General features: G+C 41.9%; 1 protein-coding gene across 1 annotated transcript; it reads right to left on the reverse strand.

Annotated features, from left to right (window-relative positions):
• Window positions 1-18605: 18605 nt before the first annotated feature.
• On the reverse strand, window positions 18606-31080 carry LOC117562512. The gene is made up of 4 exons (XM_034240354.1): window positions 31063-31080; window positions 29661-29819; window positions 28413-29161; window positions 18606-18631 (listed from the first exon to the last, which is right to left on the reverse strand). The coding sequence occupies exons 2-4, from the start codon at window positions 29807-29809 to the stop codon at window positions 18606-18608; spliced, it is 924 nt and encodes a 307-aa protein (XP_034096245.1). The 5' UTR covers window positions 29810-29819; window positions 31063-31080.
• Window positions 31081-72089: the final 41009 nt, after the last annotated feature.

Below are 72089 nucleotides of genomic sequence, written 5' to 3' on the forward strand. Positions count from 1 at the left end.
CAATAACATGCTTTAACCACTAGGTGTCCCTTTATATCAGCTGCTGTGCACCTTTATGGTGTAAATACAGCCTATCTACCAATTGGATCAAATATAAAAGTCAGCCAAATTAGTGTTGATACTGCAAGGAGACGTATTGTGTGAAAATAAATGTAAGATGTTGTTTAATGGCTGATATATTTATGATCCACGTCACGTTTTCAGTTCCTCATGTTTGTCTAGAAGTCTTCTCATCAGGGCTCTATAAATACAGAACTACGGCAAATATGTAATATTTAATGCAGCCGAACCGTGTATTACAATGCCGTTATGTGATGACTTTCAAAGAGAAAAGCAAGCACTCTCGGAATAAAGTTGTTGTTTTTTTTAAAATGTTTTCGGTCTGTTTCCGTTATTTGTTAATGACGATGTGCTGTGAGATGTGAGACTGGAATTGCACAGGGGAAAATAACGTAGGCTATCTTTAGATGCGGATTTTGTTAAACTAATATGTTTGCGCTGTGCAGTGTTGGGACTAACGCGTTACAAGTAACGCCGTTATTTTTGGCAGTAACTAGTACTCTAACGCATTACTTTTTAAATTCAGTAACTCAGTTACCGTTACTACATGGTGCGTTACTCCGTTAGTTTTTTTTATATAGTCAACAGCCAGGCGAACAGAGATGAGAACTGTACTTAAGTACAGTAGGCTACTTGAGTAAATGTACTTAGATACTTCCTGTGTCACATGCGGAGACGGGCTGTGGGCGTGTTTGTGTTGTTTACTAACAAGACTATCATGGCGGCGGCGGAGCTCAAGTCTAGTTTATCCACCTGGAGATATTCTCACTATTTCACTTTTGTCGAGCACAAAGAAAAGAAAGTTTCTGTTAAATGTAAGTTGTGTCCTGGCGGGTCAAAGATCTTATCTACTGCCCAAACCAGTAATTCAATTCTCTTAAAACAAATGCAAAAACAACATGCTGGGATGAAGCTAGTAGCTAAGACCACAGAGACTCAGCCGACGCCACTCCACCTCCACCTAAGCAACAGCGGCTGGATTTTAACCAAAGGACTGCTAGCCAGGGAAAAGTCGATAAAGCCATTGCACGGTATGTTGTAGAACACATGCAGGGTATTGCTACAGTGGAGTCACCCGCTTTCAGGGAGCTAGTTAGCATGATAGCATGTCCGGGCGGCACACGGCATATGGGACGGAAAACTTTTTCCAACTACCTGGAGAAAGAATATACAAAAATGGAAAGCCAGCTAATATCGATGCAATCCAGATTGCATATAATGCATGTCAAGTTGATCAACAGATTGTATTATTCTCCAATGCAATAACAGTACTGAAATGAAGGCTATAAGGGCAATAATGGGAGCCCTTTTTTCAAGTAACTAAAACGTTACTTTTCACAGTAACGCATTACTTTTGGGTTTAAGTGACTAGTAAAGTAACTGAGTTACTTTTTAAATGAAGTAACTAGTAATGGTAACTAGTTACTGGTTTTCAGTAACTAGCACAACACTGGCGCTGTGGACCAACACTATACATTGACGGGGAAGGGGGTAGCAATAAAGATAACACCATTAAACAGTTACACAACATAACAGAAATAATATCGATAGCAGCGTCCCTAGCAACCACCTTGGTAACAATGAAAACGTCGCGATTTCCTGAAGTAATCTTCGTAATAACTAGCAAACTAAAGATCATGTACATCCACTGCACACATAATCTGAAATAACAACTCGTATTTCTCGCATCAAATGACATCAAAACGCATTTTAATGGCCAAACTAACTTTAAAATAGGCATTTTCCACCAAGAATAAAACGAAGTTCGGCCATGTTTTCTTTTTCTGCAGGGAGAAATTTGAAGATCACATGACATAGACCAGCCATTGGAATGAATGGTGAAAAAAAACGGGGTTTGTCAAACAGAGCACATGGTGTAGTCCAAACGATAGCTGGGGATTCTGGGTAGTGTAGTGTCTTCTGCCATCCTTTACTCCGAAAAAATATTTGTTTCTCCGAATCGAAGGGGAAAAATACAAAAGCATTGCACACAATTTAAACCAATCAATGTTGTGTAATTAACAAGGATAATCTGGTGTTTTTTTGTCGATGAGTAGTGCAGATATCACTGTAAAATCAATCGACAGTAAGAGGAATACTTACTTCCGGGTGTACAATTCTCCGTTATCCAATGGGAATGGACGCTCACATTGCCTTTAAGGGCAGCCGACACAAACGAATGCCATGCTTCCATGAGCGTCAAATCCCGCCGCAGATGGGAATACATTGCAATCAGTTGAAAGCTATTTGCGTCCCTTTATGACGCTGAAGGAGCCTAGGAGCGTCACAACTGGAGTGTGTTGCAGGAAGAGCACATCGATGTCCATGACCATGATTACTGCTCAACCCCTGAACCAGCTTCACTGGACATGTCCTCTCAAGCTACAGAAGACAACTCCAAAACAGTGGAGGATCTGCAGAAGCAACTGCAGGAGTTAAGAGTCCAGCGAGAGTTTTGCTTACAGCGGTTTGCTGGCTCCAACGACAACATCCGATTCTATACCAGGTAATGTTTTGGCTAAATTCTATCCAAGTTTTTGAGATGGGTTAGCTTATAAAGAATCCTGTTTACCTGCCGTTTGACTGCTGACTATATGCATGCAGTGTTGGAATAAGTAGGCTACTCAACTTAACTGAAGTATAAGTACAAATACTATGGTTTGAAAATACTCCTGAACTGAACATGTAGAATCATAAATCATGTGTTTTCATATATAAAAAGTAACTAGAATCTATGAAGGTTAACTAAATGTGGTGGAGTAAAACATACTAATACTAACAACATACTGATAATACTTTACTACAAGTGGAAATCTTCAAAACCTTACCAAAGTAAAAGTACATGTCAATATCCACAGCGTTTCCCCCAGTTGCACACTTAAGAATGAAGAGTAAAAGTAGTCATTCTGTGTAAAATGTTCCCTGTATGTTTTAGATTATTATTACTGCTGCTTTAATGTAGTTGTTACATTTTACTGCTGTATATTACTATACCTGCACCAAGTGCCTTCTTAATCAGTCTATTTGAATTGTAATGTATTATAGCAAACAAGAGGAAAGCATTAGCCCATGTGTTACAGTTAACGAGTCAATTAATGACTGACATGTGTCTTTTGTGTACAGATTCCCGAGCTATAACCACCTGATGGCCTTCTGGTTTTTGATTGAACCTTCCATTTATAAAATGGTTCATGTTACAAGAGCGATATCAGCTGCCAAGAGGAATGAAGAAGTGGTTACACACGCACGTCCATCAACGGTAGGCTACGTTTCTTTTAACACACAATCTAAACACAAACTGAAGGGAAAATGTTTCTCCGACATTTCATTGCTTTCGTGTAGGCTAAAAGGCTATAGTACTCAATCCTTTTTGAATACATCAGAGAACTAAAACAACTTAATGTTTTTCCCATGGTGTGCTACACTCATGACATTAATATAGTACCCTTTTTTTGTTTATCTTCCAGAGACAGCTGCTTCAGCCAATTGACGAGTTCTTCCTTTTTCTCTGCTTCCTGTCGGTGGGTTTGAAAGAGAAGGACCTTGCAAACCGCTTCAACGTACACCAGTCCACTGTGAGCCGCATCATTGCAACATGGACGAGTTTTCTTACAACTTTATTGGGGTCACAGTGTATCTGGCTTACACCTGCAGAAGTTCAAGCCCACCTCCCAGAGGCATTCAAAGATTTCCCAGACACACAGGTGATCCTGGATTGCAGAGCTGAGGTGTCAAACACCATCCTCACTCCTCCTCCAAAGTGAAATGTATTCTACATACAAATCTCACTGCACCATGAAAGCCCTGGTTGGCATAGCCCCACATGGCGCAGTGACATTTGTTTCCAGTCTGTATGGTGGTTCTGTCAGCGACAAGGAGATTTTCAAACAGTCTGGAATAGCTGCGTTGTTGACTGAAAACATGGCAGTGATGGTAGATAAGGGCTTCCTGATCAGCGATTGCTGCAAATGCAAGGTGTACTGCCCACCTTTTCTGTCAAAGCAGAAGCAAATGCCAGCCTATCAGGTGAGGGAGACACAGGCCATTGCCAGACTGAGGGTTCATGTGGAGCGTGTCATCAGGAGGATAAAAGAGAACAAACTTTTTGATGGTGTCATCCTCCTGTCCCATGCCTACAACATCAACCAACTGTTTGCAGTAGCATGTATGCTGTCAAACTATCAGAACAAAGCACTGGTCAAGAAATGGGTGAAATAAGACAAGATGATGATGACACCTGTGCAGGTAGCTGTGATTAAGCTGGGTGAGCACACCGTAATCCCGTGTTGCCTGACACACGCTAGTGTTTTGTTTGAATACATGGTAAATAGCAAATTACAATGCGTTGATGATTTCTTACAAATGCAATGATTTACTATTCTTTACACAAAAATCACTTCACTTTATTGTCTTTTTAAATACAATTGTATATTTATTTACATATATGAAATGTGACAAACAATATATATCAAAAACAAAATATTGAAATCACATGTTGTTGTCATTCAGAACACATGATTGAGGGATTGACTCCTAAAAACAATGACGGCTGAGCCAGGGTCTAGCAGCTAACTGCTTACAGAGTTAACAATGGCTACAGTGCCCACTACTTTTTTAATGACAGGTACTTCGGCATGTATGTGTTAAAAAAAAAAACGTTACTTTTTCTCTGATTGCTCTTTGCACTTCTGGATCTGTGTATATTCTTTGCACCAGGTAGTCCTCCTGTGCCCACACTACAAAGTCACACCACTGCATCCCAGATACAAGAAGTTGACCCTGTACTTGCCAGTAATAGGCATGGCTTTTCTTGAGCTTAGGGGAGCCACATTCCATCTGCACATATTTGCAGTCGACATAATTTGGGACATTTAAATTCAACAAGGCCAAATTGGGGATATTCTGTTGGGTCAAAAACAACTCCATCAGGGGAGGCACCAAGCCAGGGCGTAGAGGGGTGAATGACAAGGCCACAAGGGGAGTAGTTCACGTTTGCCAGTCTACTGTATTCAGCTGCTACTGTGGGCTCCATCTCTGCACCTCTCCTCATTTCTGCAGTCTGCCTTGTACCTTTGAGTATTCGCTCTGCAAGAGAGTTAGCAGAGCTCTCACCTCTGACGTGACAAATCTCTCTAAACCTAGAGGCAGTAACCCTGGGTTTGCGGAGCAGATGCCACTCTGAGCTAGAGCTTTGCTCACGGGTAGCCTCCTCAATTTTGTGAGACATTTCCAAATCAACAGATAAGCTGTTTATATGTAGTTGCTCCTCTTCTGAGCACACCAGCGGTAAATCACATGGCAAGATCACATACCCCTCTATGGGCAAGTGGGGTGTTGGTGGTGTGTCAGTGTGAAGTGTGGTGTACCGAGACGTCAAAGCAGGCATCTGATAGGACAGAACACTGTCCTCCTGAACAATCCCGAAGGCACTTTCCACAAGGGGCTTGTCAGGTCTCATGTTCATTGTGGTCACAAGTGGCCTGTCTTCAATGCTGAATGCTGAGTATGCCTCCGTAACTCTGAACAGGCAGGGATCTGGTAATGGCCCCACCATGCCTCTGTAGAATCCACTCCTACAAAGAATGGCAAAGACAATATAGCACATTAATGTGACAATAAAGGTTATGAATTTTAAAAACACAGGAAACACAATTTTCCAGCTAAAATGACCTTACTCCAGTCTGCACCATCCTATTTGGTACAGGCTTGGTGAAGACCATGGAGTTGATGGGCCCTGGCTTCACACCCTTAAGGAAAAGACAATTACTGTTCGATGAGTCATTTTAAAACAAAAACTCTGTGAAAGATTACAAGTATTTGAATCTCATTGAAATTACCATTGTTCGCAGCTTGTGCCATTGCTGTTCCGATTCAGTACAGCTATGCACAGGTGGCACAACTGGCATGTTCAGTTCAGTGTAGTGTGCTGTTTGGAACAGCAATGCTACTGTGTGATTGCACAAAACAGTTCCTGCAACACAGGAGCACTGGTTGTGCGTGAGCACCACTGGTGATGAATCACGAAGCGTTATCTAAAAAAGAGAGAAGAAATACTAGTGATTAGTAACCTCACTTGTGGTAAATGAGCCAGGAGGTTATTATGAGTAGAATTATTGGTTATTTTTACTGACCCATTATCCTAGAAGAAGCATGTATTCCTGAATGCTTAGTGTTACCCTCTTACCCTACAATACCACAATGAACTTTCTTTGGAAACTAAGATGCCTTGAAGATTGTATTAAAGCAGTTTTGACTATATATTTTAACCCCCAAACTTACACATCCATAATCAATGTAATAATATCTGACCAATCAGCTGTGATAAAGCAGGGAGAAGTAGGACACTGTTGAGATTCCCTTAAGGTAAACTAATGTTTAACTGAACTGAAACTCAATAAACAGGGGGGAACACAGTGTCAATGCTGCCTGCCTACACTCAAACTGTGTGCTGTCTCGCTCTTCCTCATTGACCTGTAGCACAAGGCTGTCACGCTGACCTGCCCTGTCAGCCTGTCTTTATTGGACACTGAATGAAGAAAAACAGAGCAACAGCGTTAGATCTATACTCACGTCAAAACATCTATGGCAACATTGCTTTACAAAAGCTGATACCATTATGCAGTGTGGCTAACAACAAGACAACCTCTAGTTGGCTAGGCTATAAGGCTATTAAACGATAGTATTTGTTAGCAAAATGGCTAATGTTTTAAAGAATTAACACCAGAAATAGTACATAGCGTTACCCAGAGCCCTATAGTGGTATAACTACTATTATAATAATAGTAGTTATACTATAGGGCTCTGGCGTTACCTAGCTTTTGACAGCTAACGTTAGCGTAACCCGGAGCATAAGCTAGCTGGTTAGTACCTGTTACCTTCTTACCTTCATAGTTGTGTATATATGACGCAGCATATAATTTGAAGCCTTTATCGAGTTTGCTGGCTGGGGCTTTAGTCGTCCGGCAAATCCGATGAACATCTGACATTTTTAATTTCGGAAGCTCTTGTAGGCAGCGGGTGTAGAAGGTCGTCATTTTCAAACAGGAAATGAATCGGCCGCTATGAGTAGAATGCGGAAGTGACTGTGCATGTAGCCTATTTCGGCTGGCCTCCTCTCGCAACAGAGAGTGCAATCTACTGTTTCACCATAACATCTAGAGCAGTGCTTCTCAAAGTGTGGTCCGCGGACCACTGGTGGTCCGTGAGCGCCCCCTAGCCCCCTAGTCCGTGAGTATATTGGTAACATTTCACATTTGAAATAAATAAGTTTTCCGCACTCTCGCGGGAATATCTCTGCAATGGAGCGAGCTTAAGTTTCACTTTCAATTGCATAATATAGCCCAGTGCAACACCTTTGTCACACATGATGCGACCTGTTTGTACAATTTCCAGGTGATTTGTAATCTGTTCTAGAAAAACGATGTGTTTTTGGATATTTGTGGAGTTAGGTGGTCCGCGAGTGTTTTTTTATTGGTTAAGTGGTCCTTGGTATGAAAAAGTTTGAGAAACACTGATCTAGAGGGACGCTGTTTCACTATTTGTAAAATACTCAATGAGAATGGGGGAGAGACGGGCCGGTGTTGCCGTTTAACTGGTTACACCAAGGAACTCGTTACGTTAACGGTAGGAATGGGGCGTGTACTTTGAGGAGCCATTGTCGAATAACCAGGAAATACACATTTCGATCGCTTCTTTTGTTGTTTACATTTATCTTTTGGTATATTTGGCTCCATAGAAACACTTTGATGCACATTCAGTACCAGTCTGTGAGGTTGTGGTTGCGATGCCGATATCCGGACGCCTACAGCGAGGACTACAACATGACAATGAGGTGACTGGGGATGTCTGTTCAAAACATTGCAAACGTGAATAAATCATTTCATATATGTATTTGTCTCCGACTTTCATTTGTACATCGTTGTTAATGTGATGTTTAGTAGCTTTGATAGCTGTCCATACCTACAGACAGCCTAAAAGTAAGACACACGTTGTTTACTCACAGCCCGAATGCAGCATCGAGATCCGTGGCCAGCTGTGATCCTCTCCGATTAACTTGTGACAGGACTCAATTCTGTAGCTATTCTCCAGCGAGCAAGGTTTTTATTAAATACCTCCATCCCTCTCATCACAACAAGACTCTACACCAGGGGTCTTCAACTAAAATTCATCGAGGTCCAGTTAGAGAAAATCTCCCCATGCAAAGGTCCGGAACATCAAAATGTCTAACTTGCTTCATGAATTAGTGTGATATATATTGAAGTGTCCTGTAGCTTTATCAACGTCTGCATGTAATCAACAACTGACTGCCAATCAAATAAAGAAAGTACAATTCAAAAACAACAATATTTATTGTCAATTAACATTGAACTACAGATATACAGTAAATACTGTGGATATGTGTAATGTTCCTCTCGGGCTGCATTTAAAATAAAATAGAGAAAATAAATAGAATAGCTTTTGAAAATATGTGCATCTTAAAAGTGCTTAATTTTAGATAAATAAAATAAAGTGTAGCAGCAGCTTGAGTGTCTCTTTTTCTTTGTTAACCGTTTCACATCATGACTTAACAGTTTCAGCTGATTATAGAACAATATCAGTCTTTACACATCATAACAATTTAACAGTTTTAAAGTTTCTCTTTCTTTCCCTCTTATATTGCAGCCCCTCACTCACTTTTTTTAAATTCAGTGTGAGAATTGAGCTCGAGCTTGTCATGCCAGGAGTTTGTAAATCTGGGCTAACATGGAGTCAGGGCTATTCTCATACACATGCAGGTGCTCATTGGTTACAGTGATGCAAACACAGACCAAAAGAGAGAACTATTCGAAGCAGAAAAAAAACAGCGTAATATACCATCTGACAAAGGCCTGTGCTATAATGCTTCAATGAACTGGCTATTCTTTATAATATACTCAGATCAATAGGAGACAGAGATGTTAAGTTAAAAATCAAGGGTTTTTATTATTATTTACAGCAGGGGTGGGGAACCTTTTTCCTTTCGATTTTTACAACATCCTCCGAGGGTCGTACAAATTATTGAACTCAACCTCTGCTTAAAAAAACTAAAATCACAGCCCATTCATTTCGCCTTTCTTTCATGCTGTGCAAAGAAAAAGCAACCTCTGAATCCAGATACCTCACCATGACTCACGTATGCATGCATGTCCACGGTGTGGCATGACCACCAAAACAGAAAAGTATGGACACAAGATGTGTGCAAATGTATTTAGTATCCTATCCATGTGAACATGATTTAAGTGGTGGGGGGACCTAACCTCCTCTAGGGGGGTCCGGGGGCATGCTCCCCCGGGAAGATTTTTTTTTTAAATATTGAAGTTAAAAGCATCAATCTGGTACACTTTGAGAGCAACATTAAGAGATCTATGGATACATCTGTCAACACCCATATGAAACAGAACTGTAAGCATATTTTTCTTTTTGGATATTTTACAAATCACTCCCCTTTTAAACTCTTGTTATTTTTAACAACTTGTTTTGTTACTGTCATAGTATTTTATACCTGTTTTTCATTTAGTCTCATTAATAACTATAATGATCATATCAAGTTGTGCCTTAACCTCACTGAGCTGAGGTTATTTGAGCCTCTCAGGAGAGAGCTCTCTTCCACCTGGTTGTAGAAAAGCTCTTTAAATTCGTTAGCATAGCTAGCTAACCAGATGCTAATAACAACAGATCGCGACTGTGCTTACAACTAAAGACACAGCCACGCAAACACTGCGGCATGTGTACGGCTCCTTATGGGTACTGCAATATTTGAAGAGCTGGAGTGGGGTTCCGGTGCTCTCTGAGCACTCCTTTCAGACGAGACATAAGAGGCTTCTCAATACTCAAATTTCCCCTCCTCGACTGCTCGACTCCTCGGTCCTCCGGTAGTGACCCGGAAATGAATTTCAGCGCGCCATTTTGAAGGACGTCTCATTTCTCTAAATGCACAACGAGGACCGAGCATCGAGCGTCGAGGAGGCTCTCTGGAGGAGCTATAACCGAGGATACACTGATGGTTCCTCCACGGCTCCTCCACGGATGCATTTCCGGGAACGGTGGAGGCGTGACGCACGGCCGGACTTATCTCAGCCAATGACAGCTCTGCATGTATCCCCTGGATATTATTTTAGAAACTGCTTTCATCGCGTCGCGATGTTTCCAGAGAGAACAGCTGTAAGGTCCATGCAGAAAGCAGAACAGTGTGTATAATATATATCACTCAGTATAACAGGCCTACTCTCTTTATTTGCTTTAGTTTAGTAGATATCTACAAACAAAGAGTCGATATTTTTCTAAGACCATTACTTCACATAATAAAATACACAACGGCTTATGCTTTAGGGTCTGTAGGTGTGTGTGGTACAGTGTGTGTGGTACAGTGTGTAGGTGTGTGTTGTACAGTGTGTAGGTGTGTGTGGTACAGTGTCCTAGGCCTACTTGTAAATACAATTTTTGGCCCGTAATTTCAATTCTCCATTTCAGCGACCAGAGAGAGGGGGGGATATATCCAGTCTCTGCTTGTGTTGCGTTATTATGAGTGCTCTCATACTTTAAATTGTATTTATATAAATATATTTGTGTGTGTGGTCTGTAGCCTGTTATTGTCTCATTATACCGCACTCTCAATGAATTCAAAGTAAATATGTGGGGGAACAATGTTCAGCTGATCTAACAGAGATACAGGCTATGACAAAACACTCGACAGCTGATGCAGCTGTTGCCACGTAATAATGAACGGACGTCTCTTTAAAATGACCGCTCAGAGGAGAGGAGTTATCATTTCTTTAAACGTCTGCTGCTTCCCCTCCTCGGTCCTCCGCTCGCATCTCCTGTGGGCGGGTCTAAGTCTCGAGGAGGGGAACCGAGGAGGGGAGTCGAGGAGGGGAAATTTAAGTATTGAGAAGCCTCTATATACCACGTGAAGACACGTTACGCTCGTGTTGTGTTCAAGGAACCTGTCCTTGGCCAGGAAAAACAGGTTGCTTGTTTAATTATTTTTGCGGTCTAGAGTTCTTCTTCTTTTTTGAAGTGAGAAGTTGTCCGTCAATCGGACTGACGGACGGACTCCCCACTCCCCCCCCCCAACAAACAACATAAATGAAAATAACCTTGCTGGATAGCTTAGAATGAAACAAACAAACTATCTTCCATGGCTGATACTGATGTCACAGTAACGGCTAAACGACAAGTCCAGCGGGACACAAGTTGAATCCATATAATGAAATTGTTATTTTATATATATATATTTATATGTATGTCTATCCTACATTGTCTAGGCCAGTGGTTTCCAAACGTTTTGTGCCCAAGGCACACCAAAGGACAAGTAAAAATCTCAAGGCACACCTATTGTGCAAAATAGCCCATATAACACGTGTTATCACTCATATCATGTAAAATATCTGTAAATGTGCATAATTATTTACTAATGCCAAAAATGAGGCAAAGGAAACTCAGCAGAAATTCAGCACAGAGAACTGTCAATGCAAGGAAGCTGCATTGTCCATGGTCCTGAACTACAAATTATAAATGTAACATTTCAGCAATCAGCATTGAAACATGTGCTATTGTAAATATTTTTGCCGACTTACAAATTAGTGAGATACATGTGTCTGTCGGGGCGCGCATAATTTTGTAATCCTTGGTGGCACTGAGGAGAGGGCCACTTGCAAGTCCTGTTCAACAGAGAGCCGTGACCTCCTGTTGTTCTTCATGTAAACCAGAGTAGAGAACGCCAACTCCAGAGATGGGGTCGTTACTAATTTTTTTTAATATATTACATATTACTTTAAAAAAATATATTACACTACTTTGTTACTATCTACATAAAGTAACTCGTTACTTTACTCGCCGAGCACGTACGAACTGCACATGCGTGAGTGGCAATAACTTTCCTTACCAGCAGGCGGCGGTAGTGTGTATTTGTCATTCAAAACAGGCAACAACCGGAAGACAGAGAAGAAGAACAGACTACGTGATATAAACAAACAACAAATAGCGTGTGCGTTAGCTTCACCTTAGCATGTGTTCTTTGCAGGTGTTTGTTGAGGTTTGACGTGGTGTTTCCAGCAGAGGATAACAGCTTCTGGCCTGGACACAGTTTGCACCTCACCGTCACATTCCTGTCTATTCTTCAGACGAACTCAAAATAATGGGCATACCTCCACCCCTCGAAAGTTATCGCTGACTCAGCCATGTTTATGCAGCACTGCACGTGGAGATGTGGACGCGCAAGTCGCACAGATTACGTACATATAACCCAACAAAGTACTGATATAGTAAATGAAATAATTATGTTTGTGTAGTCGTATATTGCAATAATAACGTATGGTTGTCACAAAATCCCACGGCACACCCGGACTTGCCTCACGGCACACCAGTGTGCCGCGGCACATCGTTTGGGAACCACTGGTCAAGGCTATATAAACCGGCGGAAGTGTCACAACTTTCTTGGTTTGTGATTATAGAGAGAGATAGATAGCGATACTGTAGAGATAGAGATAGACAGACATAGAGAAAGATCGGCTGTGCGTAAGTGAGTATTGAATGTGATGTGTGTGTGTGTGTGTGTGTTTGTAGAGGTGTGTGTGGTTAAAACACATCAGCCTGCCTGCGGTCGCTCTTTAGTCTTTCTAATGATTCTGAAGGTAAACACAGTGAAGGCTGCACGCTCCTCTTCTCAGCGGCTGAGTTAACCCTCCCGCTGCCTCCTGGTGCTGCAGAGATTTCATGAAGTGAAGGAGGTTTTCCTTCTATAAAACAGCTGTGGGCAGCAGATACTGTGAGTGTCACGGACATGAATTCATAGATCAAGGCAGACTGGTGCACACACTCTCCTGTTTTGCCAATCCGGTGCTTGAACAAATATAGCTCTACACCCCTGGCCGAAATGTCCTTAAAATGAAGTCCGAGTTCGACATTTTAATTCATGTCCTGCTAACACTGACAGGACAGAAGGCGACACGCCCGTTCTAAGCCGTGTCCCTCATAGGCCGCAAGGTGAACCTTGAAAAGTCCTTTAGAAAAGAAATCCCGCTCCACAGAAGTGGAACTACATAATCTTTAGTTCATAAAAAAGAACGAGTTATGCTTATCCACCAAAAAAAAGTTTGTCGCTAAAATTCCTGTCAATTCTTCTAGGCACGTAATTATTGGCTGAACTAGTCCCTTCAAAGCGTAATAATATCTTGGTCAAAAGTAGTGCCACGGTTCGTCACGTGATCGTGCTACACCAATTGGGTAGCTGCATATTGTCAACAGAAGTGAAAGATGGCCGCCTACATGGTTACGCTAAACCAGACCAAATGGATTCTAAACAGTGCTGTATGCTTGTTTTATGTCATGTTTTGTCATATGTCTTAATACATCACTAAGTCCGAGGTATTTGCGTTATATACGCGGTATTTGTGAGAGGTTTTACTATCTGGGAACAGAGTTGACCATCGTATCAACATTGGCTAGCAGCGTTTATCAGCCAACTCCAGCTACAACAACATTCCTGGACTACCATGTTCGCATCGCTAGGTTCATTGGCTGAGCTCGTGGATTATTCCATTAGACTGAGGACTTTTTGTCTGTCTGTCTGTTGTTATTGTTACCCTGTACACGTTAAATGCACTCTTAAAATAAACATGACTTGATTTCATACATAGCTGCGTCCAAGAAGAAGGTTAACTTGTTACGTTAAGTAATTTAGATCAATAAAATGCAGTACTTATACCAATGTCCATTGATTCATTTATTTACTCATTCATCCCTCCACAAATGAAAACAACACTGATGAACCATAAAAACGAGATGTATTACAAATATAAAAGGTATGACGTACAAAACAGAATAAGGACACTCCTATTCCTCACTGTCAGTGTCAGGGCAGTCATCGTTCTCTTCCTCTGTTTCTTTTTTATTTGCACAATTTGAGCAACGACATAAGTCTGTGCAACATAGTCCTGCAGAGAAGCATGAACATCTGCCTTTCTCACAGGCAGACTCTTTGCAGCTGCAGTGTATCACATGCAACACACTGTCAGGGGCAGGATTTCTTGTCATCCAGGTGACGTGTAAGTTCCCATCCTCTATTTCCCAACCATATCCAGCAGGTGATGGAGCATTTATTTCTCTTTTGAGACAGGACCTCATTATTGCTGCCTGGTAATTTGCCCTTTTGCAGTGCTGATGGAGGGCATCAGGAGTAGGGGGAATGCTTAATTCTGGCAAGGCCGATGATGCCATACAGAAAGCCTTGTACCTAGCATCATTTACATTTTCGGCTGCTGGCTGATCATATAGGTGACATACATACCGGCAAAGAAGTGCAAATGTTGATTGCTCCAAGTTAAAGTTAGTACCTAAACTTCTAAAAGCCTTAAGGTAGTCATCATTCTCACATGCAACAGCAAATGACTTTATTTTACCTTTGCCATAGAAAGCGCTTGTGGAGTCACACCCAGAGAACGTGTGAATTCCAATCAAGGCTGAACACACACTGGTTCTGAGAGCTGATGACACCATGTCAATGATCCGTGTCCTGTTGCCATGACTGCCACATCAGTGTCAGAGCTCTTGATGACGACAGCTTTGTGCTCCTGTGCAGCATCTTGGGCATGTAAAAACACCCGTGTGTCACATTCCTCATGATCACACTGCAGGTCTTCAACAACATCAACAGACTGTACACCCTCATTGACAGTTACACAGTGGCATTGATTTTGATGGGCAATGTACAAGCTGAGGTTTTTACCCACTGTTGTGAGGTCTGCATGTGTCCATGCCACATAAAGGAATTCGACCAGTGCTTCCTTATTTTTTCCGTCAGAGAGAAACTTCTTCCACTGGGTTGGAGTTCTCTGATCTGGGCTGAAGATTGTTATTAGTTGTGACCCTGTATCAGCTCTACGGGACCGTTCTAGGCTTTTGATGCTGATGGGTGGATACCGGTCAGTGACAAAATCAATGCGTGTACACTAGGGGTGTAACGGTTCACAGAAGTTACGGTTCGGTTCGTACCTCGGTTTGGGGGTCACGGTTCGGTACGGGTTCGGTACAACAAGGAAAAGCAAAAAAAAGTCCCAAATGCATAATTTTTTTTGCTGCAATGATAAATATATAACAAAATAAAATATGTACCTTTAGGAGCAATGTCTAACATGTGTAATTAACTTGTGAGTGTGTGAGGCCATTATGCCTAAATAAAGATACTCAAGCTTTACTCTATTTTCAAGTTTTTCTTCAAAAAGATGAGTTTGTCTACGTTGTCAGTAGTGAGGGCAGATCTGTTGGCGGTAACTATGTCACCTGCCATCGAGAAAACCCTCTCGCTGGGGACTGAGACTGACTCGGATGTGATTGAGCATGTTTGACGTGTTACCACTAGCATACCGCATCGCTGTCGAACAACGCTGACACACCGTCCTCGTCCGATCCACAACTCGCACCCCATCATTGTTGTAGTCCACAGGGAACCCAAAATGTTACCACACACCTGATTTAAAAGAAGCAGGTGGGTCTTCTAGCTCCTGTGTGTTGTGTGAACTCGCCATAGCTACTAACTTTTCTTCTTCATGTATTGTGTTCGTTTTGTTGTGTTTTGTTCTTGTTCTTCATTTGTTATTTACGGGCGGCTTTTAGGCGCAATACCGCCCCCTGGATTATATATAGTGTAATACTGCCCTGAGTGACAGACTTTTTTCCCACTCATAAAAAAAGGCGTATTCGTCGTGTGACTGCATGTGCGGAACCGTGACGTCCGAACTGTGACGGTACGGGACGAATACGGATACCGTTACACCCCTAGTGTACACTTGTGATGCAAAGCAAGTTGGAGTATGCTCTGCAGTATGGTCTCTGCAAGCTCTCCAAATGTTGCTGGTCTGGATCGCATGGCCTGCATGACTGCCATGCCATCAAAAAGAATGGCACCACCTATTGGAACTTTGTCAACCAAGCACTCTCCACCTTATCTCTCCAGTAGATCCATGAGAGCTGATTTGTTTGTTTTGGCAAGTGAACCATCAGCACTTGCTAATGGATATGACACAGTTCCCAAGGAATATGACAGAATTTCCCTCATTTCAATTTTCCTGCTCTGGCCAAGGATGAGGAGCCTTGAAAATAACTTCTTGTCAGCACGCAAAATCACTTCCTTGCCTGCTGCAGATTTTTTGGGGGGCTTTTTCTGATCACTGAGAGTCTTGAGTTTTTGTGATATTATGGGGGCAAATATGTCAACTGTTTTGGATAACAGTCTCGGCTCCATAAACTCCTTTCGGGCATTTTCACCCTTTTCTGAGGCAACAAGCAAATCCTTTGTGATTTCTCCTGTTGCTACTCTTCCAGAGCTAAGACACAATGCCGTGTTGGTGTACATCAAAAGGGTTGAGCATGGAATCAATAGTGTCCAAGATTCTACTCACAGCCTTTGCATCAGCAGAGATGCGTGTCTTGTCCAGGTCTTTTCTTGTCCGTAGCTCAGGAGATATCCCTGCCATTGATTCACACTGTCTTGCTATCGCGGCTCTTTCATGCTGTGACAGTATCCAGCGATACACTGCAGACCGATTTTGTGTGATCCCTGTCCAGCCACCTTTGGTCTTGGCATCTCTGTTAAGTGTTTGCTCAATAGCCTGGTCGCAAGCAATGGAGGCAAATCCATGAACACTTTGTCGCTGGACAGTCCACTGGCCTTTCACATTCATGTCACTGTGGCAAGAGGGATGTGTGACAGGCAGATTCATCATTTCCAGCCAGTATGCAGGTAAATATCGAGCGTAATTTACTCGATCGTAGGCAAAAAACCATGGCATCATTAACCGGCGGTTGACAGGTGAAGCTGCCAGTTTGATTCTCGCGTTGCTCTCACAAACAGGAGGAGTAGCTGCATCATGTCAATGTATGAGCTCCAGAAAGCAAATGTTGCATTCTCTGTACTCCTCCTCTGCACAAAGTCTGCATATTTCGAGCACATATTATCAAACCTCTGATCTGCACTCAAAACATCCATCAATCTGTCTGGAAAGGCACATTCCATCTCAGTGATGACATCCATGCACGCAGCTCTCTCTTGGGGTGGCAAGGAGTCCATGAAGGTGATAAACCGGATGCGCTGCAGACTCTCATATAGAAGTTTATGTGCCCTCATGCTGCGATTGTAGCAGAGGTGGGACCAAGTCATTGTTTTGCAAGTCCGAGTCAAGTCTCAAGTCTTTGCGCTCAAGTCCGAGTCAAGTCTCAAGTCTTTGCGCTCAAGTCTCAAGTCAGGTTGGGCAAGTTCAAGTCAAGTCCAAGTCCTAAACTTTGACAAAACGAGTCTTAAACAAGTCATTGTGTGCTTTTCACCAAATGTAATGACATTGATCAATAGAATAATACTTAATAATCAAACTGCTCTTTATTAGTCACATTAATAATTTAATAATCCATTTTCTCTCTTCTATTTGAAGAGGGATCAGTAAGGTAAGGCTATCGTGACGGTTTGATTCAGAAGGAGTTTAATGTATAAGATCCCTGATGTTGAGGTAACCAGAATATTTATTTCCACTGTGCACAACATGTTGTAAGGGACCTACATTCTATCTTTATGCAAGGGATAATGTGCAGCCAGGCGGTCTCTATGGGGAAGAGAACACCTGCATCTAGATCCCTCTGCAGGTGGTACTTTAAGTATATGTTGATGCTAATACTTTTACTTGTAACATTTTGAATGCAGGACTTTTTATTGTATACAGTAGGGTTCCTGCAGGTTTCGCCAACTCAAATTTTGGACTTTTTAAGACCACTTTGAATAGAATTTAAGACCTATTTCACGGCAATAAAGTATGAAGGAAAATTGATATGAAAGAAGAAATACGTCCCATAATCACTTACAAAGTAAATGTATTCATGTTCAACATAAGAACAATGACTGAACATAACAGCACAGAACTGTGTGTATGTGTGTGTGTGTGTGTGTGCGTGTGTGTGGGCTGTGCAATTAATCATATTTTAATCGCAATTACGATTTTGGCCTGCCACAATTACGAAAAACAACATAATTGAAAAAAACGATTATTTTGCTTTGCTAGGTTGTGACAGTGCACTACAACATATTTGATCTAATTAATTTTTGTATTGGTTTTTCAGTTGAATTATACGTTCAGGGTAATCAACAGTTACAAATATACTGTGTGTCACGCCCTGGCTCAAGGACGGACAAAGGAAGGAGACCACACATGATTCATCCAATTGAAGTGCATTTATTTAAAGAAACTAAATTAACTATGAAGTCAGTTAATCAGTAATGTGTGTAGTGTGTGGGTGTGTGAACATGCATCAGTATATAAAGAAAGAACAAACAACCCAAGGTCCAGTAGAGCCAATCAACCCAAGGGGAGAGAAAGACTGACTGCTCAGGCACCCATACTTGTAGCTGAGCAGTCAACCCAAATCAGGTGTCAGCAATCTCTCCTGATTTGGGGAGTGGCTAACCAGGGACCTGAGTCTAAGGCCTAGGGGCCGTCACACTGTTCATATGATTATTTGTTTTAAAGGCCGTCACACCTCCCCCCTTAAGAATGAGGTAGCACCTCAGATCCTGAAACAAAACAAGAACATTAGACACAACATTTTCTTCCAATTCATAAATCCGAGTAACACGTTTCAGAGCACACACAAACTGCATTATAAGCCTATCAAAAGTGATACTAGGCAAAGAAGGAACTATGACAAAAAGTACATGAGGTGACTACCGAAATGTGCACAAAACCCGCAATCATTACAGCCTAACCCCAGGAAAAGCAACTACTGCTGCTTAGTGGACGAAACAGGGAATGCCTGTACGGCCAAAACTTCAAGAAGAATGGGACGAAGCTCCCCTTGCCTGCCCCATCTTACCCAAAGAGGTTACTGTAGCTCTCTTTCACATACTTCCATGTGTTACTGTTACGTTCCCTGTTGGGCTAGGGGAACCAAAGGGAAGCAACACGACCAGAGTGGTATTGGTATTAATTATAAGCAGAGATGGGGTCGTTACTAAAAAAAAGTAATATATTACATATTACTTAAAAAAAAAGTAATATATTACACTACTTCGTTACTCTCTACATAAAGTAACTCGTTACTTTACTCGCAGGGCCGGCCCGCCCCTCCCTACAGGCAGATCACGCAGACTGCGGCGCACCTACAGTGTGCGCGCCACAGTTTTGCCTCTGCGAGACTCCACTTGCACCCCCAATTACTATTGCATTAAGGAAGACATAACACAAGTCTTTCTTTTTATATGCTCTAAAATAGGCTACCAGCCTACCACAACAAACTAACAGTCTGTGAAACGTCAAGACACTAATTAATTAAACCAGTTCAAGACGCATTATTCTTATCATTCTTTATGAGCGCAGTAACGGTAAGGTATCTAATTACTTATGTATTTAGTATTCCATAACTTAGTAACAGAGATGGTCAAACTAAAGTGGTAGAGACATGGCAGAATTCCTACAATGAAGCGGGACATTGAACTGTTCACCCGTGAGAGGGCGATCAACAAAAGAGAGCGAGCGGCCCCGTGAGGGAGTTTACAGATGAAAAGACTCATCCATGTTTATGCAGCACTGCTGCACGTGGAGATGTGGTCTCGCAAATCGCGCAGATTACATAGGCCTACATGTATATAAACCTGCGGCGGAAACCCCTCTAGTCTGTCAGTGAGTGTGATTATTTTATAAAAGTAACGATGTAACGCGTGTCGGGGCAATGTTAGTAACTGTAGTGTGATTACTAAATTATAAAAGTAACGCGTTACACTACTCCGTTACCGACAAAAGTAATATTATTATATTATTATTACACCCAACTCTGATTATAAGTGGTTTTATTATAAAGCAAGGTGTAACAAAATGGAAGGCAGGCAGCCTGAAACAAACAAAAGGGGCCAAAAGGGCACAGGTTGACAGATAACCAAACTAAGGGAGGACTCAAAAGGAGTCTAAAGGCATACAGGGAAAATAAATACTAATATACTAAACAAAGAACGAAACAAAACCTCACTTTAAAAGTGGTACAGACTAACACAGGAAATATATACAAAACACACAGCTAAACTAAAAGGCAACAGTCACAAAATCCTAAGCTACTCTAAACACTAACTAAACTACTCTACACTCTAACTTAGCTACTCTAGACACTACTAATCACACAAGTTTAACCACAGTTAACAGAATTCTGCAAGTAGCGAGAGGCGTCTGTCCACACGTCAGAGCCTCCAGAGTGGTGATATTCCGCAGCCTTTGTACTCCTCCCCAGCAGGTGTGCGCCGGCTGTGCGCTGCGATTGGACGACGTCGATCCAATCACCATCTTCAGAGGCGGACCACGAGATGGGCAGCCAATGATGTTGGGGCTACCACACAGCTCATTTGCATAACCACACACACACACAGCTGCAAACAATCCCAGACAGATTAAGGAGCAGACAAACAGCAACCGTAACAGTTACAAATGTTGCACTCTGACCTTCTAGCCCAATTGACATTGCCACATGTTTTACACTTCCAATCATTTACACCGAAGAGACCCCTGCTCTTCCCAGCCAGAGTTTTCCAACAATCTGTTCCTCCAGCTTTCATCATCTGTGCCCTCATGGTTTTCTTCCTGCCACATCTGTAACAACTGCTTCTTCTAGCAAAGTTCATCATTCCACACTTATCCGGACAAAACCAGTCCTCGCCTCTAACTTGAAAACTCTTTCCTGCAATGTTTATTTTGTTACCCCTGAATGGCTTTGCATGATCTGGCCAAACACGACCACCTGCCAGGTCATTTCCCAAAATGATGTCCACTCCAGTCACGGGCAACTCTGAACGAACACCAACCTCCACTTCTCTCTGGACCAAATCACAGGACAGAAACAGTTTATGCTCAGGCACAGAAATGGTTTGCAGACCAATCCCTCTAACTGGAACACAGCGCCCCATGTCTGAATCTGGAGAAAAAGGCAAGATGGCCTCCCTCACAAAACTATTCAAAGCGCCCGAGTCCCTCAAAATCCTGACTTGAACTTTCTTGTCACTCCCAACTAGAGTTACAAAACCGTCAGAGATAAACGGAGCATAACCCGACTCAACCTCTGCGATATCAATTGCTTTACCCTGCATTTGCAATGGAGCCAAGACTTCTGTTTCATCAACTTTGGGATTATGAATAGTTGTAGCCAAACCAACTGACTTCACATGAAAATTGTTGCTTTTCCCCTCTAGCAAAGGACATTCTTTTTTCCAATGACCCTGTTGATGGCAATAATGACACACATTTGCATTGTTTGTGCCATTAGGATGCTGTGCAAACTTTGGGGACAAAGATCCTGCTTTCTGAGATTCATTCCTTTCATAACGCTCACCAAAGATGCGCCTGTGCGTCAACACATACTCATCAGCCAGTACTGCTGCCTCCCTAGGACATGTGACTTTATGTTCATTAATATAGGTTGCAATGTTCTCAGGGACCGACTGTTTCAACTGCTCCAGAATGATTAAATCACATAACTGATCCAATGTTTTTACCCCAGAAGAAGAGTACCAGCGCTTGAAATGCAAGATCAAATCCCGTGCAAATTCCACATGTGTTTTGTTACCACTCTTTCGCCAGTCTCTAAAACATTGGCGGTACGCTTCAGGCACCAACTCATAAGCCTTCAAAACAGACGATTTCACTGTATCATAATCTTTACAGGCGTCAGAAGATAAAGCGGAGTAGGCTTCTTGTGCTTTACCTGTAAACACACACTGCAACATTAAAGTTCTGTCCTCATCAGGCCAGCCCCTTGAATCAGCAACACGCTCAAACAGACAAAAAAAAGTGTCTATATCATTTTCATTAAACTTTGGCAACAACAGTAAATTACTTGCAACATCAAAGCGTGAACTTACAAGTTCCTCATTCAATGCCGATGCAGACATTTTACCTGCCCTAATCAAAGCCAATTTTTGCAGTTCCAAATCCAGTTTCATTTGTTCTAACCTCAAAATCAACAATTTTTCCTGTTGTTCAAATGTCAAGCCAGACACATCATTTGTGACAATGCTCTTACCTCCCCTGTCCATCAGTACCGCACAGTCTAGCAAATTAGCCTTTATAACACTTTTCAGGGTTTCCTTTGTTTGCTTGGAATCAAAATCAACAGAGTATTAATGAGCAATCTTCACCAACTGCTCCTTTGTACATTACATTACATTACATTACATTGCATTTAGCTGACGCTTTTATCCAAAGCGACTTACAATAAGTACATTCGACCAGGAAGACACAACCTTGAAGAAAACAGAATCATATAAGTACATCAGGTTTCATAGAGCCAAAACATTTCAAGTGCTACTCAACTGGCTTTAGATAAGCCAGTCCTTTATTAGTATATAAGTGCTTTGTTAATAGTTCTATCGCTTGAAGTGGAGTCGAAAGAGATGAGTTTTCAGTTTGCGCCGGAAGATGTGCAAGCTATCTGCTGTCCTGATGTCAATGGGGAGCTCATTCCACCATCTTGGAGCCAGGATAGCAAACCCACGTGTTTTTGCCGATGGGAACTTGGGTCCCCCTCGCAGCGAGTTCGCAGCGAGTCGTTTGGCTGATGCAGAGCATAGTGCACGCGCTGGGGTGTACGGTTTAACCATGTCCTGGATGTACGAAGGGCCAGATCCATTCGCAGCATGGTAAGCAAGTACCAGTGTCTTGAAGTGGATTCTAGCAGTTACCGGAAGCCAGTGAAGGGAGCGGAGGAGCGGAGTGGTGTGGGAACATTTAGGAAGGTTGAAGACCAGACGAGCCGCTGCATTCTGGATGAGCTGCAGAGGTCGGATGGCACATGCAGGTAGACCAGCCAGGAGGGAGTTGCAGTAGTCTAGGCGTGAGATGACGAGAGCCTGGACCAGAACCTGCGTCGCTTTCTGTGTCAGCTGGGGATGTATCTTCCTGATGTTGTAAAGCGTGTATCTGCAGCAACGGGTTGTGGCAGCTATGTTTGCAGTGAAGGACAGGTTGTTATCTGGGATCACACCCAGATTCCTTGCAGTCTGAGTCGGGGAAACAACTGAGGTGCCGATGTTGATTGTTAGGTCAAGAGTGGGACAATCTTTTCCCGGAAGGAAAAGCAGCTCAGTCTTGTCAAGGTTGAGCTTGAGGTGATGAGCAGACATCCACTGAGAGATGTCAGCTAGACAAGCAGAGATGCGTGCGACGACCTGGGTCTCTGAGCGGGGAAAGGACAGAATTAATTGGGTGTCGTCAGCGTAGCAGTGGTATGAAAAACCATGCGGGCTAATGACTGATCCGAGTGAGTTTGTGTACAGGGAGAAGAGGAGGGGACCAAGAACAGAGCCCTGAGGGACCCCTGTAGTTAATTGACAAGGTTGGGACTCAGACCCTCTCCAAGTCACCCTGTAGGTACGGTCTTTCAGATATGAGGTGAGGAGGGAAAGTGCAGAGCCTGAAACTCCAAGTTTTTGGAGAGTGCGAAGGAGGATCTGATGATTCACCATGTCGAATGCAGCAGACAGGTCCAACAGGATGATGACAGAGGAGAGGGATGCAGTTTTGGCAGTGTGCAGTTCCTCCGTGACAGCAATGAGAGCAGTTTCTGTGGAGTGACCTGCCTTGAAACCAGACTGGTGCGGATCCAGAAGGTTATTCTGATGGAGATAACAGGAGAGTTGTTTAAAGACAGCGCGTTCAAGTGATTTAGACAGGAACGGGAGGAGAGAGACAGGCCTGTAGTTTATAACATCAGACGGGTTGAGAGTAGGTTTCTTTAGGGGAGGGTTTACTCTTGCCTCCTTGAGACTGTTTGGAAAGTGACCAGAAGTTAGAGAAGTGTTGATGAAATGGGTGAGAAACGGTAGAATATCAGGAGCGATAGTCTGAAGGAGGTTTGAAGGGATAGGGTCCAGAGGACAGGTGGTAGGGGCGGGCAGAGGTAATGAGGGTAAGAACCTCACTTGGAGAGAGAGGGGAAAAGGAGGTTAGTGTGTTGGTGGAAGGAGGGTCTGGTGACCCAGCGGTGAGTAAAGGTGAGTCAGAAAAAGAAGAGCGAATATCATCAACCTTTTTTTCAAAGTGGGTAACAAAGTCGCTTGACAGAAGTGAGGAGGGGGGAGGGGCTTTTGGAGGGTCCAAGAGGGTGGAGAAGATGGAGAATAGTTTTTTAGGATTGGAATAGGAAGATTGGATCTTATCTTGAAAGAAAGTGCTTTTTGCCTGAGAGATCGAAGCAGAGAAAGAGGAGAGGAGAGCCTGATAGGTTAGGAGGTCGTCACGGTGTTTGGATTTCCACCGTTTCCGCTCTGCTGCCCTAAGGACGGTTCTATTAGCACGCAGTGCATCATTTAGCCAGGGAGCAGGAGGGGACTGACGAGCCTGCCGAGATGTGAGAGGACAGAGAGAGTCCAGAGTGGATGAGAGAGTAGAGAGGAGAGTTTCTGCAGCAGAGTTTGAAGGCAGGAGTTGGAACGAGTCAGAGGAAGGGAGGGCTGAGAGCACCGACGAGGCAAAGGTAGAGGGGGAGAGGGGGAGAGGGAACGAAGGTTACGGCGGACAAGTGCAGGATGAGAAGAGATTAATTTGTTATGTTTGGAAAGGGGTAGAGAGAATGAAATGAAGAAGTGATCGGATGTGTGGAGCGGGTTTACAGAGAGGTTAGAAGTAGCGCAGTTCCTTGAGAATATGAGATCAAGGACATTGCCAGCTTTATGAGTCGGTGGGGACGGAGACAGTGAGAAAGCAAAGGCAGTTAACAGGGATGTTAGTTCGTCTATCTTCCCCGTCTGGAGGTTGAAGTCTCCGAGAAGTACAGCGGGAGGGCCAGTTTCAGGGATGTGTGAGAGGAGATTATCTAATTCCTCCAAGAAGTCCCCCAAGGCGCCTGGTGGACGGTAGAGAACAACAATGGTTAACTGTATAGGATGGGTTACTGTGACGGCATGGAATTCAAAGGTGGAAGGAGTGAAGTTAGGTAGCTTGAAGAGGGAAAAGCTCCATTTGGGAGAGAGCAGGAGACCAGTGCCACCTCCTCTGCCAGTTGGTCTGGGTGTATGGGAGAAGGAATATGCAGTGGAGAGAGCTGCTGGGGTGGATGTGTTGGATGGAGTAATCCAGGTCTCAGTGAGAGCAAGGAAATCCAGAGACTGCAGGGAGTTGCTCCAACAACTCAGCCGAGGGACACTGAACATAATCTTCCACAATGTTAGCCATATCAAACCACAAAAATCTAGCAACCTAGATAACCACATTGAGGTAACATACACCAAACCTTTACACTATGCAACTAGTGGCAACAACAACTGGTGACTCCCCATGCTCAACTAACTAATTAGAGTATGTCCCTTATCTGACTAAACTCGTACCTAGTCTTCGTACAGATACTTGTGGCGGGTATTTATTCACTGAAACCCAGTGGTACTGGAAAGCAACTGTATACACAGCGACCCCACAAGAAACCATGGACGTGATCCCGAGACAACTGCTCTAGCCACTTTCTCTGTCACACTAAACCCAACCCCCGACAACAGACTCTCTATTAGAACCTGCTGCTAGGCCTCACAGAGGAGAGCACCAGTCACATGCCACACCAAACATTTAGCATATTTACCTCAAAGAAAACTGGCCCAAACTAGATTATAATAAAGCTCTCCAAAACAACTACATCCATGTGTGATACTCCAACCTAAATTAGCACAGAAAATTCATACCAACAAAATGTATGTCAACATTTTACTTTTGACTTTAGACGAGCCCCCATGTCACGCCCTATCTCAAGGACGGACAAAGGAAGGAGACCACACATGATTCATCCAATTGAAGTGCATTTATTTAAAGAAACTAAATTAACTATGAAGTCAGTTAATCAGTCATGTGTGTAGTGAGTGGGTGTGTGAACATGCATCAGTATATAAAGAAAGAACAAACAACCCAAGGTCCAGTAGAGCCAAGCAACCCAAGAGGAGAGAAAGACTGACTGCTCAGGCACCCATACTTGTAGCTGAGCAGTCAACCCAAATCAGGTGTCAGCAATCTCTCCTGATTTGGGGAGTGGCTAACCAGGGACCTGAGTCTAAGGCCTAGGGGCCGTCACACTGTTCAAATGATTATTTGTTTTAAAGTTCAATAAATGGATGTTTTCAAAGTCAATGAATAATCGTATTTAATAATCATGATATTAATTATTGACCAACATAATCTTGATTATTGCCATAATCGAGCAGCCCTAGTGTGTGTGTGTGTGTGTGTGTGTGTGTGTGTGTGTGTGTGTGTGTGTGTGTGTGTGTGTGTGTGTGTGTGTGTGTGTGTGTGTGTGTGTGTGTGTGTGTGTGTGTGTGTGTGTGTGTGTGTGTCTGTCTGAGAGAGAGTGACAAGAGCTATATTCAGAGCTCTGCTGCCTTGGCTACACTATTTCATCGTTGCTGTTGTATGATTGGTGTTTAGCTACGGTATTTAGCGTCTACAGCACCTCCGCTTTTAGGGTTGACGTAGACCCAAACTTCTCCCGGAGGTCCCCCGGTGTTGTTGCGGGAGCTGCTGCACTAGCTAACGCTCCACTAGCTAACGCTACATTAGCAAAACAAACGCTAATTTCTTTTGCAAAAGGTGCAGCGGAGTTCAAACACGTTCCCCTCCGCTGGTTTCAACCAAGCACTAAATTAGATGTTTTCCAACCAAATACGGTTGAACTGACACTTCCCCATATTAATTTGTAAGTAGATTCGAAGATAGGCTACATGAGCTGAAGCTTGATTGCTAGGTTACTAGCTGGGTGTTCTCCAATAAGGGGCCAGGAGAAGTTAGTGATTACTGGTTCCATGTTGATTTAATTCAATACAAATTGTTGGGGGGAACTGAAAGGCTATTACCGTACTGGTTACTTTGCAGCCGGACATTTCCCCCAAAACACATTTAGACGCTATCGCAACACAGAAGTACCTTTCAAATCCGATAATTTTTAAGACCTTCTAAATCATATTTAAGAGATGTTTAAGGCCTTAAATTCAGATTATCAAATGTAAGACTTTTTAAGACTTGTTAAGACCCCGCGGGAACCCTGATTGTAACTTTTTTAATTGTCTGAACTTCTCCCACCTCTGACAATAAATCCTGAGTGGTTACCCAAAAAAAAAAAGCTTTGCTTTCTCCAATATCATTGAAAGCAGCCAGATGCTGCTTTTTTTTCGGTTTTCGCTCATTTCTTGACTTTTTCCGACGCGCTTTAAATCCGGCTCCCCGTCTCCCCGTCGCTCTGTGCAGCTGGCCTGTACCACTACACATGCTGTGCCCCCCACCCTTCTTTCACATAATGGTATGATCCTAGTGTGTCCTCGCATATGATTGGCCGCATGTTGGCCCAGCTAAATAAAGACCCGCCCCTGCCTGCAAGGATTCTCAGCAAGAGTAGGAGCGGCTGAAGATTCTGCTCTCCCCGACGGGAGTCTGCTCTTCTAACGGCAGCTCGCGATCGGCGTGTTGGAGACCTCTGAATTAAAGTATCAAGTCACCTCAAGTCAGAAGGCTCAAGTCCAAGTCAAGTCCCGAGTCATTGGTGTTCAAGTCCAAGTCGAGTCGCAAGTGTTTTGTGATTTTGTCAAGTCGAGTCTCAAGTCATCAAATGTGTGACTCGAGTCTGACTCGAGTCCAAGTCATGTGACTCGAGTCCACACCTCTGGATTGTAGTGATGGCCATTGAGTACCCCATTGATGGATCCTGGGGCAACAACTTCAGATTCAATGAGGATATCTTGCAGTCCTGCATCTCCAAACCTTTTGCCTAGAATACTCAGGTATGACATGCATGTATCGAATTCACCTAGTCTAATCACTAGACGCTTTGTAAACTCAACATCCTTCCAGCGTATTTGCTCTGCTTTGGCATATATAGCCTGGTCAAACACTAAAACTATATGATCCAGTTCTAGCTGGTCAGCAATCTGGACACTTCGCTTCAGGATAGTGTTGACTGTTGACATCTCTGTTGGTGAGGCTTCAATGACTGGAAGATAATATAATGCGGACTTCTGCAGAGTGTTTTCATCCTGAAGCAGTGTATGGAACCCTGTCCAGCTTGGGATTGTACAACTATCCGTACATGTGGACTTCACAAAAGCATATGCCATTTCAGCTTGTGCAGCAAAGTGGGTGTCCATTCTGCATGTCGCTGACTGCACTGGTTGACACAAGTTCTGTGGCCCTTGCCTTTTGGACTGATGGTAAGGTTGTATATAGGCATTGGGGGGGGGGGGGCTATGAATGAGGTAACTCCCTTTCTCAGTGGCTGTCTGATTGCTGTGGACATAGGCTCGACGGGCAAACTCTGGAGCATAATTCCATTTGTATGGTGAGTAGTTCCACAACCCGATAGTGTCTCCTCACCAAAGTCAATGTTATCCCACACAAGTGTTGTGGGTGTCCGCTTTGAGAATCCCTTCGGTATTTTGTCTCTGCCTTCTACTAGTGTCAGTTGGGCAAGGCTAGTGTCTAGACTCAAAACTGTGTCCCATGATGCACAATGTCCCAGTCTGTTAAGCAGTGATACAATGCGTGATGATCCAGTTAAATGTCGAACAGTTAAACCTAAAGCCAAGGACTTGGGTGTCTTCTTGCGGCCCTTGGAAGCAAGGTACACAATGTCTTGACAAACAGACAACACTTTCAAATGTACGTCATCATCAATGTTGACATAATGATCCAGTGTTGGCTCCTCAGTGGCACCTATAATCCAGCTGACCAGATTGTATAGTCCAATGGGGACAACAGTTTGAGATTCAGTGACATTTAGATTTTCAGAAGTGGGAGGCCATGGGCATGACATGCCAGGAGTGTCACTAAGCAGTCTTTTCAAAAACAACGCTGCTGTATACAGTGTCCTTGTGTCCTCCTGTGTTGTTTGGCACTTTGTTCTCCCTGTTTCATTGTCGCTGTCTGTCTGGCTCAATTCGCTGGACTGTGTTGTTTCCGTACCGGATGGATCTGGTAGCATGTCCACGAGTGCATCCTTTGACAGAGTCTCAGCAAAAACCAGTTCGCAGACGTGGCGCTTGGTGGGCATGTGAAATGCTAGCTGAGGGAAATCTTGAGCCAGCCTCTTCTTCAACAGATCCTGTCTGTAACACAACAAAACAGTGACAATTACGAGTCACAGGAGTACCATCAAAAGCAGAGAGTGGTGGAGGTGATACAAGACATTACAGACTAGAACCATACAGCACATTTAACACCAAAGAAGCCAAATAAAGGCCCACATCATCACAAACAACACTACACACTAGCTGTTCTCCATGTTGCCAACTGGTACATAATAATAATAATAATAATAAACGTTATTTATATAGCGCTTTTCACAACTCAAAGATGCTTTACAATAAGAGGGAGGGTAGACAAACAAGGACAGGCAAATAAGTAAATATAGTCAAATAAAATAAACCAAAAAAAAGGCAGTCAAGAGGAAGTTGAGTAGTTGAGGAAGTTGTTGAGGAAGTTGCACATGTCTGCAAACAGCAAGACTTAAAAACTGTTTCTCCAAACAGGCCTGTCATACACATTTTTGTTTAAAGCTGGCCTTGCACATGATAAATAATAAGACTTTTATTACATTGCAGTTACCTGTAGTTTGAAGCATCAACACCTTTGTTTGCTTTCACCATGTCAATGAAGGCCTTCCTCAGCTGGCCCATTCTAAGCACCTCATTGTTGACAAGCAGCCTCTGGCGGATGATCCTCTCACAGAACAGCTTGTAACTGGCATCAAACATTGGCTCATCCCTACAACACATGAATGAGAAGTAAATAAATGGATAAATGAATAAGTGTTATGATTGTGTGCACATATAACAGAAGGAAATTGGATGTTTACTTATATAATGTTAAGTATGTGTGTATATATATATATAGTAGTGCTGTCAAAATTATCGCGTTAACGGCGGTAATTAATTTTTTGAATTAATTGCGTTAAAATATTTAACGCATTTAACGCATGTGCAGAATGGCCCGCCCCATACGTGCCACCAGTGGCAGCGCCAGGGTATGGCTGGGGTAGGCTACACCCATACCAAGAAATGGCTTAGCCCCACCATGAAATAAGCAAAATAAAGTCTGCCAACTCGCGCGGAGTAAATTGCACAGACAGCAGTTAGTAAGATTGATTTCAGTAGCCACGGTTTTGAAAACTTTTGTCACGTAGTGATCGTCTTCTCAATAGAACATCTTTGATAATGTCTTCTGGCCAATCAGAATCAAGATAACGGCGTGGTGTTGTTGCAGGAAGTCCCGACGGAGAATACTTTTGCTGTAGTACAGGAGTCCACATAACTGGTACGCAGGTTATGTGCGTAATCTGAAATGCGTACCGTCACTTGTGTCACAAAGCGCATTTGCGTACCGACGTACTTGTGAAGCTTTTCCAGAAGGCGGTTAGATCACCGGACGACAGAGTCGGTCTCCGTGTGCACAGACAGGGCTGCTGTTAACGTCGGTCTGTACAACGGAATTGTGCCAAAACTACGTCAACCGGCTGCGGAGGGAGACACGGGAGAACTGCGCTAAAACAGCTGATCACAACGTTCACACTCTGTGGTCACGAAGTACTCCACTAGCCCCCCCCCCCCCCCTCTGTCGACTTTCCTGAAGTACTCCCCCGTTGATAGAAATCAACACGTAATGAATTAAGACCCCACGGTTTGATGATTGATAGGTGTGTGGGTTGTCTTTCATTTTGACACGCAGAAAAATGTTATAATAAACATAGATACTGTATGTTAAATGGATATATCCGCCTTCTTTCATTTATCTTTCCATTCCCACAACAATATACATAAATAAATGGCATATTTTGGACATAGTTCGAATGGTGATTAATCATGATTAATTAATTTTTAAGCTGTGATTAATCCGATTAAAAATGTTAATCGTTTGACAGCCCTAATATATAGCCATCGCCGACACACACCTGGACTTCAGTCTGGTGGTAGTGCAAATAGGTAAAGCAATCCAAGGAGAAATAACTTACTGTTCTGTCTCTGGTTTGTCAGGTCTCAGCAAAAAGTTGGTGTACTGACTGTAACAGCTTTTGTGGTACCGCACCTCCAGAGCCACACAGTCTTTGTCTTTTATATGTAAAAGAACGCTTTGGTCATCTTTCTTCTCAGCAGCTTTCTGCAATTTGCCTAAACGGAAAAAAAGGACAACTCAATGAGTTTGTTGATGTATCTCTCACACATAATTGTACCTTTCAATTATTCAACCACAGAGAGTGTGTGTGTGTGTGTGTGTGTGTGTGTGTGTGTGTGTGTGTGTGTGTGTGTGTGTGTGTGTGTGTGTGTGTGTGTGTGTGTGTGTGTGTGTGTGTGTGTGTGTGTGTGTGTGTGTGTGTGTGTGTGGGGGGAGGGGGAGGGGGTTTGCATTTTAGATGTTTGCTTACCTGCTTTTAATGTTTCAGCCTTACACAGTTGATCCCTTTGTCGCTTGCCTGCTTTGATGATCATTTTCTCCTTCATCTTGCATATAATGCACAGGGCAGGAAGGACGGGGCCAGAGCCTGCGATTGGCAGGCCTGACCTTGATCGTAGCTTCTCTGTTTGGCTTCGGTACGTGCTGCTAGACGTCGATGGGATGGGCTCGACCTTGAGGTCCTCCCTAACGTCTTGATCTCCCTCACGTGCGAGCCATCTTTCCACCTTCGTCATGGCCTTTTTGTCGGTAAACCTTATGTAGCATGTGTGGTGGAAGCCAGCGTCCTCAGGAATATCTTCAAACTCGAAATCAAGACAGTGCTTGTGGTTTTCAGCCACCACGTTCCGAGAGTCTCCCTTCAAGCCGAGCCACCGTTATAAGCTTGTCCTGTACGTATTCCATCTTGTATTGGTAAAACAATCAACCTTTTCGTGCTTCACAGACGTAATATGCATGTAACAATGTTTGTGTGTTGATCATTTTGACTTTTTGAGACTTTCTAGTGCGTTTTCCTCGTCCCCGCTACTCGATGAAACCATGGCGGTCGCTATTTTTCCAAATCTGTTTGTTGATACCGGTATATGCAGCTACCCAATTGGTGTAGCACGATCACGTGACGGACCGTGGCACTACTTTTGACCAAGATATTATTACGCTTTGAAGGGACTAGTTCAGCCAATAATTACGTGCCTAGAAGAATTGACAGGAATTTTAGCGACGAACTTTTTTTTGGTGGATAAGCATGACTCGTTCTTTTTTATGAACTAAAGATTGTGTAGTTCCACTTCTGTGGAGCGGGATGAAACGATAACAGGGTTCACCTTATGGCCTATCACTCCTCACATCCCAAGCTGCATCCCCAAAAAGTGTATTATGTTGTTACATCGTTTCAGATGTGATGTTTTAGTTGTGCTCTTGATAAGGTATTTAAACAGTAAAAACATGTTCAGTTTCCTTTTGCTTTTTGTGTCTCCTGTTCACCAAAACATACCCATCTGTGAAGGAAAAAGAAAGTAATCTAAAAGTAAACTGATTACGTCACATTTTTTAAGACACGTAACTGTAACTGTATTCGGATTACTTTCAGAGCCATGTATTCAGTAATCAGTAACTGACATTTACAAAGTAACCCTCCCAACCCTGTATATATTATAAAATAACAATTTCATTATATGGATTCAACTTATGCCCCGCTGGACTTGTCGTTTAGCCGTTACTGTGACATCAGTATCAGCCATGGAAGATAGTTTGTTTGTTTCATTCTAAGCTATCCAGCAAGGTTATTTTCATTGTATGTTGTTTTTTTTTCTGCACAGTGTAGAGTCTTGTTGTGATGAGAGGGATGGAGGTATTTAATAAAAACCTTGCTCGCTGGAGAATAGCTAAAGAAGTCCTGTCACAAGTTAATCGGAGAGGATCACAGCTGGCCACGGATCTCGATGCTGCATTCGGGCTGTGAGTAAACAACTTGTGTCTTACTTTTAGGCTGTCTGGAGGTATGGACAGCTATCAAAGCTACTAAACATCACATTAACAACGATGTACAAATGAAAGTCGGAGACAAATACATATTTGAAATGATTTATTCACGTTTGCAATGTTTTGAACAGACATCCCCAGTCACCTCATTGTCATGTTGTAGTCCTCGCTGTAGGCGTCCGGATATCGGCATCGCAACCACAACCTCACAGACTGGTACTGAATGTGCATCAAAGTGTTCCTATGGAGCCACATATACCAAAAGATAAATGTAAACAACAAAAGAAGCGATCGAAATGTGTATTTCCTGGTTATTCGACAATGGCTCCTCAAAGTACACGCCCCATTCCTACCGTTAACGTAACGTAACGAGTTCCCAGGTGTAACCAGTTAAACGGCAACACCGGCAGCAACACACAACAAAGAATTTCTGAAACTAAACGAAGTGTTTTTATATATTTATTACAATTATAACTACAATCCGAAAAAACAGGGGAAGCCTGGCTTCCCTTGGCCTCCAGGAGAAAACGCCACTGGTTATTTGCCTTATTTGTAAAGCAAGTGTCGCTCTGCCAAAGAAAGGTAACGTGGAGAGGCATTATCGGAGTGTTCACAAGGCATATGACAGCGACTTCCCTCCGAGTATCGAGTTGAGAAAGAGAAAGGTAATATGTATTATTGCTACACAAACATTATCTCGCAGTCTTAGTGTTGCCAACTCGTTTCTAACATGCAAAAAGACAAACAAATGCGTCTATGGTCGGTGTATTTTCGATCTTTCCAATCGAGACGAGATCTCTCTCTCCCCCGTCTGTGTGCGAGGGGGCGGGGCAGTTTACACACGCGGCTGCTACATGCAGCAACACACGGCGGGGATGGCGGAGAGAAGCGCTCCGAGGTGTGGTTAAATGTTACCCGTCTTGAGGTGGACAATGCTCCTTGCCAAGAGTGTTTAGCATGTAAGGGCGGTAACACGAGCAATTTGTCTAAACATTTATCAAAAGTGCACCACATCCAGACGGAGAAATGCACTGGGTTCGACTGTCTTTCTAGTAGCTCTGTAGCCCCATCCACGAGTAACGTTTCCACGTCAGGTGTTATGTATGCTAGCAGCAACACACAGAGTTAACTCAATTATACAAACATGGGTTAATGATTAGAGGAAACTGAGATAGTTATTTTGTTAAAGTTTCAGCTATTCTGTTTACAGTTCTGTCATCAGATTATTTAATACGATTTGTTAAAACATTGTTGTTTCTTTTGATGTGAAATATTATTTATTTAATTTAAATAAAAAGCAATGTTAATTTTGTAAACAATTTGTTAAGTTAATTTAATAATATATGTATTTTTGAATCAAGTATTCATCTTTATTGTCTTCATTGTTAGTTTCTACATGCCTATAACAACCTCAAGCTAAATCTAAAAGTTGATGGCTAAATAAGAGCGTTTGAGAAATTGTGCAAGGCATAATAGTCCGAATCAGAGGTCGCGTTAACCGAATATTTTCCGTCTATGACGGATTTTTTTTAACAATGACGGACAAATCTGAAAGCAGTCCGTCATTTTGACAGATTAGAACAAACTCGGAACAGGGCCAAAGTTTCCCCGCAGCGAGGCTCCGGTGTTATGCCGTGTTATGCATGCCCTCCAAAAAGGAAATCATACCGTTTCCAAACCTAACTGTGCCGTACAAATCATTGAAATGTCTGTGAGTTTTGGCTTTACGCTGTGCAGCAGCCATGCATAACACGGCGCATGTGAACTGTCCCTCCCCCCCCCGTTGACAGTTCACGAGCATGCTTCCCCCCCCCCCCCCCCCCCCCCCCCGTCAGAGTTGTGTAAAGGCCGACTGGTAATTCTGGATTTTGACGGAAGTTTTACGATCCTGTCCGTCAAAATGACGGGCAGCGAAAAAGTCTAGCGCAACCTCTGGTCCGAATAGTCGATTAATCGATAGATTAATCGATTATCAAATTAGTCGTTTGTTGCAGCCCTATTGTAGTTATCCCATGTATAAATAAAACGTTATTCAGCAACCCTTGCAATTTGGGATTTTATTTTTGGTTGGTAGACCTCGGTGAGCTGGTCACCAGCCAAAAAAGTGTGGGCACCCCTGCTTTAGTAGATATCAACAAATAAACAATAGTTATTTTTCATAAAACCACATGCATCTGTAGCCTGTTATTGTCTCATTATACCACATTGTGAATTAATTACAAGTCAATATATAAGTGGTCATGAACACAGTTCTGCCCATCAGACAGAGGGCTGCTGTGCCTCCTGTCATCATTAATGGATGTCTCTTTAAAATGACCGCTCAGAGGAGAGGATTTCTCATTTCTCTAAATGCCTGCTGCTTCCCCTCCTCTCTCCTCAATTCCCCTCCTCGACTCTTCCGCTCGCATCTCCTGTGGGCGGGACCAAAAACATTCAACAAAACACAAACAACATTTTATTAAACAACACAACATTTGGGAAAGTAGTCCAAACTATACTAAAAATAAGAATATAGAAACATTTCCCTTTGTCTCAGACTGACAGGGATGAGAAATTATTGTCCAATACATACATATATTTTCCCAGTTAATGTTGTAGTCTCTTTTATTGTTTTGGAAATGTTTTTGTTTGTGTAACTTTGTGTTTTGACCCTCCAGACCACCGTAGGCTGTAGCTCATTTTACTTGCATAATAGACATGGTTTGGCCTGTTAAACACACATATCAGCTACATCTGTGATAAAACTCTACCATCGAATGTTTTACAAAGGTTTGTCTGGCTTTCATCACAGTCAGTTCCTTTGGACAGCATGCTAGGTACAGTAGATAAAAACAAGATAAAGACACTTAAGAGAACAAAGTGTGAGTGAACATACGGGAGGACAGAAAGACTGTTAGAGTGGTGGAGGATGAAGAAAGGGGGAGGAGGAGGAGGAGTTGATAATTGTGTGTCAGACAGAGGGAGAGAGAGAGAGAGAAAGGAGAGGTAGGGTTGCTAATAGTGTGTGTGATGTTGGTATTGATCAGTGGCACAGACAGAGAGGTGGGACGTGACACCCTGACCTGACACTGTGGCTAATCGAAAACTAATTCCCTGTCTCCATCATCCTCAATCTATGACACGTTTACGGCTGTGATGGGCCGTCATCCAGCAGACACTATCTTTGCCAAGATTTTCCTTTATAAGGGGAATATTTGAGAATATATTGTGTCTTTTTTATCTTACTATAAGGACCAACTTTCAGCAATTTAAAGCTGTTTGAACACGGTCATGTTTTTATATTTATGAACCAATGAAAAATGCAAAGCAAAACGGCATCAATTTAGAAGAATTCATCTGATATTCTACATTTTTTCTCTGGTCAACAAATCCCATATGCAAACCCAAACCACCAATGAAATGGTCCCATTACCAAGAACAGAGTGGAGCAGGAATGACTCCTGCACCGCTCTATGGTAGCATTCCCAAAGCCTGATGTATCAGAATCCGAAATCCTTTATTAGTCCTGCAACAGGGAAATAACAGTGTCACAGCAAAAGTGGTAGCACAGATGAAAAGAACAAAATAAAAAGAGTAAATGAACATAGACACACGCACATTAGTAAAAGATAATAGCAAATCAGAATCAGAAGACCTTTATTTGTCCCACAGAGGGGACATTTACAATTGTTACAGCAAAGAGCCAAAGGTAGCTCAATATCTTATATCAACACAAGAAGCATGCATACAAAATGTATTAAAGATAATAACTAGAAATTACACAATTTACAAGATACCCATCCAGTACCAATAACTTTTTAGCGATATAGCAGCCAGGTGAAAGTATAAAAGGTAGTAGTATAAATTGCACAGCTATTTACAGTACATTTATATTGCACAGGAGAGTTTTAGTCTTACGGCCCGTCTACACTACAGGCGTCGAAAAAGCTTGAAGCTGGGCGTGTCTGAGGCTTGGCGATTTCTCGCGCCCAAGGCGACCAACAACCAATCAGGAATCTCCCGCCCGCCCCCAGCATACAAAGCAAAAAAAAGCCCGGTTCTTCTACACTATTGCCAAAATGGATGCCGGTTTTGTAGCAACGGTAGCGTTGGTTTATGCAATGTCTCGCAGGAGGCCACGTATAGTGCGTCGCTGTTGGGTACATACAATACTCAGAAAACGTCTGCAACGGGGGGAATACCACGTTCTTGTCCAAGAGCTCCACCTGGATGGTGTACTGTTTCAGCAGTACTTCAGGATGAGCAAAGACGCGTTCGACGAGTTGCTCGGAAAAGTCGGTCCACATGCAAAGGCAGACACCCGTATGCGTTTGTCAATCGGACCCGCCGAGCGACTCGCCATCTGCCTACGGTACGTTTTGTGTATTTCTACTTCTTTAATATGACTCTGTATATAAAGAGAGAGAATGCATGCAATGGATGAATGAAGTCTGTGATGTAGTTCAGATGAATGACATTAATTAAGATAGCTAGGTAAACGCAGTATTGCTCCCCTGTGTGTGTGTGTGTGTGTGTGTGTGTGTGTGTGTGTGTGTGTGTGTGTGTGTGTGTGTGTGTGTGTGTGTGTGTGTGTGTGTGTGTGTGTGTGTGTGTGTGTGTGTGTGTGTGTGTGTGGGTCTGTGATGTGTGTGTCTGTGGTGTGTGTGTCTGTGGTGTGTGTGTGTGTCTGTGATGTGTGTGTCTGTGGTATGTTAGTGTGTCTGTGGTGTGTGTGTGTGTCTGTGGTATGTTGGTGTGTCTGTGGTGTGTGTGTCTGTGATGTGTGTGTCTGTGGTATGTTGGTGTGTCTGTGGTGTGTGTGTCTGTGGTGTTTGTGTCTGCCTGTGGTGTATGTGTGTGTCTGTGATGTGTGTGTGTCTGTGATGTGTGTGCCTGTGGTGTGTCTGTGATGTGTGTGGTGTGTGTGTGTCTGTGATGTGTGTGTCTATGGTGTGTGTGTCTGCGTGGCATATAATTTTTTTATTTAAATCTTGTATATTACTTTTTTCTCAGGTACCTGGCAACCGGTGACTCGTACAGGACCATAGCATTCAGCTATCGGGTCGGGCATGCAACAGTGGCTGTCATCGTCAAGGAGGTTGCGGGTGCCATCTGGACCGCGCTGGTCGAGGAGACCATGCCGGTACCACAGACGGAGGACTGGAGAGCCATCGCTGCTGGGTTCCAGGAGCGCTGGAACTTTCCAAATTGCGTTGGTGCCATTAATGGGAAGCACGTGGTGATCCAGGCTCCGGCCTGGCTACTGGCTGTCGTGGATGCCCAGTACCTCTTCAGGGTAGTGGATGTCGGAGGTTTTGGAAGGAGCAGCGACGGTGGGAGCCTGAGGAATTCCGCTTTTCCGCTGCTGGACAACCTGCTGCGTCCGTTCCCTGGACATCAGCTCACGCGTGAAAGGAGGCTGTTCAACTACCGCCTCAGCCGGGCCAGGTTGGTGGTTGAATGTGCGTTTGGCATCCTCTCATCTCAGTGGAGAATGTTCCGGCGTGTCATCACCACCAGCCCGGAGGTAACAGAGTTGTGTGTGAAGGCCACCTGTGTGTTGCACAACTTCCTCCGCAGGAAGACAATAGGAAGGTCATCACGCACACCTGTCGTCCCTGTCGTCGCAGAGTCGAGTGATGAAGCTCCAACCCTGCGTGATGCACCTATGATGGGCTCAAACAACGCCACACGCTGATCCATCCAACTGCGGGAGACCTTCTGCTCCTATTTGAATGAGGAGGGTGTAGTGTCATGGCAGCATAAAGTGGTGTAGGGTCACCATGGCTCCTCCAAACCAAAAGCTCTTTTAAGAGCTACCCATTTTCTTTAAAGAGCAAATATTCCAAATGAGCCATTTTCAAATCAAACATTCCTAATAAACATGTTTCTTGAATTGATATTATGATATGACTAACAACCTTTTTCTTTCAGCCCTGTTTTTACTGATAAACCACTCATAATTTCAATAGGTTTTCACATGACCAATTACAGAAGAAAGCACATTATATATACCGACATACATGAAGCTTCTGGTATGTTGCAACTGACAAACCACATGAACAAGTGAAGACACAGTATAGCCATAACATACTTGAAATAATGTTTTATTTGGTGAATTTGAGTGAAGTGTGTGTGATGAGTGATGAGTGTAAAAAAATGTAATGTGGATCAGTATGTGTGAAAAAATTATTAAATTATAAATTGTCCTGCTGGTCCACGTCAAAAATTAGCTGGTGTACCCCGAGTCGGACTCTTGCCCTCTGTGCCCTTGTCATCTGCCTCATGGTGGGCAAGAGGCTCTTGAAAAATTGCAAGTCCTCGTCCTCCTCCACCACTGGTGGGGTTGGCTGGGCAATTGCTGGGTAATTGCTGACAGCAGACTTCGTTCAAACGGGGACATCTCCCTCCCCCTCCCCTGTGTTTTGCCCCGGACCTCAGCATTCTCCTCCTGGCTGACTGCTGCTGGCTGGCTGGCGGACTGGCTGGCTGACTCACTCTCTACCTGGCTCTCTTCCTCTGCCACCAGGGTGGATGGAGGCAGGGTCTGCCGGGGGACATTGCTGGACGTCTCACGGTCTATGATGAATGGGGTTAAAAACCCCATCACTGCCATGAAACCAACCTGATGTTGCATGAAACGCCAGGGCTTGTACCCCCCTGCAGACCCTGCCCCGCTTCTTTTGGCCTCCTTCTCCATATTATTTTCCTTGCGGAACCTGTCCCTCAGACTCTTCCATCTCTTCTTGCAGACATTATCTAATAAAATGAAATGAAATAATAAAGTTAATAAATAATAAAAATGAATTTCTTGAATTTACTAAATTATTCCTCCATTAATGAATGCTATTTTTATGCTACATTCCATGCTGGCTAAATATACTGTCTATGCTTGATAGCTGTGAATCAAATCAAGTTTGATTTATATAGCACATTTATAAACGATTTTTGGTGGAGCCAAAGTGCTGTACATATAATAAAATTAGCCTACAGTAGAGACACTTTACAGCAAATACAACAGCACAGATTGTTCAGAATATCAGTATGAGAAAAATGACACCCTCTGCATGTATTATATGTTATATATTATGCTTATACTTATTATATTATATATAATATTTTTTTATTAATATATATTATATGTTATGCTACATTACTAGCTGGCTAAATATACTGTCTATGCTTGATAGCTGTGCATGTATTATATGTTATGTTATATATTATGCTTATACTTATTATGTTTTTTTATTATTATATTAATATATATTATATGTTATTATGCTACATTACTAGCTGTCCATTCAATGCTAAAACGAAGTAAACTGGATATAAACTCCCCAAACAGTTGAAAACCTACCAGTTTCACCAACTGTCTCTGCCACCTCCCGCCTGGTTCCTCCGCTTTAGGTCCCGGTAGGTGAACAGAGTACAGTCATACAGGACTGGGACATTTGCCACGGCAATGATTAATTTGTCCTCCATTTTATGACATATGGAAAATAGTCAAGACCTGCGGGATCAGCATACACGCGGTTTGATTGGCTAGCGCTTGTACTGGCGGGAATTGCAAAAACGGGATTTGATTGGCTGACGCCAGCTTCGAGAAAGCATCGAGCCTCAAAAGTTGAACATTGTTCAACTTTTGACGCTCGCGACGCTTGCAACGCCTTGCCAAGCTACCCACAATGCAGTTCGGCGAAGTTTGAAAATATCCTACGTCACCCCATTCAAATGAATGGGCGAAGCGTTGAAAGCATTTTTTGACGCCTGTAGTGTAGACGGGCCGTTAGTTGTTTTGTGTATGGGGGGGATCTACCAGGGGCTGTGGTGGTTGTACAGTCTGACTGCTGCAGGAAGGAAGGACCTGCGGTATCTCTCCGTGAGACAGCGGGGGTGCAGCAGCCTGTGGCTGAAGGAGCTGCACAGTGCGGACAGGGTGTCCTGGAGGGGGTGGGAGATACATTGTCCAGCAGGGAGGACAGCTTGGCTGCCATTCTCCTGTCTCTAAGTGAACATAAAAAGTTGATTGTATATAATGTATTTATTGCACGTAACAGTGAATATTCCACTATACCTCGATTGGTTCTTCATGGTTTTGACCTATGTATCCAACGTGCAAACTTCTTTTTTAAAGAGACCTACAAGGAAACGGGACCATAGGACAGTCAGACCCTGTGGCAGCAGTGTGAAGCTCCCCTGACTACTGCAACCACTGGGTTAGCCTAGCCTGGTTCTATCCAGAGTTATCTGTGAACCAACAAGCCCTTGAGACGTTGGGCCTTGTCTCAAATATGTAAAGACTTTGACATCAAGCTTTTAAGTAACACTATAATTTATAACAAATTGGGTTGTATTGTTGTCCCTCTGTCCTTAGTTTATATCAGGTATGATAACATTAAACTTATCAGGTCGCCCAACAGTCCAAGCACAGAGTTTACCGGAAAGGAACTTGTCCAGTTGTCTCCTGGGCGCCGTACATAATGGCAGCCCACTGCTCCTAACACTACAGATGTACAGTAGCACCTAATTTCAGACTCCAGCTTACAGCTTCCTGCCTAAGACCAGTATCGAGGAATGTTAAGCCCTCTCACTATTTTCCAAGAGGGCGTTGCCAGATTTTCAATTTCAGGTTTTAACCAGGAGATGGCGCTTCATTCACAAATACAGAAAGACAAGTTTCATGGACTTTCAGTTGTGTTTTGAAGAGCATTTGAACACATCAATATTTTAGATCAACTAAAGTATATATAATCTTGTAATTCAATAATACATAGTCTTTATATATTAAATAATCATAATAATAATGTAAATGTTTACATTACATTTATTTATTTGTTATGCTCATACTTTTACCTTTACAATCGTTTGCTTTAATATGCAGTATATTTTTTGTATATTTTTGTGTTTGCTTCCTCCTGCTCCCTTTCGGACACATACTGTATGATTTATTATTATTATTAATATGAAGATATTATTAAGATAAGATAAGATGTTACTTTATTGATTGAACATTTTAGTTTAGAATGTGCTGTCCCACGGTAATTCAGAAGGCTCACAGGTCACATTCCGACCATTATTTAAAACAATAGGTGCTTTCACACCGTCTACAGTTTGATTTGTATAGAGGGAGCTCTGTGGCTGGATGGCCAGCGATTAGGTGTGGCGCATTTATCATAGGTGATCAGAGCTAACTGCCTGCCGTCAGATTTCATTTAAAAAACATCTGATTTTAAGACTATTTCTGCGCTCATAAAGAATGATAAGAATAAGAATAATGCGTATTGAACTGGTTTCATTCATTAGTGAGTTTATTTAACACTAGAACCGCCAATCGGGTCAATTTGTGTGATGTGTGTGTGCAATGTAACTTTTTTTCAATAAAATATTAAAGTCTCCCAGTCCGTGACTTTTCCTGAAAGTGTGTTATGTAGCACCCTATGTTGTTAAAAATTGCATTCTAATAGCGGGATTTGGCGGTTTTAGGTAGGCCTATACAAAAACCTCTGGCGGTTCTAGTGTTAAGGTAATTAGGTACAGTAGAAGCCCTTTTTTATCAGTAACAAATTTAGCAGTTGAACATAAAAGTCAACTAACTGAGGGTCACATGCAATGACAGTGTTGTGTCTAACTGTAAGCTTGTCACTCAGAGTAACCTACAGTTAATTTAGCTGCTGGAGAATTGATTGATTGATTGAAAAGTTTATTAACAGCTTGTATATTGGGTACAGTACAGTACAGCTCAAAACATACAATTGTTAAGGGGATGCAGACCAGAGAAAGACTTTCGTCTTGTTTACATCAGGGTCCCCCATTTCCAATTCATCATGTCATTTAAGACATTTAAGACATATTTGACATACAGATGGCTTATTTACAATTTACATACAGGTGTTTTTTTACATACAGATGGCTTATTTACAATTTACATACAGGTGGTTTTTTACATACAGATGGCTTATTTACAATTTTCATTTTAGATTTCGTTCTAATACATCCTAACCGGACATTTAAGACATACCAAGTCTACAGATATACAGTTAGTAACAGAGTCTAAAATGCAAGTATATACATAGATGGGGGGGGGGGAAGCTGTCCATTGAACGACAGGTTGAGATTTGTACCATTACCGGGGCCAGTTTTGCAATGCTCTCCCCCGAAGGTGCTCTTTAAGAGAGGTTTTGAAGGTAAGTATAGTTTTACTTTCCTTTACAGTTGTGGGAAGAGCGTTCCACCTTGATGTGGCATAATTGCGAAATGTGTATTCCCCCTTTTTTGTGCCAAATCTGGGTTTCACATGATTTGTGGAGCTCCCTCTGGTGTTATGATCTTGGTATTCCTTGACCTTTTGGAAGAATTTTGACATGTACATGGGTACCATAGAGGTGTAGTGGATCTTGTAGACCAGGCCCATTGCAAGTAGCTGTACTCTGTCGTCTACTCTAAGCCATCCTAGGTTGTCAAAGTGGGCAGAGGTGAGGTGGGTTCTAGATGAAAGGTCAAGCAGTAGTCTGACCAGTTTATTTTGCGATGTTTGAAGTTTTATTTTTAGCGCCTTGGAGGTGCTATGGTACCATGACGTGCAAGCATAGTCATAGTACCCTTGAATGAGTGCTCCTGCCAGAGTTTTCAGGGTGTTTTTGTTTACCAGAGAGGAGATCCGGTATAGGAATCTAGTTCTTTGATTGACTTTTTTTATTACATTGGATGCCATTTTGTCACAGGAGAGGTTTGCCTCAAGAATAGATCCTAGGTATGTAATTTCCTTCTTACTTGTGACAGTAATGTCGCCCACTGCAACTGAGAAGTCGTCGGATTTGCTGAGATTATGTTTCGAACCGAAGAGAATGGACTCTGTTTTACCCAGGTGTAATGATAATTTATTATCGGCGAGCCAGGTGCAGATTCTGCCGAGCTCGGAGCTGAGGTAGAAAGATCAGGGGGGGAGGGGGGGAGAGAGCTGTGGTTGATGGGCCATTAGTTGTGTAAATACCCAGCTGAGAGCTGCCGTTTCATTCAGACTGTTTAAAAAACGGTAACAACTGACTATTTTTCTTAGCGGATTAAATAAATAAATAAAATAAAATAAATTAATTAATTAAAAAAAATTCTAAATCCATAAAAGCATTTCAATTAATATTGGGAGTCATGTCGTTACTTTGTTGAGAATGTGGCCATGTAATAAGCGGGATAATTTGCAGTGACTTGTTCCTTATGGGGAAAATAACACCCTTCATGCAGATCAAGATCCCTCCGCTACGCGTTGGGATCCTGATCTGCCGACGAGGCTCCATTAAAATATAAATATTTTTAGTGAATTACTGAGTTTAGGCACGTTAATAACGTTTTAATGAAGTTGAATACAGTATATTCATATTTGTCAGTGATTTCATGGTGTGTGTGTGTGTGTGTGTGTGTGTGTGTGTGTGTGTGTGTGTGTGTGTGTGTGTGTGTGACAGCCGCTACTTTCGTTATGCCATTAACTCTGGTTGTGTGTGTATATGTAAATTAGCTGTGCAGTTCCTCTGCTGCCATTGGCCGTCCCGACCTCGCAACATCCGCGGTGATTGGACGGACGTCACCCAATCCCCGCCCGCTTCTGCCACGTCATCCGGGGGAGGAGCATAAAGGCCGGACACGGACACCATTCGGGAGGCTCTGTATTGTGTGACAGACACCTCAACCCTCTCATTGTGACAAGGCCATTTTCTGTGATTCCTTAGACTGCCTAGCAGTGTGTATTCTGTGATTCGTTAGACTGCCTAGCAGTGTGTTCAGTAGGGTTCTGTGCGAGCACACTGATTAGCAGTGTGTCGTAGTATTCTGTGTTTAGTGTAGGGTTTGTGTGTGTATATTGCGTAGATCCAGGTTGCTTAGCTCCTGTAGAACCGCATTTAGATTATTGACATTGTGAAACAGCTTAGACCCAGGTTAGCTTAGCGTCTGTAGATCAGCATTTGTGAAACTATTGCTTAGACCCCGGTGCACCGGTTGATCAGCAACAGCTGTGTTTCCACACAGCTTCCTTTTGTTTAGTGTTTTGTTCCATTTTAGAAGTGAGGTACGTTCTTTCTTTTGTAGCATACTGTGCAACTCTCTTTTGGAGTCCTTTGTTGTTAAACCGTAACAGTTTGGTCCGTTGTTGGTCCAGGCAGTTCGTGTGGATATTATTGTGTTCAAAGTTTTGGTTACAAATAAACCACCGGTAACGGTAACAACGGACTATTTTTCTTAGCGGATGCATGTCAATTTAAATCAATACAACTATTTTTTAAATCAATAAAAACATTTTCTAAATCCATAAAAGCATTTCAATTAATATTGAGAGTCATGTCGTTACTTTGTTGAGAATGCGGCCATGTAATAAGCGGGATAATTTGCAGCGACTTGTTCCTTATGGGGAAAATAACACCATTCATGCTGATCAAGATCCCTCCGCTACGCGTCGAGATCATGATCTGCCGACGAGGCTCCATTAAAATATAAATATTTTTTGTGAATTACTGAGTTTAGGCACGTTAATAACATTTTAATGAAGTTGAATACAGTATATTCATATTTGTCAGTGATTTCATGTTAATTCGGCGAACATAAACATAAATGATCGTGGTGAAGATGATGATTAAATTAGGATTAAAAATCGAGAGCCGGGCTGAGTTTCCTCCCGTTCGTTTTTTATTTTAACATTATTTTGTTAAATAACAACATGGTGATGTTTTGTAAATGATTACATGTCTCTTATTTAGCACAGAGTATGATATCCGTGACATATGGATCTTAACAAAGTTCCGCTGTACATCCAGCGTACTGTATCTGACTTTATTTCACATGAGCTCCAGTGTGGAACCCCACTGCACCCCCTGGTGGATCAATGATCCATTGCAGCTGGCTTAATTATAATTACATTTATTTATCACGGGAGAGGTCTCAAGTCAAGCTGGAGGTTTTCCCTTGAGCGAGGGCAGATCACGTACCAATCACGGCCCTCGCATTTCAAACTGTCTGAAATGAAGCGCTATATCTGTAGGATGGGTCAAATGCAGAGAAACCGTTTCATTACATAGTACCTGTACTATGTAATGACAATAAGTTGAATCTTCTTCTTCATATCAGCAATGGCTTGAATACAGGATGTTACATATATAATGTGATCATGTAAAACAAACAGTTCATCTGTCTGTCTGTCTGTCTGTGTCTCTCTCTGTTGTCAGTGTCTCTCTCTCCATCTCTCCATTAATGAAGGTGTCTCCTTGGGTCGATGTTTAGTGGGGTGACAACTTGAGACGCCCACCTCTCTGTAAACATCCAATCATAGACCTTACGACTTCCAACTGACCTCTAACCCCCCTCTTAGCTGTGTGTGTGTGTGTGTGTGTGTCTTTGTGCACACATCAGATTGAGAGACCTGAGTGATTACGCTGTCAATAAATGTGTGTATTTGCCGGGGGCGAAGAGGAGCTTTTCTTTGAGATGAAAAGGTGTATTGAAGCACTTTGTTGCGAGGTGGTGCGCAGACACACACTGTAATCAGATCGCTGTCTGAAGAACAATGTGCGGTCAAAATAATGAGCAAAAATCACAGGGTAAATCCTTCAACACGATCAATGCGCCTGATGCCAGAGACAGCGAGAGATGAAGACTTTCTGCCAAATCAAAAAAAAGTCGATCGCCATCTCAGTGACAACATTATGAACTAGAGAATGCAATTCCTGAAGAAATTGCTAGTGGGAATGCTTTATGCTGAAAATCTGACGCTAAACTGCTATACTGAAATGTAATGTGTAAGAAGAAAGTGAAGAATTTAGATTGAAATGATACATGAACACTGGGGGCTTGAATGTGTGATGAGAAGAAAATAAAGTAAAAAGGCTTGGCAAAGCAGCAGAATATTTGAACTGCAAACTTTTGAACTAACTTGATGGTGAATGATCTGTCGCCATGGCAACAGCCCATAATACGCTTAGATGTGTTGATGGCTGCATCGTTACCAAACCTGTGAAGTTTTGGGCCATTTGGAGCATTTTCACTGAAGTTATGAGAAAACCGTGTTTCATGGCGGCATTGTGTTGCCATGCCAACGGCATGTCCCGTAGATGTCTTCACGGCTGGACTGTTAGCACACATGTGAAGTTTGAGCACTTTTTGAACATTTTCATAGGAGTTATAGCGACATCGTGTTTTATGGCGAGGGATGCGTTTCCATGGAAACAGCATATGGTGAGATCTCAGATTTGGCGTAGAGCTGTTGAGGCATGGACCGGCGATATACAAGTGAAGATTGGGGGACAATTGGACCGTGTCCATTGGACTTACAGCGACATCGTGTTTCATGGCGAGTGGTCTGTCGCCATGGCAACGGCATTTGATGACACCCCATAATACGCTTAGATGCGTCGATGGCTGGATCGTTACCAAACCTGTGAAGTTTTGGGCCGTTTGGAAAATGTTCACTGAAGTTATGAGAAAACCGTGTTTCATGGCGAGCATTGTGTTGCCATGGCAACGGCATTTGAAGAAATCTCAAAACTGTCCCATAGATGTCTTCACGGCTGGACTGTTAGCACACATGTGAAGTTTGAGCACTTTTTGAACATTTTCATAGGAGTTAATGTAAAGCGACATCGTCTTTATGGCGAGGGATGCGTTTCCATGGAAACGGCATATGATGACACCCCATAATTGACGTAGAGCTGTTGAGGGCAGGACCATTAACCATTATCTGAAGTCTGCTGCTCTGAGCATGTCAGTTGGAGGGATGACATCATCGTGTTCCATTACACAGGTGTTTATATTTGAGCTAACGAGGCGTCCAGAGATCAAAGGTTTCCATTGTTCTGAATGAGAGATAAACCTCTTACATGTGAACGTTTTGTGGAAGAACCGTAACAGATATCGATGAAATTTCAAAGCGTGAAGCATTTCAAGGACCTTGAGTATCTGAAGTGTGCTTTTTGTGTACTTTCGGGTCAATATTGTGGCCTTTTTGGCAGATTAACTGTGCGGCTGCTGCTGTGAGGATATATCAGCCTGAAATTACAATGGGTTTTAATCATAGACTGTATATATAAATGGACGTAGGGTCCGTGACGTCACCCATAGGATAGCATAGGATTCTGCAGAGTTGCCGAGAAGCCCTTAGTAGGCGGATTCGGCCACTAACGGCTCGACAGTGACGTCGATTTTAACTCCCGCCTGCTCCAAATAAGGGCAAAGAGGCGGAGCCGAGGCGGGACCTGCTGACAACGGACGTGAAATTCCAGACCTAGCTCAGGCTAAGAAGCTAAGCTAATATGCTCCCAGTATTAAGCTAACAACCCAGTTTGCGGTCACTGCTACTCGTTCCAGGCATATTCTGAAGGTAAAATACCCTGTAACTTTACAAAACGTGTCCTTTTGATTAAATGTTCTTGAACCTACTCTATACAATTGTTTTTTAAGTGCTTTACCGTTTTTCAAATATAAATATCATTTGTAACTAAACTTTGTAAACTAGCATAGATATGGCCAGTGTTGCGTGAATTAGCCTATGGAATTAGCCATAGACTGTGGCCTATACAGTATAAGGAATTCACGTATTGTGAATTAAACAAAGCTTTCCCCTATGATTTAACTGTTCTTGATATTACACTATATAAGTTTAAAAACGCTTCTCCATGATTTAAATATAAACAGTGTAATATGCATGGGCTAACAAATGCAAAATGTGCATATTTATACTTTTTGACCATCAATTGTATATACATTTAATCCAACGTTACTGGGGAAAAAATGCTTCAGATAATTGTTTTAAGTCACTAGCCAATTGCCTGAAAGACCATCTCCAAAGACTGTGAACTGCTAAAATGTCAGTATCACTGTTTTTGGATTTGGCCTTTAGAGTATGTATTCTAAGGCCCTTGCTAAGCCCAGACTGTCATGGCTAATGTTGAGTTAGATATTACATCTGTAGCCATAACACTGTTAACATTGCTGCTCTTCCTCTTCCCCACATCCCACTACCCCCCCCCCCCCCCCCCCCTCTTCCCCCAATGGACTCTGTAGCTCTCCAGGCCCATGCTGGGCATGGCTGTCTGTCAAACCTTTTATTTTGTATTTATGTTTTTTGTTATTTTATTTGTTAAAATAATTATGTATTTATGTAAATATTGAAAATAAATTATATATATGAATTACATTCATATTTTCACTTCTTTTGTCTACTGCTTACTGAACATGTTATCTATCACATCCAAATCTGACTATCAAATGAAAGGATAAGCTTACCATACAATACAGAAAACATTACACATTAAGGCTCAAATCTTTTCCCAAGCCGTAGCAGTCTGAAAAGAGTCCCAAGTTTAAAAACACAAAATCTTGACAATGAATCAGTCATTTATCAGTGACAATGCAAACACCAAGAAGGTGGAGAAGACATCACATTGGCCGAGGCGTTGCAACTTCCCTCAAGCGTCCTACATGAAAGAAAGATCACATGTTAAAAATGTGTGCACAAACTATTCAGTATGACCCGTCTTAGTTTAAAGCCCACTCACCACGACAAGGTGCAGGTCAGGAATGGGAACATATAAGACGGGACAAAAATGCAAAAGAAACTAAAAAGCATGGACACAGGACATGGACAAACAAAAAACAAAAATGAGACAAACACACACAACAAAGTCTGCACACAATGCTAAAAACTAGTGCAGAAGGGTCAAGAAGAAAAAACAGGTTAAGGCAGTTGTCAAAGTCTTGAAAGATAGAGCTGAGATAAATGTTAGATAAAAATGTAATAGGAACGTGAATTTGATGAACAATCAAAAAGAGGTAAAGAATGAACAAAAGAACACTGCTACATTCCACAACTATGTTTTTACTGTTATAAACGACCTATATCAGAAAATATATAATATCACATGCCAAAACAGCAATCGAAGAAAAAAATGTTTTTTTTTTTAAGGTTTTACATTTTATAAATATATTTATATATTTTTTTTTTATTTGCATTGAACTGGTCCTTAACTTGGACAAACACATCAAGAAACCATAGCATACAAATTAATATGTGAGGTTATTTATGTATTATTTATGTATTATTTTGAATAAGCATATGTTTAACAAATCAATATGAGATTAGGCCCCGTTTATGCAGACTCTTAAGACATATTGAACAGTTTTCCATATGCTTACTCGTTTGGCAATGAACAGTTGCTTAACTTTGACACACAACTTATGAAACTATCTACAAAAACATGAATATGGAGGTTGCAAATGTGGTTTATGGATAACAGATCAATATAAACTTAGGCCCCGTTCATGCAGACTCTAAGATATACTGAACAGTTGAGGTAGGCAATATGTTAAGGCTCTTTGAACAATTTAGTATGTTACATTCCAATGTTTTTGTCTTTGAGTAGCATCCCGGCTTCCCATGATTTTTGAGAGTATTTTACAGTTGGGCCCCGTTCATGCAGACTCCAACTGATAATCACAATAAACACTGCAAACAACAAACCAATAATTTTATATATATTATATAGATGTATAAATATATTTACAGATATTTACAAATATGCACACACAAGTATAGACAAACACAGATAATAAAAAGTTGGGCCCCGTTCATGCAGACTCCAACTAATAATCAGGTTCACACAATACCCACACTGCAGTGCCACAAATACGTTGAAAATACCCAGAATATTTAACAGCAGACATTGAAAGTTACTCAGGCCCCTTTCATGCGGGCTCCAAGCAACACATACAATGATTTCCAAAGAGAGTAAGGCTTGCCACTAGCCATGTTCCTTGTTCTAGGTCCGTAAATCACAAAAAAAAGATGTTAATTGGCCATGACACGTAAAAAAACCAATAACTTAATATATATGATATACATTAGGGGTGTAACGGTATCCGTATTCGTCCCGTAGCCTACCGTCGTTCGGACGTCACGGTTCGGCACGCGCAGTCACACGACGAATACACCTTTTTTTTACGAGCGGGAAAAAAGTCTGTCATTCAGGGCAGTATCCAGTGTGCGAAATACGGGGGGGTCCGGGGGAGCTCGACCCCCCCGATTAACACCTGAGCCCCCCTGAAAGCCTCAACAGCAACATTTAGGGGGGATCTGAAATTATAATATGTATTTGTCACTTGCAATGGTCACTAAAATGTTTTTAAGCTTACTATGTCCAGTATTCATAATTCAAAACATTTATTCACAAATATCTTCTATTTTGGCTGTCAAAAGCAGAGCCAGCCGCCGTGACGCGGACACAAATTATGCAAATTAGCCACGCGCGGCAAAGAGGAGAGAAAGACATTACATTAGAGAGGACTACAATGTCTAAGAGAAAGCTAAACCAAAGTGTTTCACTCGCGCACTTTGGGTTCACATCCAAAAAAGTGACACCACGAGATGACCAAGAGACACCCAGAGATGATGCTGATGATGCAGCAGCTAGCACAGCACTCGCTACCATAACCGTTAGCGAGTCGGGCCCCGGGGCTCCTGTCCCGCCCAGTCACTCCCCAGAAGGAGGTGAAGTTGAGGCAGAGCGCTCAGAAGACGCAGCAGTTGCGGAGGTAGCTGCTACTGCTAGTGACTTTCCGCCGGCTGGTTGGACAACGAAGCAGGTGGGCGAATGGAAAGACCGCAACCCCTGGCTTGACATTAAGGCTGGAAAGTTAGGATGCTTAGTGTATAGGAAAGCAAAAACGTTGCTGCTAAAGGGACCGGGTTTACACCTCGCGGAAGAATGGATCAATGGTGATGTTACTAGCCCTGATGCAAAACAGCTACGAAAGAAGATCTACAAACACAGGGACAGCCAGGCCCACGCGAGGTCAGTGGAAATAGTACAGATGAAAGACAAAGAAACCCTCCCAAACTGTTTCATTGATGTCCAGTCCGATTTACTCAAGAAAACAACAGTCTCGTTTAGAACAGCTTACACCGTAGCAAAGGAAAGGCTATCTTATAAAAAGCTCAACCCCCTCATGATAATGCAGGAGCTGAATGGAGCCGAAGTTGGGAATATCCACAAATCTGACCATGCATGCGCAGAAATAATAAGTCACATTGCAAAGGAAATGCGCCGCAAGTTCGTCTCTAATGTGAAAGAAATGGATTCAAAGGTATCAATCACAATTGATGAAAGTACCGTTCACGGTCGTCCCTATCTAATCATTTACGTAAGATGTGATGTCACAGGAAAAGCCAGTGGGCTTGTCGTCAGGCTCAAAAACAAGTTTCCGAACGTGCAGTCTGTACACTGCCTGGCGCACAGACTAGAACTGTCAGTCAAAGATGCTCTTAAAGAAGTGGGTGGCACTAATCAGTTTGAGATATTTATTTCACATTTATACTCACTCTACAATCAGTCAACCAGGAATTCCAGATTGCTGAAAGAAGCAGCGGCCGAGCTCAACATGGAAATACTGAAAATAGGTAAAATGTTCACCATCAGATGGGTTGCCAGCAGCTTTAAAACAGTAAAAGCTGTATGGAAAGATTTCCCCGCACTAGCACTCCATTTTAAAACATCCAGTGAGAACGCATCACGTAATGATCTTGAGAGGCAAAAATACAAGGGACTTTTCAAGCACCTAACCAACTCAGGATTCGTGGAAGATTTGGCTGTCATGAAAGACATCCTGCGTGAACGCCAGAGCCTGTCTCTCAAGCTGCAGATAAGAGAAATGACACTTGTGGACTCAAGTGTCCACATCAAACAAACCATAAATGTGTTGACCGCCATGAAGACGACCGGGGAGAGATCAACGAAGAAGGCTGAACAGGGCGTCTCATCAGGCTTTTTTAAGGACGTAGAGCTGACAGAAGGCAGGGGGAAAATAAACAAGCCTCGTTTTTATGAATCGGTGGTTGCTACTCTAACCAAGCGCTTACCGGAGTCAAGCTTGGTCCAGACGCTCAAAGCTCTTGATAAGTGCTTTTGGCCTGGAGAGCAGGAAGACTTGACTTTGTTTGGCGAACAAGAAGTGCACCGTCTGGCTAAATCGCTCGGAGAACCAGCCGGGGAGGCCGTGGAGCAGTTTAGAGACTGGAAATTGCAGGGCACTCCACCGGGCAAAACACTGGAACGGCTATGCATAGCAAGTCGCACTTACCTCCCCACGTCTGCTGAGTGCGAAAGAGGCTTTTCCGCCGTGAATAACACCGACAACCAGAGCCGCAACAGGTTGCGCGAGGAGAGCCTGTCTTCGCATCTGTTTGTGGACCTAAACGGACCCCCTTTGGACAAATTTGACCCAGTGCCGTTCCTGAAAAGCTGGATTAAAGCAGGACATCGTCTCTCTTCTTCTTGGAAACCAGGACGGCAAGGAGAAGAAGTCGAGCCAAGGCATCTTTGGTCTATTCTCACTTAAGGTAAAAGACTATTTTTTCGATCTTTGCTGTGCATAAGATGAGCGTGTGCGTATGTCCTGTGTGGATTCCGGGGTTAAGAATAGCATAATTAGCCTTGGCGTTCAAGTTAGTGTGTTTGTGGGTGTGTGCAGGCCCGCACCTCCCTACACGCAGACCACGCAGACTGTGTGTGGGTGTGAAGGTGTGTGCAGGCCCGCCCCTCCCTACACGCAGATCACGCAGACTGTGTGTGTGTGTGTGTGTGTGTGTGTGTGTGTGTGTGTGTGTGTGTGTGTGTGTGTGTGTGTGCGTGCGTGCGTGCAGGCCCGCCCCTCCCTACACGCAGAGCATGCAGACTGTGTGTGTGTGTGTGTGTGTGTGTGTGTCTGAGACCAGCTCTGCTCCCATTTCCTCGCATAGAATCGAAAACAGATGGCTCTTTAACGGTCGCGTATTCATTCATATGAACGTTAGAATATATAATTATTTGACAGCGCCCGGTTGAGAAACGCTGCTACTACTGATTGTCTTGGATTGCATCCATGAAATATTGCATAGGCCTACTCAGGGCCGCCTTAATGCACGGGCTGACCTGGGCTGAAGCCCAGGGGCCTACGGAGATCGGGGGCCTATCATGAGCCAATAAAAAAAAAATTCAAATATATATTTTTTTTTTTTCGGGTGTTTTAAAAAAAAAATGTAAATAAACAAAGTCTTGGCTTTCAGAATATGAAACTTTTATTTCCAAAATCACACGATAAATACATTTTTGAAGCTTGTAAAGGGACGATGACAGCTCTCACTCGCCACTCTGCTCTTCCACAGCACCGCTTCCCCTCCCTCCGCTGAAATTATGAATGTATGCGTAGAGTAATCATAGATAACACGGCAGGGTCCGTTACAGTTTGTTTTCATCTGATTTCAAATAAACAAAGTCTTGGCTTTCAGAATATTAAACTTGTTTCGGCAAATTCAGATGATAAATACAACTTTGAAGCTTGTAACGGCATAATTACAAGCGGAGAACGGAGTAACTTGACGTCACAGCAGGCATAACAACAGCCGGGGCCTGTACTACGAAGCTGGTTCAACCTAACCTGGATATGTTTGAGTTAGCCGGTTGGCCTAATCCAAAACATACGCGCTCTCGCTAAACTGTACTACAACGCTGGTTATCAAGTGGATCGCTCAAGCCAGCCGTTTCCTATCTAGTTAGGTGCACGTTCACATGAAAGGGGTGGTATTTGGAGCATTCGACCAATCACAAACATGGAGAAGCGTACTGACAGCGCAGCGCGTCATACTTCCTGAATGAAAAGTGAACTTTAATACTAGTCAAAAATGAAGAAGTTAAACTTTGAACATCCATGACTTAAACACTTTATCCAGGATAAAAGCCACATAGCTGTGTGGCACAAATACAGTTTGAATGCGTACATTAACAGGTTTATGATATCACTGCCCCGTCTAAAACACAATCTGACTTTAATTAGCCTACATTTGTCTCGAGTGTTTCGTCAACTTAATGTGTTGCTTAAAATAATACTTCTGCATACAGTATGTGACACTGTGAGTGTTGCACGGCCAGATACGGCTCAGCTGACTCAGATAAGGAAATATATGATACATTATGAAGTGATATGCCGCGGACTGTTCTTAATGTTACTCTGATCCGGTTACTTATGTTGTGGCAGATATTTAAGTAAGCTTTCTTAACGCTAATGTTATAATAGTCAGATTGCTCTGAAGATGGAGGTGATATTCTATTAATGTTCACGTTCACACAGTCGGTGATTTTTGCCGGCCGTCTTTCCTGCGACGGCAGCTTTTCTGTATTTCCTTTCTCCTGTAATATGACTTGATCGCTTTAAACTCTGCACACTGAGCTCTGATTGGTCAGCAGGCAGTGCTTTCCCTGAGTTGAGCTCTTTTAGCCTGCAACCTAACCTGCTCCCGACCAGGTTAGCCGCTAAGCATAAGTTACCATGGAGATCTAGCCTGCTAAAAAGAGAACCAGCTTCGTAGGACCGGAAAGCCGGAGTTGTCCCTGAATTTAGCCGGCTAAGCGAAAATCCTGCTTCGTAGTATACCCCCCTGGTGTTTCTCGTGAGTGTTTTCCCCGGGAAACAAACACAATATACACAAACGCAAAAATACACAAACACGGGGTGTAACGGTATCCGTATTCGTCCCGTACCGTCACGGTTCGGCACATGCAGTCACACGGCGAATACGCCTTTTTTTTTACGAGTAGGAAAAAAGTCATTCAGGGCAGTATCCACTACACTATTTATAATCCAGGGGGCGGTATTGCGCCTAAAAGCTGTTTGTCAGCCGCCCTTAAACAACAAATGAAGAACAAGAAGAAACACAACAACAAAACCAACAAAATGAACAAAATACAAGAAGAAGAAAAGTTAGTATGGCGATTTCAGATAACACACAGGAGCTAGAACCCACCTGCTTCTTTTAAATCAGCTGTGTGGGAACATTTCGGGTTCCCTGTGGACTACAATAACGATGGAGTGCGAGTGGTGGATCGGACGAGGACGGTGTGTCGGCGTTGTTCGATAGCGGTGCGGTATGCTAATGGTAACACATGCCAAACATGCTAAATCATATCAGAAGGCATCACCCAGATTTGCCAATCACCGGAGCCCGGCAAAAGACAACAGCAGTTCAACAGCTTATCCCTGCTGTTTAAACCAATAGACATGAAAGCCGTGAGACCAAAATAAATAACGGAAGCTTTTGGCATATGTTTTTCAACGACTTTGCGCTCTTGAAACACTTTCTTATTATTCATGATGTAATATTTTCAAGACATTCTTTTTAGTTTTACAGCTTGATGAAGCCTTTTTGTTTGACATCAGCCATTATAGATACTATGGCCATCTGAGTGTGTGTGGTAGCCTACTGTTTGTGGTTTGTTTTTAACTGTTTAATACAGTTAATTATTCAAAATGTCAGAGTTCCTTATTTTTAAACTGAAACTTGCACTACTGTTCAAAAATAAATAACAACAAACCTGGAATTATGCTTTTGAGACTTTTTTTTGCTTTTTCTTGTTGTACCGAACCCGTACCGAACCGTGACCCCCAAACCGAGGTACGAACCGAACTGTGACTTCTGTGAACCGTTACACCCCTAATATACATATATTTACAAATATGCATACACAATTTTTGACAAACACAGATAATAAACGTACACCTGCAAAACACAGAAATGGCCAACAACCTTTTTTTTAGTCTCCGTAAAAATTGATTAATTTGGTCAGTTTTCTACAGACTACTTTGCCTTCTTTAATCTTATCCGTCTGCCGCCTTGCTATATGATTTAATCTGACTTTGCAGTACAAGGCAGAAGCCATCTTTACCAAAACAAGTGTTTTACCCTGGGCTGTTCTTCTTTCCCCTTGGAGAAAGAAAATATGGTAGCACAGCAGTGTCCTTCAGGGGGGTATACTACGAAGCAGGATTTTCGCTTAGCCGGCTAAATTCAGGGAAAACTCCGGCTTTCCGGTCCTACGAAGCTGTTTCTCTTTTTAGCAGGCTAGATCTCCATGGTAACTTATGCTTAACGGCTAACCTGGTCAGGACCAGGTTAGGTTGCAGGCTAAGAGATCAACTCAGTGAAAGCACTGCCTGCTGACCAATCAGAGCTCAGTGTGCGGAGTTTAAAGCGATCAAGTCATATTACAGGAGAAAGGAAATACAGAAAAGCTGCCGTCGCAGGAAAGACGGCCGGCAAAAATCACCGACTGTGTGAACGTGAACATTAATAGAATATCACCTCCATCTTCAGAGCAATCTGACTATTATAACATTAGCGTTAAGAAAGCTTACTTAAATATCTGCCACAACATAAGTAACCGGATCAGAGTAACATTAAGAACAGTCCGCGGCATATCACATCATAATGTATCATATATTTCCTTATCTGAGTCAGCTGAGCCGTATCTGGCTGTGCAACACTCACAGTGTCACATACTGTATGCAGAAGTATTATTTTAAGCAACACATTAAGTTGACGAAACACTCGAGACAAATGTAATTAAAGTCAGATCGTGTCTTAGACGGGGCAGTGATATCATAAACCTGTTAATGTACGCATTCAAACACTTTTTCTGTTCCCAGCTGTATTCACCTTGCAGGTGCAGCTATGTGGCTTTGATCCTGGATAAAGTGTTTAAGTCATGGATGTTTAAAGTTTAACTTCTTCATTTTTGACTAGTATTAAAGTTCACTTTTCATTCAGGAAGTATGACGCTGCGCTGTCAGTACGCTTCTCCATGTTTGTGATTGGTCGAATGCTCCAAATACCACCCCTTTCATGTGAACGCTCACCTAACTAGATAGGACACGGCTGGCTTGAGCGATCCACTTGATAACCCGCGTCGTAGTACAGTTTAGCGAGAGCGCGTATGTTTTGGATTAGGCCAACCGGCTAACTCAAACATATCCAGGTTAGGTTGAACCAGCTTCGTAGTACAGGCCCCAGGTGTGTCCTTCCATAATAAAATAACAAAAATAACAACAAATAAATCACATTTTTAGATAATCAGTAATATCTTTAAAAACTACAAGTCCCTGTCTATCAGTGCACCGTTATGGTGTAAATATAAATATAACCTATCTACCAATTGGATCAAATATAAAAGTTAGCTGAATTAGTATTGATACTGCAAGGAGACGTATTGTGTGAAAATGAATTGAAGATGTTGTTTATGTGGATTCTATTTTTATATAACATTACAAGACTGATTGTTATTATTACAAATTGCTCCTGTGGGAGATTGCCCACAGTATTGAGTATGTAAGTCGCTTTGGATATAAGTGTCTAACAAGTGACATGTAATGTAATACATTGCTAAATGACCAAGACTTGTTACGTTGTTTTGGTGTAAAAGAACAGAAAAATAGATGAGAAAGTTTGGAAAAAGCTTATGTGAGAAGAAAAAAGAAAAAAAAAGAAAAGGGAGTCGAGGTATTGTGGCTGAAGTGAAGCTCATTCCTGGTCAGGTGCCAGGTGTGGCACATAAGAGAGATTAATTATAAATTAAGGTTTGGCTTCATCTGCAGGACATATTGTATATTATTTTAGTCAGAACTAGAATCACTGTGTTCAAATTTAGAACCATTACATTTAACACATATTTGTATATTTAAAGCATTACACAAATAATTTTGATCAGAAGTACAAAAGGGATTAGTAATTAATCCATAATAATTTAAAGAATCTTTAGAGTGTAAACAGATAGGGGAAAACACATTTTTACACTCAAACAATTTGCATGTCTGGATTATGGACAGGGCACTTAGATAATACGAATAAGTGTTCACTAAAAGTGATAATATTAATAATTATAATAGAAAGAAAACATAGGCCTACTCTTGAGTCAATTTACATTGTTGTGATCTGTTAGTATGCTCTCTGCTGGTTTTTACTGTTGTTCTAAGTAACAGTGAGATTTAAAATATTGGAGAATATGTGGGGATTTTCTTCTTGTGTGAAATATATGGAGCTTGAAATATGTGAGTATTTCATTTATAGGAGAAAATTGTTTACTGAAGGAGTTGTTTTGAGTAAATATGTTACAAATGGTTGAAATAATTTGTTTTAAAAGGAGTTCTGTAATATCATTAGGAGACATTCATTTTGTTGTTAAGATGGCATTTAACAACCAAGACAGATAGTATGATTAGAAAAAGACAGAGTGGAAAGGGTTGGATTTATTTAACCTCAGTGTGCTAGAATTTCTATAGGTAATGCGTCCCGAGACCTGGACTCTCTCTCTCGGCCTGTCAGACGGCTAAGACCCCGACCCGCCTGAGCAAACAAAGACCTATCCCAAGCAGAAGACTGCTCCTTCTCAATAGACCAGACAGAGAACCAGAGCTGAACCAACAACAACAACAACAACAAGACTGCATCCAGAACAATCTCCACCTGTGGCAGCCAGAACCAAAGCTCCATAAAGCAGCAAAGACACTGTAAAGGAGGAGATGAAATGCAAAGCAGTACAAGAACAGTGGCATGATGGGGGCTGCAGATGTAACTGGGCAGATGGCTGCCTCAGAGTTACAGCGAATGGATTCAAGAGCTGATGGACAAAGGGGGAGGAGTCAGAATCAGAGGAGTTGGTCGAGCAGAATGTGCGGAGGCCGGGGTCACGGCTCGAGATAAACCAGAGGAGACGGGAAGGGAATCAATCGGAATGAGTGAGTTTGCACATAAACACACTTATTCAAATTAAAAGAACCAAATTTAAAGAAATTGAATTGACTTGATAAATAAGTAAAGATAACAAGTTGTATTACCCATGAATTAATCAATTGGTAAATAAAAAATAGCAGTAAAGAGGAAACTATTAAAGTAAAATGAGGAAATAAACCTAAACACACTGAGGGTACTGTGGGATAAAGGGGAAGACATGATGGAAATATTCACTACACTTTAAGCAGTGGGTGTTTTGGAGTTAGGAGTACAGAGTAGAACATATTCTTCAATCTTTTCATCATGTTTACAAATTATTCTTTTAGAGTTTTTATTCATGTGTGAATTTGGTAGTGTTTTACTTTGTTACAGTATTGATCAGTTCAAAGGGAGAGTTTTGGTAACCACTCTATAAGATCAGACAAATATTTATTTATATAGGTCATGTTGAAGGGAAAGTTAGTTCTAAACAAAATATAGTATTTAAATTTGAGGTATTAGTTTTCATGATTTCAATTTGAGGTATTGGTTATATAGGTCATGTTGAAGGGAAAGTTAGTTCTAAACAAAATATAGTATTTCAATTTGAGGTATTGGTTTCACCATTGTGGCATATATTACTACAGGAGAACTTTTTATGGTGAAATAACTGTTGTTTGTCGTTCAAAATATAGAGTTTAAAATTAAATTAAAAACAGCTAATTTAATTTTGAAAAAGCAATATAATTGGGAGTAAACAAATGTGGGGCCTTGGATCACTCATTGTAAAGGAGTAAGTGGGGTTTGAAATGTAGAACGAACATATTACAGTTAAGTTAAGCTAAAACATAGTAATGTAATGAGACCGAATTTAATTTAGACAGCATCCTTTCTCTAGCCTGGTAAATAATTAGAAGTAAAAGCCATAGACTTTATTTTGTAGGTCATTATGGGGATATAAATGAACACAAGACTAGTTTCACAAGGGCAATTTTAATTCATAATAGAAAGACATTTGATGACAGTATGTTGGAATTCTGTATTCATTTTCTCAGCTTGATAATATCTAAGCACTGACAGCTAGAAGCAGTATCACCAGGAAATCATTCACTTTGACAGTATCATGATTTTAGTTGTTTTTGAATCCATAACATTAGTGTGTTTCTTTACCAGAAACATGAGCAGTTCATTATTATATTTCGATTTTAAAAAGGATTTCAAGGATTTGATTTAAGAATAACACAGATGCTTGTCAGAAATTCAGAGCTATTGAAATATGATATTTAGTTGGCACAGTCCAAGTATTACGATTCTGAAGCTGCACTGGACAATTAGGAGGTCTAAAATTAATTTAGAAAACATTAGAAATAATAAGCACACATGAAATCCTTCATGTGAGAAGGATTTGAAGATGGCGCCTGTGTCGGCATGCCGCTCCCTCAGCTCTCTGCCTTTAGCTATCCTGTTTTTGTTTTATGTTTGTCAGAATGTCCCTGCTCTGCTTGTCTATGATCGCCAAGCTCTCCTCCACCTAAGACCCTCACTGGAGTATATACTGCTGCCCAAACCTATATCTGGCAACCGTAAATCGACTCCCCCCCCCCACTCTACTGTCAGATATTCCCACCTACCTGCGCCGGTTGCCCTGCATCCTGCCTCACCGAAAGCGCTTTAGGCGACGGGGAAAGCGTGGTGGCGCGCTTGTCCATCAAAAAGCACACCTGACGGCTTCTTCCGTGACTTATCCACGCATCAGATGTCATGGCCCTCCCGCTGCACGCCATCCGAGGGTTCGGTGGATTCGCCCTGTCTTTCCGGAGCTGCGGCCTCTGCTGGGCCCGCTGGCAGCTCCTCCTGCCCGACTGACTGCTCCCGGTCCGCGCAGCGTTCAACACGCACATCTTCGTCAGCTGAGACGCACTACAGCTTCGGCCAGCCCGGAGAGAAAACTCTGCATGGCTTTGCTAAATGCTAAGTCAATAGCAAACAAGACGTTCCTATTAAACGACTTCTTCACCTCTCATGATCTGGATTTAATGTTCCTGACAGAGACCTGGGTCCACACCGGTGAGTATGTACCGTTTTCTGAACTTCTTCCTCCCGACTGTACTTTCTTCAGCTCCCCCCGTATCACCGGCCGTGGTGGGGGTATAGCTTCAGTGTTTAGAGCTAATCTCCAATGCCGTTTGCTTCACCCAGTAACTAGCTATGCTAGCTTTGAGTTGCAGCTTTTTGAATTGAACCTCGCCTATACTCTGCGCAGTCGTGTATCGTCCGCCAAAGTACAATAATGATTTTATAACGGACTTTTCTGACTTTCTGTCCGGGATCATTGTGAAATATGATCGTGTTTTGATCTGCGGAGACTTTAATGTCCATGTGTGCTGCGAGTCTAAACCTCTGGTACCGTGGTAAATTTGGTTTTATATTGGACGTTGGATATTCGACACATTCGAAAAATCTATTTAACACTGGCTTCGATGGACGAATTTTTGTCAAACCAACTTCGATGTGTTAATACAAGGCCTGCCTATATAACACAAAGCTTCTTTTGTCAAAAAACCCACCTTTTGATTTTATACTATTTTTGTAATGTTAAAAAATGCTATAAATCTATTATGCGGCTGGCCTTTTCACCTACACATGTCAAAACACATCTGATGAACTCAGCTAACTGCCCTACACTTAACACAAAGCTTTTTTTTTCAAAAAACCCACCTTTTGATTTTATACTATTTTTTTTAATGTTAAAAAATGCTATAAATCTATTATGCGGCTTGACATTTTCACCTACCGATATCAAAACATACCTGTGAACTATATATTATACAAGTTAGCATACAAAAAATGTAGGCAGGCTATACTTGATTTATGTGTACTTTTTACACATACTAAGTAATTAAATAAATACAACTTACAACGATGTGAAATATTTACATATGAACAGGAAATCAAATAGATGTATTGGTTATCGCACAGGGTACATTGCCATTGTGCCAGTTATTTTGGAACATGTGCCATCTGGGTTGCTGTTAGGCACATGTCATGGAACCACCTTCCACATGAGTCACACTAGGTCTACAAAGAAAAACAAATTGAACATTTCATATTGGTGATATGATTTTTTTGTGCATAATTTAAATGACAAAATGTTAAAAAAAATCACAGATTTGTCATTTTTTGTCCAGAATATGTTTTAATAACAATAATATATTTTGCACAATATCAGCATAGTGTAATTTTGTGAAGGTGCATATGTATCCTATCTTTTTATGTAACTACTTCTGCTCCTTTAACAAAGTGTTCCTTTAACAACAGGTTATTCCAACGACTAATGCTTTCTGATTTCTTTCTAATCTCCAATACACATTCCTGCATTTAAAATGTTCGTGTTGTTGGATTTCAGGCATCTACCCAGTCAATGACTACTGCCTCAATGTCTTTGTCTCTTGGCACCTCCTTCAGGCCGCACATTGAACAGTAGTCTTTCTCTACAAGAACAACAACAACATTAATTTATGTAGTGCTTTAAAATTGACTCCCACACTGCATTACTGAAGGGGAGAACCTCAATAACCAAGTACCAGCATGCAGCAGCTTCTGAGTTACATAGCAGTCAGTTAGAAATATTTATTTAGCAGAATTAAGCAATAGCTCTTAATGATAACCCTAATAATTGTATGTATTTACCTGATGTGGACAGTAGCTCCTCTGCCATCTCTTCCCGGAGACGACACATATCCCTTGGCGAGTTCTTCATATTGAATGAAGGAATCGCCGGGAAAGACTGGATTGCCTCTTTAGCCATCTGATAGACATGTCAAAATAATATGCGTTACTGGAGTGTAGTCAAGTACTTGTCAATCTTGCTTAGGGGTGTTCTGAATCTTCTTGTAATACCTGCATCACAAATACCCCGCAGCTTGTTGTGTCCTACTGAACTGTGTGTGGAATTGTTGCGGCTTTCCACTTGAGGCTGCCCCACACCTGTTTGCCGTAAAGGTTTTGCCGCATCCGAAAGTAGCGGCTGGAAGACACAATGCAATGCACCAATGTCTAATTTTCTGTAGTCTCAGAACTCTGGCATGTATGCAGATATTATGACAGTGTCATCCAGATACTGTTGAAACATGAGTCATGATGTCCAAGTTTGTGCTCATTTCTGACGACTTTACAGATCTAGAACCATTTGACAAGGTTTATTTCTGAATCGCAAAGTATGTTGAACTGTGACACATCACATCTATTTCAGTTTGCGGTTGTATTTTGGTTAATTTAATTCCACCCACAATTGAAATGATGCTTCACTGGTAGTCGGACAGGTAAGTTATATTTTGCATTATTTTCTTACTTGTAGCATTGAACAGCAGTTGTGGAGAGGTGAAGATCTTGTTCTGCAGCAGCAGGATCCATCACCAATAAACTCCTTGAAGGCACATGAAGATACTGGGAAAACATAAGGAAAAAGCAGAAGCACATTACGAAATCCACAATTATCCTCTGCTAACATTCTTTGCAAATCTTTGTTGTTGTAGCCTACTCACCACGAACCGCCAGTGGTTGTTATTTACATTCACAAATGACACAGCAGCGTCAAAGGTATCCAGGTTCACCTGTGTAAAAATTAGCACAACAGCATCAGGCATACTATGTCTGATATGTTATTGTTTTTATAGTGAATTTATTTTGTTGGTCAAATTGGCAGTAAGCATCAATCAACGCGTGTTACGGTGGCCTTACATTTCGCATCAGGTGGCGACTCATTTGCTCCCTTGAACCTCCAAGAATTACACCATTTGTGTAATGGTCTATTTGAAAGATTCGATGAGCAGGGTCATACTGGTTAAGGGTAGCTCGCATGTAAGCTTCGATGACCTGTAAGGACATTCACCACATGTTCAGTTACATAATTTTGATCTTAATCTTTTACCTGCATTAATTAATCCTTCTCAATGTATTTGGATATGAAATTAGGATTTCATTGTCAGGATTTTAGGAAGGAGGACCCAAATGTATGATCAGTGAAACAAGGCTTAAATCAATCCAGACTTTACTCAAACAGAAAAGACACTCATGCAGAAATACTGGTATAGACTTCAACAGTCTCTCCCACAGCTGATTCCAGAAGTAAGAATTTAATACAATTGTATATGAACAAGCGATTCTGAGACAAAACGGATCAGGTGAGAACACAAAATGGAGGGAACCAGGGAACAAGCAGAGACAGGAAGCAAAGACCAAATAAGGAGAATGGCGGAGACAACACATGACAGATAACGGAGCCCACGATAAATTTAAAAAAACAGAAACAAGGAACAATACACAAAATGGCCAGCAGGGTGGCCAGTGTGTTCAAGTCCAAACCAAAATCATGACATGAATCCCTTTGATATTGCAAGGTTCCAGAGTACTTTGTTCATATTTATTAATAAGAACTCAACCAAACACTGATGTGAGTTACTTACCTCACCACAGATCAATTCTTCTGGGCGTAAGGTCATACATTCAGAATGCCGCAGAGTAACACACTGGTCTTGTGACTTTATCACTGACACCACCAGTTCAGTCTGACCTTGTTCCCACAGTGTTATTGTCTGTAAAATAAATTGTATTAAATGACGACAAACTGGTTGAAAAGCATTTTTGTTATATTACTTGGTTATATCTTATCATACCAGTGTACATTCTTTCCCCTGGTCTACTGTGACTGGCAGCTTATTTGGTGTAGCAGGAAATTTGACTCTGCTTTTGTCATCTTTTTCTGAGATAGCTGGTTCTTCTTTCCTGACTTTGTCCTTTTTTCCCCCCAGCCTTTCTGGTTGGTTCTGGTGTTGTTTGTGATGGATTGCTTTTATCAGCTTTTCCTGAGGTAGCTGGTTCTTGTTTTCTGTCTGTGTCCTTTTTTTGGGGTTCTGGAATTGTTTGAGGGATATTGTAACATTTTGATTTCTTCACTTGGACAATGGGTTCTCCTCGTTTCAGCCAGGTCTCTTCAGCCTGTGCCACATTTTTTGTTGATTTGATTGGTATGTTGAGTATGTTTTCTGGTAGATTATGCCTGAGAATGTGTTAGATGTACCTCCCTTTTAGAGAGGAGTACATAGTTCTGATAAATTCTGCAGGCCTAAAGTTGTTTTTTTTGGAGAGGATGGAGTGTTTCACAATGCCAAACCACGTTTCTACATGACAGTTAGTGTCTCTGGTCTGTACTTCAGATGTATCCGGATCAAGGGTCTTGTCTCGGGCATAGCGTCTCAGGTCGCCAAGCATAGCACCGCTCCACAGTGGGAAGATCCCCATGTAATTACCCAAAAGCACCTTTAATATTTTAGGACAGTGGTAGCGGTTTGGCTGATGTCCATCCTCATCCTCCTCTGCCTCTCCTATTGCTGCCTGTGCTTCCTGAAATGCTTCTTGGAAGCATTGGGTATATGGGGACCTACCCACAATTGTATGCGCCCGCTTCTGCTCTTCCTCCTCCCATCCACTCTGTGACTCGCTGTCTATGTCTCCATTTTCAAGTGTTGGGTTGTTGCCCTTGGCTATCAATTGTTGCAGAAAGTCTAGGCTTTGATGAACATTTGGATGCACATGTTCTGCAAGCAAGACAGTACAGAGATGTTTGAAAATGTCCTGGCCTGACTGCAGGGACACTGTGTTTTGTATTCGTGCAAACACGAAAGTCACAAATTCTCCGAGACCTGGGTCATGTGTCTTGCGGCTGACACTGTTGCTCACTGCTTTAATGATATGTGTCGAGCAGAGGTGGAGTGTTGTGGTGGGTTTTATTTCATCCCACCTTTTTTGCCTATTAATTATGGCGAACGTTCTTGCCAGATATGCATCCACACTCTCTCTGTTGAACGCCAGTAGTGTGGCCTGCATTAGTGCCCAACTAAAGTCTGTTTCAATTGGATTGACACGGCGTGTTGTATATTTGCCCAATGTATGAAGAAACTGAAATAGCCAATATGCCAGAGGTGGAACTGAATGGTTATTGGAAAGGAGCTCACAGACAGGGAGAGGGGGAGCATCTCTGCCCGCTCCAGGCAGGGTAAGGGCATAGTAAAAAACCCTTTTGTTGTCACCAGGCATCTTTCTGACAACACCTCCTGTAGCATCAAGGTACAACGCCACCTTTTTTTTCCTCCTGAGGTGGTTGACCAAAATGCTTACACCAACCTCTGTGTATAAGTGTAAAGCAAATTATCTGCAGGACTTGAATGTAGCCTGACATGTTGACATGACTGCTGTCACATTCTCTGATAATATCCTGTGTGAGTGTAAGTTCAAGAACAACATTGTCGTGAAGCTGCTTGCTTTTTTTCAGTTCTGATGCAATTACCTTCAGAATGTTCTTGCTTAAGCTGCGGGATAAATTGCCAGCAATTAGTTCAGGCAGTGGAGTGGAGCGCAACCGACTATAATACACCCTGCTAATGCCGTTTCTCACAGCTTTCGCTATGTGGCCTCGTTTAACATTGCTTGCTGGTCTACACCTGGTTTCAGTTTTAAGGTGACGGACACGTCCACAGCGATGTACAGACATTTTAATGTTCTTCTGGTTTGTTGAGGGTCTTTCTGCCATTTTTATCAAAAAGCGGGCCTTGCAAGTTGAAAACTTACATACTGCATGGACAGACAAGTATGGGGACCTTTGTTTTCTGCTACCTGGTACACGTATGTGGTGATACGTGAACTTTAGCACACAACCTAGATGTTGTTTTACGATCTCATTGTAGAGTACATTGGTCCATGGTGTAGCTAATTTCAAGTTTCCCTTTTGCGGTGCTATTAATAGCCACTTGTGTTTTGTTAAAGTTATGTAGAATTTACTTGGCATTGGTGGTATCTTTCTGTAACGACTTGTCTCCTTCTTGACCTTCATCGTAGACTCATCTGATTCTATTGTTCGCTCTGATTCCTCATCATCTTTCCCTTGCTCCACCTCCTCATCTTCCTCAGACTCCATGCCTCTCTGCTTGACTTTCACAGTTTTCTTCTCCACCTGCTCAACATCTGAGTCACTTTCTTCTGATTCTGTGCCAGTCTGTATCTCTCTGTCATCGTTTATATCAACAAACTTTTCTATCTCTGAATCATCTTCTTCCTCAGAGTCTGTACCTGTCTGTGTGATCTTATCACTTTTAATCTCCCCCTGCACCACCTCTGAATAATTGTCTTCCTCAGACTCTGTGCCTATATATGTTTTCCTTTCATCGTTTTCCACCTGCTCAGTGTCTGCATCATCTTCTGACTCTGTCCCCTGTTTTGCTATGTCATCATTCCTGTCATCATCATTCAGTAGCTCTAGCTCTGACTCTTCTTTTACTTGATCAGACACTGTGCCTGTCTGCGTCTCCTTATCATCTTTTGTATTCACTTGGTGGTCTTGCTCAACATGTTGCTCTTGGGAAGCACTCAATATCTGTCCTGTTGCCTGTTCACTCTGTCTCTGTAGTGTTGCCTCCACCCTGGTTTTTATGCCTTTTCGGTTTAGTGTCCATGTAGTGTATAGCCACTTACGGTTGTTTGAACTGTCTTGGCCAAAAACCACTGAAGCCAGTCGAGACCAAACCTCAGAGCTTGATGATATAGGGTTTGTCAAAACCCCAATAGCGATGAAACTCTGTAACACCCTGTCTTCTCCTCCAGCAAGTGTCCAAAGGGCACCTCCACATCCTCTCCGTAGTTTTGGCATGAATTCTTCTCTGAAGCTTAATTACACCTAGAGTAATAAATGGAAATACAATTACATATTAAAAATCAACTACTTCCTGACGCTTCATATGAAATTGTGGCTGGAAGAAAGTTTTAATTGTACAACATTTTTGAATTAACCATGGAGGGAATTTGTCTATCATACCCTGTCAGTCATTTCCTTATTGTCAGCTGCAGTACTGTTTGGGGAATCTGCTTTAATTTAAGTGGAGATTTTTGGGTCAAACTTGCAAAAATGTGAAATATATATATTTTAATTGTTGTTGGCAGCATTTAGATCGATTCCTAAATTCAAAACATCCAGTGTAGTTCATTGTAAATATGTCCAAAGTGAAAAACAAAATATGTGGCCTCCTGTAGATCACTGCCCACATAATGTCTGAATATATTCCCTCTAGCAGTTCACCACTTACAACTGATCTGCAACAACACCCATGTAACACCACCAAGTTTCTATTTACATTGGCTACTATAATAAAAACCATCCTATTCTATTTCCCCCCAGTTAGAGCGGATGGCCTTTAAGAACCTTGTGTTGAGATACACAGGGTAGACCATCAAGCTTCTACTCAAACTGGTCTTATACTAAACAAAACATAGACATGCAGGGCCGGCGATTGCTATAGGCGAATTAGGCGATTGCCTAGGGTGACAAATGTGTTGGGGGCGCTCTCTAGTGTCGCAGATACTTTTTGTCACCCTTAGAACTACCCATTAATCATGGAATTAGAATGACCAGCAAAATAAAACATTAAACATGATCATCCTAGTGTGCCCCCTCAGCCACACGTTTACTTGTCAATCTGATTATTAGATTGAATTGATGATTATTGGCGATCATTACCTAATGGGGGGGGGGGTAGTTTACGCGTGCACGCTCTAGTTGCATTGCGTTACGTTAGGCAAGTGCTCAGCTGCTGCCTTGATCAAGCTTTACCTAGGTTGATTCCCAAAATGAAGCGGTCTAAACCCTCTGGTGCACAGGGTCGAAAACGGAAAAAGGAAGAAGATAAAGCATTTTTTGTATGCAATTTATTAGAGTGTATCATTCAAGTCATAATTTGCCTGTTGGAGTGACTATAAGAACATTTTTGTTTGTATAGTTTCTGGAGTTCATCCATTCTTTGAGTTGTAATTTGTTAAATATTCTTGAGTATCCTTTATAGTATTTTTGTATACAAGTCATTAGAGGTGACCCTTTTCAGTCATAATTTGCTTATTTTTTCAGTGTCCTTAGAAGCACTTTTATTTCCATAGTTAAGAGTTAATTTCATGTTAAATATCCTTTAATTTATGAGCACCTTTACACTCTATGGAGTTCATCAAACTTTGGGGGCGCGCCTAACTCAATCTCGCCTAGGGCAGCAAAAGGGCTAGAGCCGGCTCTGTAGACATGTGTCAATTAAACCCAACAGTAGTAGCATCCACGGTTCCCCCGTGGTATTTGTAATATTATTGCCGTCATCAGTATCAATCACTCAATAGGGGAGCAGATTTCGTATGATGACATTATTGATGATTTTTCATCAAGGAAGGCCAGAAAGGTGAGGTTTTAGTTTTAGCTTGTGTTTTCTGTTCTCAGTACAATAGTGTAGATTTTCTTTAGTGTGTTTTTACATGTGTGCTATTTATAATATGTATTCTATATTGTATTTGTATATTATTCTTAATATTGTATATTATTGTATCTCTGCTCTTGTTACATTTTTTATATATATATGATTGTATATATTTTTTGCCACTTTTAAGTATATAGTAACTTATACTGTTTTGAGCAGAATTGTGTGCATTGATTGATTTTCATCTGTTATTCAAATGTTCTAATGAAGGATTTATGAAATAGAGAAATGTAAGTTTCTCTTTCACTTACATTACATTGTTATAATAAGAAATTGCTGTTTGTGCAGAATTTTTATTTATTTTTTTCCTTCGGCGGGGTGTGGGGGGGGGACAACTTATAGCTAGACTTTCATTATCATTCTAACAAAAATAATTCCTTATATCAATCAATGGAGTCAGAAAAACCACACGGAATACCTTAATCCAGTGGTTCCCAAACTTTTTCAGTCGGGACCCCCTTGGGTATTGGAAATATTTTCGGGACCCCCCAACCAGGTTCCCATCTATATTGGTAGGATTAATTGTTGTAAAAACATTACATTTTCTTTGCTAATAATAAGAAGATACAAAGATCCAACTATCATTTTATATTTTATTATGGATTACACATGAACAAAAGTGAAAAATAGATTTTTAAATTCAAATTTCTTGAAATTGAGAACTTGGTCTCCAAGTGACGTTTCATCTTGTTTGGTTTCATGGTCGCTATTGCTAAGGTTTTGAGACAGAGGACACACACTGGTCGTTCCTCCCCACCTACCACGTTAGATGTGAAGCCAAGGGAGATCTATGACTCTTCATACTTTCTTGATTTGGGCTTAGTTGCTGCAAGGCTTGTCGTAGGCTCATCCACTTTTAACTGACGGCTGTGTTAAAAACGTCTCCATTTTGTAAATTTATTTTCGAGCAGTGTCGAGCAGTGTCGAACGAAAGAGCACAATAAAATAAATATATACGTTCAAAGTACTACTCACCTCCAGCGCTAAGAACTCCACCTCTGCCTCAGGTAGCACTTCTCGATGGGCTTGGAAGCACTTCTCGATCATGGGCTTGGGATGCTCAGTGCGTGCGCATGCTCAGTAGCGCTAGGTAGCAACATTCGACCAAGTACCCCTGACAGGTAGCATTGTGTTGATACAGGCTCTTTGAGTAAATTTTCAGATTTGATTTAGTTTGACAGCCTTAAATCTTAATCTTAAATCTTAACATTTTTGAAGGTGATTAGGCTACATGGAATTCTTTAACTGACTTAAAATGGCTAAATATACATCTTCACATAAAACAACCAAAGGTTGACACAGGCCATAGTAATGAAAGTTACTTTTTTTTTATTATTATGTAGGCATTTTCAAGGATATGCCAACAGAAAGGCACCTCAGGACGACAATAATCCGGATATTATACTAATTCGCTTCCATACAATATAAGGACTTCAGAAATAGTAGGCAAGAGGATATTTTTAACTGACAGTTGAAAACACTGTATATGTCCTATATTGCAACATGGTCAAAAAGACAAAAACAAAGAACTGTTACCAATTGTGATGATGAGGAACATTTTAACAATCAGAGTGTTTGCTTTTTCTCATGCAGATCGGGTACTTTTCTTTGTTCATCGGATGTGTTCATGGAAGGCCAAGCCGCATAATAGATTTATAGCATTTTTTAACATTACAAAAATAGTATAAAATCAAAAGGTGGGTTTTTTGGAAAAAAAAGCTTTGTGTTAAGTGTAGGGCAGTTAGCTGAGTTCATCAGATGTGTTTTGACATGAGTAGGTGAAAAGGCCAAGCCGCATAATAGATTTATAGCATTTTTTAACATTAAAAAAATAGTATAAAATCAAAAGGTGGGTTTTTTGACAAAAGAAGCTTTGTGTTATATAGGCAGGCCTTGTATTAACACATCAAAGTTGGTTTGACAAAAATTCGTCCATCGAAGCCAGTGTTAAATAGATTTTTCGAATGTGTCGAATATCCAACGTCCAATATAAAACCAAATTTACCACGCTACCTCTGGTTCGGGATTTTTTAAACCTCCTCGACTCTTTCAGTCTGTGGCTGGTCCAACACATGATAAAGGACACATAGACTCAGTATTATCGTTTGGATTGTCTATCTCTGTGGATGAAATCTGTGCAGGAACGCGTATCTCAGACCATTTACCGGTTCTGTTTACAACCTCGATCCCTTCTGCGGGAGTCGAATGATGTGCTCCTGCGCGTTGTCTGCGTTCAATTAA

The sequence above is a fragment of the Gymnodraco acuticeps genome, unplaced genomic scaffold, assembly GCF_902827175.1.
Source record: "Gymnodraco acuticeps unplaced genomic scaffold, fGymAcu1.1, whole genome shotgun sequence".
Taxonomy (NCBI): domain Eukaryota; kingdom Metazoa; phylum Chordata; class Actinopteri; order Perciformes; family Bathydraconidae; genus Gymnodraco; species Gymnodraco acuticeps.

Coding starts and splice junctions, on each gene's coding strand:
- LOC117562512 (XM_034240354.1), bottom strand. CDS start 29,809: ATGTTTGATGCCAGTTACAAGCTGTTCTGTGAGAGGATCATCCGCCAG. Junction 29,162..29,660: donor GTTGATGCTTCAAACTACAG/GTAACTGCAATG, acceptor GTTGTGTTACAG/ACAGGATCTGTTGAAGAAGA. Junction 18,632..28,412: donor TGGTGAGGAGACACTATCGG/GTTGTGGAACTA, acceptor GTTTTGTTTCAG/GATCTGAGGTGCTACCTCAT.